The 72,089-nt window shown below is 27.3% G+C and overlaps 3 protein-coding genes across 6 annotated transcripts; all 3 read right to left on the reverse strand.

The window, feature by feature from the left end:
* Positions 1-19,054: 19,054 nt before the first annotated feature.
* On the reverse strand, positions 19,055-20,074 carry LOC145844857 (complement factor D-like). Its single transcript, XM_082952278.1, has one exon. The coding sequence runs from the start codon at positions 20,072-20,074 to the stop codon at positions 19,055-19,057; it is 1,020 nt and encodes a 339-aa protein (XP_082808404.1).
* Positions 20,075-25,499: 5,425 nt separating this feature from the next.
* On the reverse strand, positions 25,500-26,468 carry LOC145844859 (complement factor D-like). The gene has a single exon (XM_082952279.1). The coding sequence runs from the start codon at positions 26,466-26,468 to the stop codon at positions 25,500-25,502; it is 969 nt and encodes a 322-aa protein (XP_082808405.1).
* Positions 26,469-30,218: 3,750 nt separating this feature from the next.
* On the reverse strand, positions 30,219-58,470 carry LOC145843905 (uncharacterized). 4 transcript variants are annotated; one of them, XM_082951177.1, is made up of 20 exons: positions 58,376-58,470; positions 57,920-58,014; positions 57,664-57,757; positions 49,544-49,616; positions 49,411-49,487; positions 47,483-47,701; positions 44,378-44,519; positions 42,705-42,793; positions 40,897-40,977; positions 40,195-40,296; positions 39,674-39,776; positions 39,505-39,608; positions 39,031-39,130; positions 37,713-37,824; positions 36,612-36,734; positions 35,984-36,109; positions 32,777-32,899; positions 32,138-32,302; positions 31,961-32,073; positions 30,219-31,253 (listed from the first exon to the last, which is right to left on the reverse strand). In XM_082951177.1, exons 2-20 carry the CDS (start codon positions 57,942-57,944, stop codon positions 31,014-31,016), a joined length of 2,211 nt encoding a protein of 736 aa, XP_082807303.1. In that variant the 5' UTR covers positions 57,945-58,014; positions 58,376-58,470; the 3' UTR covers positions 30,219-31,013. The 4 variants fall into 4 exon arrangements, with proteins under 4 accessions (XP_082807303.1, XP_082807304.1, XP_082807302.1 ...); XM_082951178.1 differs by having other exon boundaries at positions 30,220-31,253; positions 32,135-32,281; XM_082951176.1 differs by having other exon boundaries at positions 30,224-31,253; positions 32,135-32,302.
* Positions 58,471-72,089: the final 13,619 nt, after the last annotated feature.

The raw sequence follows: 72,089 nt of genomic DNA on the forward strand, positions 1-72,089 counted from the left end.
GTAATTTTTTATAATTTTCGCAGTAGTTTTCTTCTTGAAAAGTTCTTTATTCTGAGGTTTGGCATTTCCTTTCTATCCGTCTTGATCATTTGTAGTCTTGTCCTAAAACATGTTTTAATTTTTGGAATTAGAAGAATATTTTAAGTTTTGTTTTGTATTTCTCTTTAAACTTTTAGAATTCTTTAAGTTACCTAGAAGATGTTGAAAAATTGCTGCTCTGTTTAACACATCGTTCGGCTACATCGTTGACAACACCCATGTCATTTACCATTGCTTTCGTCTCAAAGTAATTTCAATCGCAATTCTATTTTTCTGGAGTAAGTTAAAGGATTAAAACAGTAATAAAATAGATTGTTAAATCAGTAAAATATTTTAATTACTAAAGTATAAACATAAAAAAATATTATACTTTTCTTTTAAAGTTATACTGTTTAAACCAGCTACAATTAGTAGTTTTTTAAAGAAAAAAAACGAATATTTATTTAATCAATGGTTGATGTGAAACCAATTTAAATAAAGTTTTGAAAATAAAACTAAAACAATCAAATTCAACTTTTACTACTAAAAACATAAGTAGATGCATCCTTCTAAAATTACGCACCAAAGTATCTAAATATAATTACTAAAGCACAAAAAAACGTTACACTTTTCTTTGAAAGTTATATTGCTTATACCTGCTACAATTAGTATATTTTTCAAAGAATTAAAACTATAACTAAGATGAAACCAATATAAACAAAGTATGGTCAACAAAACTAAAACATTCAAAATCAACTTTTACTACTAAAACTATAAGTAGATGCATCCTTCTAAAATTACGCACCGAAGTATCAACATTTTCACTAAATACAAGTTATTATAGGTAAAAATTTATATAAGTATTATAAAATAACCTTTAATGTTGTAAAATGATGATATAGCAAACTTCGTTTTCAGTATTGTTATGAGTTCATCTAAAAAAACAGCTACACTTCCTCAAAGGATTTCTGTGAAAAAAGATACAGAGCGCAGGTCACGCTGTATTTTCTTCAGAATTGTTAGGAGACTATTTGGAAAACAACTACCTCTTTATTAGAGGAAAAACTTTTGTAAAGAAGTTCTGAGCTCTGCATGATGTTAATCCTTGGTAGTAATAGGAAAAAGCCTTTATCTTCCTCCTGTTTTTCTCCAGAATTGTCCTGATTTTATTTAGAAAAACAGCTACCTTTAATCACTCGACTTTTTAAAGAAGATTTGAGCTCTTTTTGGTGGTAATGTAAGGTTGTAGTTGCAAAGCACCGTTATGTTCTTTAAAAAGAAGTTTTTTGTGAAAAGTCCTGCTGTTTTTATCCAGAATTGTGTTGATTTTATTTAGAAAAACAGCTACTTTTAATCACTCGACTTTTTAAAGAAGATTTGAGCTCTGTTTGACGGTAATGTTTGGTTGTAGTGGCAAAAAACCGTTATGTTCTTAAAAAAGAAGTTTTTTTTGTGACAAGTCCCGCTGTTATTCTCCAGAATTGTGTTGGATATTTAGATTAACAGCTACTTTTAATCACACGACTTTTTAAAGAAGTTCTAAGCTCTGCTTTATGGTAAAATTAGGTTGTAATGGGAAAGAGCTCTTATGTTCTTAAAACGGAGTTTTTTGTCGCATAACCCGCTGTTTTTCTCCAGAAATGTGTTGAATTTCTTTATAAAAAACAGCTACCTTTAATCACTCGATTTATTAAAGAAGATTTGAGCTCTGTTTGACGGTGATGTTTGGTTGTAGTGGCAAAGAACAGTTATGTTCCCTAAAAAGAAGTTTTTTGTGCAAAATCCCGCTGTTTTTCTCCAGAATTGTATGGGATATTTAGAAAAACAGCTACCTTTAATCACACGAATTTTTAAAGAAGTTCTGAGCTCTGTTAAGGTGGTAATTTAAGGTTGTAGTAGGAAAGAGCTCTTACGTTGTTTAAAGTAAGTTTTTTGTGAAAAGATCCGCTGTTATTCTCCAGAATTGTTTTGATTTTATTTAGAAAAACAGCTCACTTTAATCACTCGACTTTTTAAAGAAGATTTGAGCTCTGCTTGATGGTAATGTTTGTTTGTAGTGGCAAAGAACAGTTATATTCTTTAAAAAGAAGTTTTTTGTGAAAAGTCCTGCTATTTTTCTCCAGAATTGTGTTGGATATTTAGAAAAACAGCTACCTTTAATCACACGACTTTTTAAAGAAGTTCTAAGCTCTGTTTGGTGGTAATGTTAGGTTGTAGTGGCAAAGCACCGTTTAGTTCTTAAAACAGAAGTTTAAAAGTCCCGCTGTTTTTATCCAGAATTGTGTTGAATTTATTTATAAAAAAACAGCTACCTTTAATCACACGATTTTTTAAAGAGGATTTGAGCTCTGCTTGATGGTAATGTTAGGTTGTAGTGGTAAAGCACCGTTATGTTCTTAAAAAGAAGTTTTTTGTGACAAGTCCTGCCGTTTTTCTCCAGAATTGTGTTGGATATTTAGAAAAACAGCTACCTTTAATCACACGACTTTTTAAAGAAGTTCTAAGCTCTGCTTTATGGTAAAATTAGGTTGTAATGGGAAAGAGCTCTTATGTTCTTAAAATGGAGTTTGTTGTCGCATAACCCGCTGTTTTTTATCCAGAATTGTGTTAAATTTCTTTATAAAAAACAGCTACCTTTAATCACTCGACTTTTTAAAGAAGATTTGAGCTCTGTTTGACGGTAATGTTAGGTTGTAGTGGCAAAGAACCGTTATATTCTTTAAAAAGAAGTTCTTTGTGAAAAGTTCCGCTGTTTTTCTCCAGAATTGTATGGTACATTTAGAAAAACAGCTACCTTTAATCACACGAATTTTTAAAGAAGTTCTGAGCTCTGTTTGGTGGTAATGTAAGGTCGTTGTAGGAAAGAGCTCTTACGTTGTTTAAAGTAAGTTTTTTGTGAAAAGTTCCGCTGTTATTCTCCAGAATTGTGTTGATTTTATTTAAATAAACAGCTACCTTTAATCATTCAACTTTTTAAAGAAGTTTTGAGCTGTGCTTGATGGTAATTGTAACGATACGTTATTTAATTCCAATTTTCTATTTTTTACTTGGAAACACTTTGTTGTTGGGAAAGCTAAAAACAACAACAAATGAGATGTTGACAAGTGATAGTATAAGAAATTTGGAATTGTTGCTATAGCAATAGTCTTTAGTCAAGGAAAGGATTATTGTAAGCTGGGGCATTCTTAGAGAGAGTAGTCTGAGTTCTGAGGAAAGAATTGGAGTGAAGTTTATTGTCTTCCAGTAGAATCACCTTTTCCTGTATGCTAGTGACTAATTTTATTGACTTTTTTTATAAGCAAGATACTTAAATTGTTTTTAGACAAATTTAAGTATTTTCTTGAATTTTGTTAACATTGTATAAAATTTTATAACAGTTTATAAAATTTTATTGATTTTTTCATACCTGAGTTTTTTATTGTAATTTTTGCCTAATTTTAACTACTTTATTCATTTTAAGTTTTTTATATTTTGTTACAAATTGGTTTACTATTAAGTTTTTAGTATATAAATTTATCTCAACTGCTTTGTATTTTATATTATTAAATAATTTTTATAAAAGTAAATTTAAACTATGTCACGGGTCAGTCCAAATCCAGAGTGTCTTCCAGACACTAGGATTCAAACTCGGGCTAAGAGTGCTCGCATTCAAAGCCAAAGATCTCTTAGCCATGAGTCAACCATTGACCCTCCTACCCTCCTAAACAAACCCTTGGAAGTTGGCATGCCAACCTCCTCTGGTTTCATTGGCGTCCTCGAGAACAAGAATAACGACCTTTCGGTCAGTCATACACATCAACCTAACATAAGTTTAAGTGGGTCTTACCATACCAGTCAAATTGATCCATGTTTTTCACCAAATTCAGATTTGGCCATCACAACTCAGAACAATTTGTTATTTACTAAAAATGATATTAACAATGTACAAACAATAGTAGGGGAAAGTAAGTCACATCTGACACAAAAAGACAACTTACCAAACCCTAACATAAGTTGTAAAGACCCTCAACATTTTCACACAGATCATACCATGGCTAGTTTTATGCATGATACCCATAATAATTATATACCATATACCATTAATAGTAATACTAAAATAAATCACAATCAAAATTACAGTCAACAAGCCATAGTGGGCCAGTTTCAGCCTGACATCAAGGTTAATTCAAGCATACATAATATAGGTGGGTATCACAACACAACTAATTCTCCCCACTTAGGTACTAAGGTCTGTCTACCCTACCAAGTGTCCAGTGAGGTACGAGACACTAGTCAAGCCATAAACTCAGACAACTTAGCATCTGCAACAACTGAGCAAGAATTACAGATGGTTGAGTTAGAAATTGAGCGTCAAGCTAAACGTCTCAAAGAGTTAAAGTTACAAAAAAGAAAAAAAACTTTGTTGTCAATAAACAAAGAAGCACATGAACTTGAGCTTGACATGCAAGCCAGTTGCAGAGATCCTCTACAGCAGACCTGTCCTAGTAGAACTAAAATAATCAATGGGTTAGTGAATGCCAGGGGTGAATATAATCATATTGATAATAACTCAATGAGGACAACTTCCAAGCCTGACTCAAATTTCAATAACATTGTTGACTTTAACTTGCCAGGGGGTGGTTATAGGGGATTCAATTTAAGCAATAGGATCTCTGAACTTAAATCTATTATTAAGATAGATATTACCGCTAACCCTAGAGATGAAATAAGCTATTTTGAAGATATGTGCCGAAGTCTTGAAATTTTTGACTCTCAATTGCGCTACCAAATTTTGACTTCAGTCTGGCCACATAAAGATATAAAAAATTTTTACACTACTGTCGAGTATGGGAGACGTTGTTACAAGAGTCTTATTGATTACTTGTCAAATAGGGATGGTCAGCTTGGTAGAGTTCTTCTGCCTAGACCTGATTTCAACAATCTAAACGGCCAAGCTTTGGAACTAGAAGTCACGAAGTGGGAGGCAGAAATGAAAGACTCTAACACTTTAAGAAAGTTTTTATACATTCACCTAGCTCCTGAACACTTAAAAGGTAAAATGAGAGAAATCTTAAGCTTAGATATAGAAAATTTTAAGCGTCGTTGTAGGGACATTTGTGATGCAAACCACCAACGTAGTATAGAGGCATCAAGAAATATTAATTACAATGTTAATAGACCAAGTCAAAGAAAGAGTAAATCTAACTATCACATGAATAGCTATAGACATATAGACCGAAACTCTGGCTACCAAAATAATGCAAACAACTATTTTGGCCATCAAGATTGTAATTTTATTCCTGATACTAGAATCATTGGCCAACTTATAGATAATTTCCAGGGTCGGACACAGCAAAACAATACCCCTGTTGCCAATGGGTATCAAGGCAGACAAAATAGCAATCACAACAATACAGGCAACAATGGGACTTTAAGTACTCTCTGTCACAGACATAGAAAGTTTGGGAATAACGCCTATGAATGCGCTGCCCCGGGGACGTGTGAAATGGCAGGTATCAGAGCTCAACGTCCAACAAAAAACGACTTCCCGTCTTCGTCGCAGTGAGAGGATCAGATGGCGGGATTAAAAGTCCTCTTACAGAGACTGTTAAACAGTCTCCCGAGCGTCCATTGCGCTGGACTTTCAAATTGGTCAAAAACTCTTTTGTTGACCCTAATAATTTGCCACAAAATCTTCAGTTTGTTGCAGATTTGAATACAAACGTTTTATTTTTAATTGATTCTGGAAGTGAGATATCACTTTTACCGAAGTCTTTAACTAATGGTATTAACAAATATTTTCTCCCTAATAGCAAGAGTATCCAAGGAATAGGCGACTCAGTAATTCACCCAGTTGGGAGTGCAGATATAGAAGTTAATGTTAGTGAACTAGGTAATTTCACACATACCTTTTGGATAACTCCAGAGTCAAGGGGTTATGGTATAATTGGACTTGATTTTCTAAAAGCGAATGAATTAGAAATACTGCCAGCCAAGTCACAATTACGCTCAGCAATTTCAGGCCGGAAGACAAAACTCCTTGTGGCTTCAGACTTTCCCAGCCCTGTAGTTGCATCAATCAACAGTGTCGAACTGATAAACTCAGGCAAAAATTCTTTAGAAGAAAGATGTAAGGCCTTACTTGCTAAATTTCCAGAAATTACTAAGAAACCTGACTATACTGTACCACCAAAGCACAATCATTCCCTAGAGATAATAGTCGATAATTATTGTCCTAAAATGACCAAGGCCAGGAGATGCGGTGGTACAAGAGAAGTAATTAAAGATCATTTCTTTGATCTATTAGAGAGAGGTGCTGTAGTCCGGGGTAGTGGGGATACATGTGCTTCTCCAGTTACTTGTGTACCCAAGAAAGATAAGACTTATCGTGTTTGCATTGACTACACTATTCTAAATTCACATACACGTCCTTTATCTTATCCGCTACCTCGTATAGACGAACTGTCTGAAATCATTCCAGGAGGTACATGTGTTTTCTCTACCCTGGATCTAAAAGAAGCTTATTACAGCTTGCCAATAGAAATAAGTTCTCAAAAGTATGCTGCAATAATCACGCATAAAGGAGTTTTCATTCCAAAACGTTGCACGTTTGGCTTGAAAAATGCCCCTACCAGATTTCAGCAGATGATGGAAAGTATTTTTATTTCTTGTCAAACTTTTACATTTATTTATCTGGATGACATATTGATTTTTTCCAAAACTGAGGAAGATCATATCTCTCATTTGAAGACAGTTTTTAAGATATTGTCTGACAATGGATTATATCTAAATACAAACAAATGCAATCTTGCTAAAACAAAACTAGATTTTTTAGGTCATTCTGTTAGCATTGAAGGACTTAATGTCTTAGACTCAAAGGTTGAGGCTATTCGGGAATACCCTATTCCCACCACACGAAGAGACCTAAAACGTTTTTTAGGTCTTGCGAATTACTATCATCGTTTTGTTCCAAAGATTGCTGAAATAACTGCACCTCTCAATGAGTTATCTGGAGGTCCAAAATCTACTAATCGTGCTAAAATTAACCTTAAAGATAGGCATATTCAAGCTTTTAAAAACACAAAGGCTATTTTAGCACATACGACTACCTTGTCTTATGAAGATCATAACAAACCACTTATGCTATTTTCAGATGCATCTGATACCCATGTTGGCGCAGTCCTCGAGCAGGAAGGCAAGAATGGGGAGATGCGTCCTTTGGCATTTTTTTCAAAGAAATTGCCACCACTTAAGACTGTTAGGTCAACTTTTTATAAGGAACTTCGTGCCCTTTATTTAAGCTTGAAACACTTTCAATATAGAATTCTTGGCAGGAGGTTGTTGATAAGGACAGATAACAAGGCATTGGTTGGGGCCATTAACAATAATCTAAAAGATCAGTCACCTATGGAACAACGGTACATCATGCTGATAAAAGAGTTTGATCCAGAAGTAGCACACATAGCCGGATCCAACAACACAGTTGCAGATGCTCTAAGCAGGCCGCCTCAGATTACAGCCATGCATGTTAGAGCACACCAAGAGGATCCGGATTACTTGTGTAGTTCGGAATCTGATACTAGTGACAGTGAGCTGGACATAGATGATTTTGATAACAGTGAGCAATTAATAACTCCAGAAGTTTATGATTTGGATATTTCAAGCTCAGATGTAGAATCTGTTAGCCCTAAAACTTTGGATAGGGAGGCAATTGCAATTTTCCAAAGGAGGGAGCCAGGCCTTATTGACCAAGCACGCCTCTTAAAGAAAGAAGTCCAGTTCACAACAAACGAAAACATGGCTTTCTTTATAGAAGATGGAATTAAACGTGTCATATTGCCTGAGTCGTTGCGTCTGACTGCGTACAACGCAGCCCATAACAGGCTTCACTTGGGTATTGAGAAGTCCATAGAAGCCATAGCAAGAACTTTCTGGTGGCCTAAGTTAAGGAATGACATCAGTCACTGGGTTAATAACTGCGCCACGTGTCAGCAGACAAAAGTTTCTAGACATAACAGGCCAAACATAGGTTTTTTTCCCAATAACACGCAACGTTTCCAATTTTTACATTTAGACCTTATAGGCCCATTGGATAAGTCAGTTGACTATCAATATGTTCTAATGATAAAAGATAGAGCAACTGGGTTATTGGTAACGGCTCCCATACCAGATAAAACAGCAATAACTGTTAGGAATGCTTTTATACAAAACTGGGTAGGGCATTATGGAGTACCTCAGGTTGTTCTTTCAGATAACGGTAAAGAATTTAAAAATTTTTTATTGCAAGAGGCGTGTAAACAATTGGGAATTGAGCAAAGGTTTACCTCTTCAAGAACGCCTCAGACAAATGGTTATGTTGAAAGACAGAATAGAACAATCAATGTGGCTTTTCGTTCACTTGAAGACAAAACAAATTGGGCTCTTCACCTCCCATTAATTACTTGCACCATTAACAACTCATTTATTGAAGGTTCCCCTTACACCCCGGCCCAGTATGCATTTGGATGCTCTTTAAATTTAAGTGGCCGACTTCTTTTTGATGAAGTCGATGAAATTCATCAAATCACCAGACCATCTCCTTTTGAATGTGCGGTCTTTGTAAATTCCATGGCAGATGTCAGCCGCAAGTTCAGAAAAACTAAAAATGATGCACCATTTTATCAGCCAGGCCTTTTTAATTGTAGATATGTTTGGTTGAAAAAGAATAACAGAAAGAAATTAGATAATTTGTATGAAGGACCATACAAAGTGGTAAGAAATAAATCAACAGAACATTCTTTGTACATAATAAAAAATTCTCAGGTTGTGAAAGTATCAATTGGAAATACTAAAGCTTATGTTGGTCCGTTAAATCTTACTGATGAATTGGAAGGTATTAATAGTTATAATTTAAGACCACATGGGCCAGTTAATTATGCAGAGACCCATAGTTCAGAGGAGTAGGACATGGTCAATGGTATGGTGGATTATTTTGGGTTTGGACTGTAACAATTATTTTTTTTTTATTTAATATCCAAAATTATTAATATTTCTTTTTGAGCTATTTTATCCTTATAATTATTTAAAAAAATTTTAAACTAGTTATATGTAATTTGGGATAAAAAAATTTCTGTGTTTTAAATGTGCTTTGTTTTTGAGTTGATTTGTTTATCTAAATATAAGCTAACTTATAACAAGATAATAAGATTTTTTTACTTTTATTTTATATCTAAGTTGAACTATTAAATACAATTATTGCTTGTTAAATTTATGACAATTTTTGAAACAAAATCTTAAATTTTGGCTTTAAGATTATTTTATTAACACACAAAAAAAAAAACATATCAAAAATAAAGATTTTTTCCAACATTTTATTTTATAAAAAAACTAATTTTTTGTTTGCTTTTATTGTGTTGGGAAGTTTTAATAAATAATGAAATCTTGCTTGTGTAACTTACAGTAACCAAGCAAATTTAACAACAACTGTAAACATTGAAAAAATTCCCTAAAACACAAAAAAAAAATGAAAACTTTATTAATTGCTGTTCTATGGAATTTATTGATTTATGTTCAGAAGTTTGACATTTTACATGACCGTAATGTTATGTTCAACTGTATGTGATTTTATGGGTTTTGTCGCCATGATTGTTATTTTGGTTTATTTATTTTGTCGATAATCTTAGTATGACGTTATTTATACATATTTTGTTTTTTGTTACCTATGTATTCTTTTCTTTCCTTAAAGAGAGTGAGGAAGGAAAGCGGGATGTTACTGCACATCTTTACTAGCGTGTTTTTATATGTTTTACTGTTTTGAGAACAATACTTCATTAGATAGGTGCATGTTTAAAAAAAAAAAAAAAAAAAGAGAGGAAAGGTAATGTAACGATACGTTATTTAATTCCAATTTTCTATTTTTTACTTGGAAACACTTTGTTGTTGGGAAAGCTAAAAACAACAACAAATGAGATGTTGACAAGTGATAGTATAAGAAATTTGGAATTGTTGCTATAGCAATAGTCTTTAGTCAAGGAAAGGATTATTGTAAGCTGGGGCATTCTTAGAGAGAGTAGTCTGAGTTCTGAGGAAAGAATTGGAGTGAAGTTTATTGTCTTCCAGTAGAATCACCTTTTCCTGTATGCTAGTGACTAATTTTATTGACTTTTTTTATAAGCAAGATACTTAAATTGTTTTTAGACAAATTTAAGTATTTTCTTGAATTTTGTTAACATTGTATAAAATTTTATAACAGTTTATAAAATTTTATTGATTTTTTCATACCTGAGTTTTTTATTGTAATTTTTGCCTAATTTTAACTACTTTATTCATTTTAAGTTTTTTATATTTTGTTACAAATTGGTTTACTATTAAGTTTTTAGTATATAAATTTATCTCAACTGCTTTGTATTTTATATTATTAAATAATTTTTATAAAAGTAAATTTAAACTATGTCACGGGTCAGTCCAAATCCAGAGTGTCTTCCAGACACTAGGATTCAAACTCGGGCTAAGAGTGCTCGCATTCAAAGCCAAAGATCTCTTAGCCATGAGTCAACCATTGACCCTCCTACCCTCCTAAACAAACCCTTGGAAGTTGGCATGCCAACCTCCTCTGGTTTCATAATGTTTGTTTGTAGTGGCAAAAAACAGTTAAGTTCTTTAAAAAGAATTTTTTAGTGCAAAGTCCCGCTGTTTTTCTCCAGAATTGTATTGGATATTTAGAAAAACAGCCACCTTTAATCACACGAATTTTTGAAGAAGTTCTGAGCTCTGTTTGGTGGTAATGTAAGGTCGTTGTAGGAAAGAGCTCTTACGTTGTTTGAAGTAAGTTTTTTGTGAAAAGTTCCGCTGTTATTCTCCAGAATTGTGTTGATTTTATTTAAATAAACAGCTACCTTTAATCACTCGACTTTTTAAAAAAGATTTGAGCTCTGTTTGGTGGTAATGTTAGGTTGTAGTGGCAAAGAACAGTTATTTTCCTTAAAAAGAAGTTTTTTTGTGAAAAGTCCCGCTGTTTTTCTCCAGAATTTTGTTGATTTTATTTAGAAATACAGCTACCTTTAAACACTCGACTTTTTAAAGAAGTTTTGAGCTCTGCTTGATGGTAATGTTTCGTTGTAGTAGCATAAAACCGTTTTGTTCTTAAAAAAGAAGTTTAAAAGTCCCGCTGTTTTTTTCCAGAATTGTGTTGATTTTATTTAGATAAACAGCTACCTTTAATCACTCAACTTTTTAAAAAAGATTTGAGCTCTGCTTGATGGTAATGTTAGGTTATAGTGTCAAAGAACAATTATGTTCTTAAAAAAGATTTTTTTTGTAACAAGTCCCGCCGTTTTTCTCCAGAATTGTGCTGATTTTATTTAGAAAAACAGCTGACTTTAAACACTCGACTTTTTAAAGAAGTTCTAAGCTCTGCTTTATTGTAAAACTAGGTTGTATTGGGAAAGAGCTCTTATGTTCTTAAAACGGAGTTTTTTGTGGCAAGTCCCGCTTTTTTTTGTTCAGAATTAATTAGGTTTTATCTAAAAAAACAGCTACTTTTAATCACTCGACTTTTTAAAGAAGAATTGAGCTCTGTTTGACGGTAATGTTTGGTTGTAGTAGGAAAGAGCTCTTACGTTGATTAAAGTAAGTTTTTTGTGAAAAGTTCCGCTGTTATTCTCCAGAATTGTGTTGATTTTATTTAAATAAACAGCTACCTTTAATCACTCGACTTTTTAAAGAAGGTTTGAGCTCTGCTTGACGGTACTGTTAGGTTATAGTGTCAAAGCACCGTTAAGTTCTTTAAAAAGAAGTTTTTTGTGAAAAGTCCCGCTGTTTTTCTCCAGAATTTTGCTGATTTTATTTAGAAAAACAGCTACCTTTAATCACTCAAATTTTTAAAGAGGATTTGAGCTCTGCTTGATGGTAATGTTAGGTTGTAGTGGTAAAGCACCGTTATGTTCTTAAAAAACAAGTTTTTTGTGATAAGTCCCGCCGTTTTTATCCAGAATTGTGCTAATTTTATTGAGAAAAACAGCTCACTTTAAACACTCGACTTTTTAAAGAAGATTTGAGCTCTGTTTGACGGTACTGTTAGGTTATAGTGTCAAAGCACCGTTATGTTCTTTAAAAAGAAGTTTTTTGTGAAAAGTCCCGCTGTTTTTATCGGGAATTGTGTTGATTTTATTTAGAAAAAGAGCTACCTTTAATCACTCGACTTTTTAAAAAAGATTTGAGCTCTGTTTGATGGTAATGTTAGGTTGTAGTGGCAAAGAACAGTTATGTTCTTAAAAAAGATTTTTTTTGTGAAAAGTTCCGCCGTTTTTTTCCAGAATTGTGCTGATTTTATTTAGAAAAACAGCTGACTTTAATCACTCGACTTTTTAAAGAAGTTCTAAGCTCTGCTTTATTGTAAAACTAGGTTGTATTGGGAAAGAGCTCTTATGTTCTTAAAACGGAGTTCTTTGTCGCAAGTCCCGCTTTTTTTGTTTAGAATTAATTAGGTTTTATCTAAAAAACAGCTACCTTTACTCACTCGACTTTTTTAAGAAGAATTGAGCTCTGTTTGGTGGTAATGTTTGGTTGTAGTAGGAAAGAGCTCCTACGTCGTTTTAGGTAAGTTTTTTGTGAAAAGTTCCGCTGTTATTCTCCAGAATTGTGTTGATTTTATTTAAATAAACAGCTACCTTTAATCACTCGACTTTTTAAAGAAGGTTTGAGCTCTGCTTGACGGTACTGTTAGGTTATAGTGTCAAAGCACCGTTAAGTTCTTTAAAAAGAAGTTTTTTGTGAAAAGTCCCGCTGTTTTTCTCCAGAATTTTGTTGATTTTATTTAGAAAAACAGCTACCTTTAATCACTCAAATTTTTAAAGAGGATTTGAGCTCTCCTTGATGGTAATGTTAGGTTGTAGTGGTAAAGCACCGTTATGTTCTTAAAAAAGAAGTTTTTTGTGACAAGTCCCGCCGTTTTTCTCCAGAATTTTGTTGATTTTATTGAAAAAAAAGCTGACTTTAAACACTCGACTTTTTAAAGAAGATTTGAGCTCTGTTTGACGGTACTGTTAGGTTATAGTGTCAAACCACCGTTATGTTCTTTAAAAAGAAGTTTTTTTTGAAAAATCACGCTGTTTTTATCGGGAATTGTGTTGATTTTATTAAGAAAAAGAGCTACCTTTAATCACTCGACTTTTTTAAGAAGATTTGAGCTCTGTTTGATGGTAATGTTAAGTTGTAGTGGCAAAGAACAGTTATGTTCTTAAAAAAGATTTTTTTTGTAACAAGTCCCGCCGTTTTTCTCCAGAATTGTGCTGATTTTATTTATAAAAACAGCTGACTTTAAACACTCGACTTTTTAAAGAAGTTCTAAGCTCTGATTTATTGTAAAACTAGGTTATATTGGGAAAGAGCTCTTATGTTCTTAAAACGGACTTTATTGTCGCATAACCCGCTGTTTTCTCCAGAATTGTATTAAATTTCTTTATAAAAACAGCTACCTTTAATCACTCGACTTTTTAAAGAAGATTTGAGCTCTGTTTGACGGTAATGTTAGGTTGTAGTGGCAAAGAACAGTTATGTTCCCTAAAAAGAAGTTTTTTACGTTAAGTCCCGCTGTTTTTTCTCCAGAATTGTATTGGATATTTAAAAAAAAAGCTACCTTTAATCACACGACTTTTTAAAGAAGTTCTGAGCTCTGTTTGGTGGTAATGTTTGGTTGTAGTAGGAAAGAGCTCTTACGTTGATTAAAGTAAGTTTTTTGTGAAAAGTTCCGCTGTTATTCTCCGGATTGTGTTGATTTTATTTAAATAAACAGCTACCTTTAATCACTCGACTTTTTAAAGAAGATTTGAGCTCTGTTTGACGGTAATGTTAAGTTGTAGTGGCAAAGCACCGTTATATTCTTTAAAAAGAAGTTTTTTGTGAAAAGTCCTGCTGTTTTTTTCCAGAATTGTGTTTAATTTATTTATAAAAAACAGCTACCTTTTAACACTCGACTTTTTAAAGAAGTTCTAAACTCTGCTTTATTGTAAAACTAGGTTGTATTGGGAAAGAGCTCTTATGTTCTTAAAACGGAGGTTTTTGTCTCAATTGCCGCTTATTTTGTTCAGAATTAGTTAGGTTTTATCTAAAAAAGCAGCTACCTTTAATCACTCAACTTTTTAAAGAAGATTTGAGCTCTGTTTGACGGTAATGTTAGGTTGTAATGGGAAATAACAGTTATGTTCCCTAAAAAGAATTTTTTTGTGACAAGTCCCGCTGTTTTTCTCCAGAATTCTATGGGATATTTAGAAAAACAGCTACCTTTAATCACATGAATTTTTAAAGAAATTCAGAGCTCTGTTTGATGGTAATGTTAGGTTGTAGTGGCAAAGAACAGTTATGTTCCCTAAAAAGAGTTTTTTGTGACAAGTCCCGCTGTTTTACTCCAGAATTGTATGGGATATTTAGAAAAACAGCTACCTTTAATCACACGACTTTTTAAAGAAGATTTAAGCTCTGTTTGGTTGTAATGTTAGGTTGTAGTGGCAAAGCACCGTTATGTTCTTTAAAAAAAAGTTTTTTGTGAAAAGTCCCGCTGTTTTTCTCCAGATTTGTGTTGATTTTATTTAGAAAAACAGCCTCCTTTAATCATTCGACTTTTTAAAGAAGTTTTGAGCTCTGCTTGATAGTAATGTTTGGTTATAGTGACAAAGTACCGTTATATTCTTTAAAAAGAAGTTTTTTGTGCAAAGTCCCGCTTTTTTTCTCCAGAATTGTGTTAGATATTCAGAAAAACAGCTACCTTTAATCACACGATTTTTTAAAGAAGTTCTGAGCTCTGTTTAGTGGTAATGTTAGGATGTAGTGGTAAAGCACAGTTATGTTTTTTGAAAAGAAGTTTTATGTGACAAGTTCCGCCGTTTTTCGCTCCAAAATTGTATAGGTTATATTCAGATAAAGAGCTACTATTAATCGAACGATTTTTTAAAGAACTTTTGGGCATTGATTGATAGTTATTTTAGGTTGCAATAATAAAAAATTCCTTCAGAATAAAGTTTTGTGACATGTTCCGATGTCTTTTTTTTCAGAATCATATAAGTTATAGTTGTATAAACAGCTACCTTTAATCTAAAGACTTCTCAAAGAAGCTTTCAGCTCTGCTTTATGTTCAACTAAGGTTGGAGTTGGCAAGAGCCCAAATGTTCCTTAAAAAAAAGTTTTATTGTAACAAGTTTCGCTTTTTTTCTCCAAAATTAAACAAGATTACTTAGAAAAACAGCTGACTTTAATCACAAGACTTTATAAAGAAGTAGTGTTTACTGTTTGATGGTAATCTTAAGTTTTAATGGGAAAGAACATTTATCCTTCATAAGAAGTTTTTTTTCACAATTTACTACAACCAGTGCATGTTATTAAATTATTGTTTAAAAATATTATTTCGTTTGGTTGAAAATATGTCCAGATTGTATATTAGACCTTTTGCCAGTAAACTTTTTGCAGTTCTGCTTACTTTCTTGAGTGTTTATTGTTAGAGTATATAGCAGGCAAATTACTAACCTTATGACTTAAAATATTGATACTTTACTTTACAACAAACAGATTTTTGTAAACTTGTCATAGAAGTTGTGGATATTTCTTTATTAATTCTCTATCAAAAAAGACAACAAAATGAGTTTTTAACTTTAGTATAGTAAAAACACATTTCAGTTTAAATAAACAGAAAATTTAACGAATAAATTAAACTTAAGCAAAGGGTATTTAAAAATCTATAGGCAAAAATGAGAAGCTATTTATAATAATTTTAAGTAAAACATACTTAACGATTTAAGTATTTAAACTTAGATGTACTAAAAACTAATAACAACAACTTAAGCTTTGATGAAAAGTACTTCAGAAATGAGTAGACTAAAATGAGCAATTAGAATTTATTTTAAATGTTTTGATTTAAAGTCATAAAAGTATTTAAAAAAATGGTATTACTATAAAAAGCTTATTTATATTGAACAACCAAACTAACCAACCGTTGAATGCTGAAGTGTTTCTTTTGATATCTGAACTGATAAATGCTTATGGTATATGGAACTGATGAAGTACTGCTTATAGTATACTTCAAATCAATTCGATTGTGATGTTGGTTTTCTCACACTGAAAATATTATCTAAAAAAGTTGGCATTTAATAGCGCATGAAAAGATCTTCTTTTTTGTGGAATTCTTTTTGTCATCTCCTGGTTGTCATGGGTTTTTCTCAAAGAAGAGCAGTTTGACAACTTTTGTCATATTGTTAATAATAATGTTAATGTAATTTTTTTGGTAATTTGAAGTGCAGTAACGAACTCGCACCGCCTGATATTTAAAACTCTCGCTATTAAAATAAATTCTATTTTTAATAAATATTCCGCAATTTTTATCAAAATTGCAGAATTTTGAATAATGTGAATTTTTTTGCGCTTAGGCCAGTCTGATAGAAAACCAATGTTATTTAAGTTGGATTTGCTAGCTAGTATTTCCTCAGTTTTTATTTTAAGACATTACTAATATGTAAACTTGTTTAACAAAATACTACTGATACTGTACTTAATTTTTCACACGTAATTATTTTTAAGTGTGCTACTTGACATTACGTAATAATTACTACTAAAAACTAGTGTAAAAGTTTTCGCTCAAAACTTTTAAAAAACAATTTAAATAAAGTAGTTGACAATAAAATTCGATACGTACCCCGAATACTCAAAAGAACTTAACTTTCCCCAAAATATTTACTACTAATGATTAAACATTTTTAATAATAATGTTTTCACAAGACCTCTCTCCTAAAGTATCTAAGCGTTCTGTCATTTATTAAAGTTAATATGTTTCAATGATACTTTAGATTACTTAACTTGAAAAATTGGGTTGTGTTTTCTTGTAGAACTTTTTATAAGTAGTATCTTATAATGTTTTTAATTAAAACGTTATGTTTTTATAATGTACTAACTTTTTCTTTTTATTTTTTAGTTATTGTATTTGTTCATCTAATTTCATCTTTTATATATTTAAAAGTTAAAAAAAATTATATCTTTTTAGTGTTTGCTCTTCGTTTTTACTCTTCGTGTGTCATCTGTTTAAGCGGCCCAGGTATTGATGTCTGAGTCAAAACACAATGAACAACAACAATAAATTTATTAATAAAATAAAACTAACTAAGAAAACTTGTAAGGAAGTAATGTACGTTTCAAAGAGTTGTGTTTAGTTGAAGTAGCTATAAAAACGTATAGTTTAAAGTGTTAGAAAACAAAGTTTAACCAGGATAAAAAATTATAATGAGCTCTAATTTATTAGGTTTATAGAGTCTAAATACCTCTAAAAAAAATTTTTTATAAATTTTACGGAACTAAAAGTTAAAAAGCTTTAATATAATAACAAACTTCTATTGGTAGTGAATTTGATTAAGTATTTTTAAATTGTAATTTAAACAAATGAAAAAATAGCATGACATGAACTAATCTATGTAAAAATCTGTTTACATAAGTTTAAAAAAAAAGTTAAAACTTTGTCTAATAAAAGTTAACCTATGATAAAGTCAGATTTGCTTTTTGAGGAAAAAATCCGATTTAGAGTCATTAAAAACTAGATTGATATTAATTTCAATAATAACAGATCAGTTTATTTCTAAATATTAGACTCAAGTTAATACATAGTTTGATCATACCAATTCGATCATCAGACTAAAAGCCTTCGGTAGACTGAGACCCCTTTTTCGTTCTTAGTGAAACTCGTCAGTTAGCCGCAACCGAAAAACTTGCAGTCGTTAATCTACAAACGGCTTATCATGTTCGTTTGTAGATTGACGACTTCAAGTTTTTAGTTCCGGCTGACTGACGAGTTTCACTGAGAACGAAACAGAGGTCTCAGTCTAGCGAAGGCTTGTTGTCTGATGATCGAATTGGTATGATCAAACTTTGTGTCAACTTGAGATTGTCTCACGGTATACAAAATTCCAAGCTAAGGCTCTGTAGGCTTTTGCCAAGGTTTTCTTTAAGTATAAGACTGGAACTTGCTCGGGTTTGAAGAAGAACGAAAATATAGATACTTGTAGAACTTTTAAGTAGTTTTTAAATGCATTTATCAAAACCCCTTTTTAACTTCAATACTAAACTATACTAAAATAACCTGTAAACTGAGATTAAACAAATTTATATAAAGAAAAAGCGTCTATTTATTAAACTGTTGAAAAACGTTTTGTGCATAGTAAATAACATCTGATGCACATTACTTTTAAATATTAGTGTGCAGTTTAGCAAAGAGTTCTTAGTTGACAACATTGATAAGAAAAAGTCCATTTTTATGCTTAGATTATTTAAAAAACGTTAACTACTAAAAATACGTTAAAATTAGTAGAAACAGCTTAGTAGATATTTGAGTTTAATTAATACTCTTATAGATTAAGATAATAAACTACCAGGATTAGAATTGGCTGACATAGTTTTTAAAAATGTTTTACTTTAAAAGTAAATAAAGATTTGCTTTAGAAACTTTTTTAGAAATGCTTAAGCAGTTTTTAATAAGCTAAGGACCTATTTTTCTAATCTCGGGTCGCACTGTATAGAAAAATGATTTCGCGGGCCGCAGTTACTAAGAATAATTGTACTAATCAATAGAAAAATACTACTTTTTATCAATAGTATGTAAAATTAGCACTACTAAATTGTAAGTTTTAATTATTGGAATTAGAGCCTAAATATAGTTTTTTACCACAAAAAATATTTTCTTCTTTGTTTTAAGCTGAAAAAACGCGATATTTAGCCATCTAAATTCTCAAAATTTTAGCCTTGTTTTTAAAATATTTTGTTTTTTATCTTTAAATAAAGTTTCGAAAGGTTTTATTTTCTAGTTTATTTTATCTCACAGTTAAGTTGCATTCTTAACAATAAGAAAAGTTTATTTTTCACTTATAAAACTTATTAATCACGCTTTATACGTTAGTTCAGAGTTTGAAATTTTAACAAACATGTTTTAAATAACGATTATTGTTTTGTCCTGTACTGATGCACTTGTAGCTTCTTGTTAACTTCAACATTAAACAACAACCAACTGATTTTTGACGTAACTGACAAAAAATTATCTTTAACTTCTTCTCTATTAAAAAAAGCGTCCCAGCACCACCGCAACAGCAAACGTCAAGGCTCCGGCAACGACTGCAAGTTTGTTCTCTCCAAAAATTCCTTCGCTAGTTTCCCGGTCGATCCACTGTTTTATTTCGCGGACGTCGATACCAACGCTGGGTCCGTTCGAACTGCACTTGTACCTGGCGTTAGTGCAGCCGTAGCTGTGCACCGCGAACACCACCCCATCCCTCAAAGGGCTTTCTCCTTTTGCCAGAGCGCATACGAGCGCGGTGCCGGAGTCTCCGGGGGCCGTCTGTTCGCACGTTCCTTCGTCGCAGCCGTAGCAGAACTGATTTTTTCCGTCAAAATACGGCCGCTGGCGTCCGTCGACGTACTGCTTGCATCTCCCGCCGTCCAAAAGGTGGACGGTACCCTGCATCGCCTCGCCCTCGAAGCTCCACGTGTACGTGACGTTGCCGTCGATCGAAGTCGTCCTGGTGTCGAACCCCCACCCTTGCACGACGCATTTCGCGCTCGGATCGAACTTCACGTCTTTTTCCAGCAACTTTGCGGGTCGAACGGTGTCTGTTGCGTGAAACTTCTCTTTTGTGTAAATGAGAGCCACGTCGTATAAGCTACTTTCAGGATCGTACTGCTTGTGTATGACGATTGATTTTCCGTCGTCACCATACATCTTTTTAAATGTTCGTCGTTGAGCTCTCGCACTCTCGTCGTTGACGGCCTTCGTGCCGGCTAAAATTTTCACGGCGTGAAAACGATGCAGCGTCGTGGTCCCGTCGACCGTTTTGTTCACGTCCGCCACGTTGTGCGCGGCAGTCAAAACCCAGTTCAACTTCACGATGGTGCCTGCGCCTTCCGACCTGCGCATTCCGGCGCCGCTCTCGCTGAAGTAAGTGTGGTACAGGCTCAAGTGCACCAAGTGGTTCAGCGTTCCGTGCTCAGCTTTTGACTTGCTGATCACCTGTGATTTCGCTCGCAAAAAGAGCAAACCGATTGCCAAGAAGCAAAGTATCTTTGGTGCGCTCGAGGACATTTGACTACCCAACAAAGTATTAACGAAATTGTTATAAAAATTTAAGCTTATTTTAGAACTTCACCGTTTCATGACGTAGTTTTATCAAAAATAGTAACCAAAAACTTATTATTTGAAAACCTAAAAACATAGGAAATTACAAAGTAGCTGTTTTACTGTTACTGTAAGTGTCAATGTTTGATAATGATTATGAAATGAGCACAGTTTCCTAAAACAAACTTAAGTTTTTGTCTTAGAAAATGGAAAATTAAGGATTTTAATAACTTTCGTGCAAAACAATAGCAAACAGTAGTTTATTTGTCGTTTGGTAGAGTCCTATTGAAATTCTAGGTGTTTCCCCAGTATTTGCTGAGTCAGCATAAAAGATTTATTAAAATTTTGTTTTTTAAATAGTTTATTATATGTTTGGGTAAGGTGGGTTAGAGTTAAGGGTATAAATAAAAAAAAAATAAATAATTTGGGTATAAATTAAAAAAAATGATATAAAAAATTCCAACTCTGCAAATATTAGGGGAATACGTTTCACTTAAAATCGGACCCATCAGGCAGGCATAGTCGCGAGAAACCGTTGTTGTTATCTTACCAAGCGGTCTTAAGTAAAAAGTACTTAGTCTCAACTTTGTTGATGATGGCCGAAATAGATATTGGTTAAAACTAAGAATTAAAGAAAGTTAAAACTATAAAATTTTCACACCAATGCAGAACAATGTATTACAGTGCTTAACCACTTATCCGGAAAAGTTAGGCAACATGTCCGGATCGGCAAGATATTATTCAAAAAAAAATCAAAAAATAATATAACTGCTGTATATTGTGCAAAGCATAATAAATGATAAAAGCTCAGCTTCTCTTTTTCTGCTTTAAACTTTTTTAATTTTTTTTGGTTTTCAAAAAGTCGTAAAAAGTTGACCTGCCTATGCTAAACTGCTACATTATAAATAACTTTAACGTTTTACAAAACCATTTTACAAACTTCTACATTATTTTAAATGGTTAGTGCAAAACTTTTCCTTTTTTTATTTCTTATTAATTTATAATACCTGGTATGTTGATCGGCCTAATTTATATAACTTATAAATAACAACTGAAAATAATTGTCATGCATCTAATCTTAAAAAAAGTTTATGAATTAACAATTTTTATAGTATAGTTTTGAATTAAAACTCAAACATAAAAGAACTGTTATAAATTCTTTTTCTAAAACTATCAAAAAAAACTTTAAAAGATTAAATAAAAAACTATATTTTAAACAATATTGTTTGAAAAAAAATTAAAAACTGACTTTCTTTCTTTACATACAAGATTTTTAATAACTAAACTAGTTTTGAACAAGGTTTAAATGTAAGCTTTAGTAGTTTTATAACGTCATCATAGTGGACTTAATTGCATAATTTATAACACACTTAATTTTTTTACAGCATGAAAGTCAAAATACTTGTATCACACAAAAACTTTAGTGTTTAATATTGAAATTTTTTCTCGAACGAAACAGTCCGGATAAGTGAGCGTCCGGATAAGTGAACAAGCACTGTAGTTGTGAGTTACCGTTCGAAAACAAAAAAAAATCCAGTATAAAATTCTTTTGAGTTTATAGTGATAATTTTTATTCCAAAAACTGTAAAACACTTTACAAGAACTTGTTCTATCACTTCCAATCAGTAAAGTTTCTTTTTCACCGGAAATAATCTATGGTGTATATATTTTTAATAACTATATAGCAAAAATATCTCAATAAGTTACATAATCAAATTTTCAGGTATTTACTCTCTTCTAATGTAATTCTTTTTACTTCGAGCCTGTCCTGGACAAGACGTTAAAAGGTATCCAACTAGCTGTACGACTCGATAATAGAAAGGTTTTTTCGTGCACTAGGTCCTAAGACCAAATATTTTGAGCGCTCTTTTTTTGTCGTTCAATAAACAATTTTAAGCAAAAAACATAGTTGATACCGCTTAAATAAAAGCTAATCAACCAAGTTGCTTAGACTCTACAAAATTCAGGAAAATTTTTATCAGAAGCAATAAGTAAAAAATAGCTTTTAAGATGAGCTTTTAGAACTAAAACAAGGAGCTAAAAGCACAAAAAAACTTTAATTTTCAAATAGACAGTCAAGAAAGGAAAACTTCTTTCAACAACAGCAATTTCTATGTGAGGTTTTTCCAGATTATTTAAAAAAAATCAGACTGAATCTAGCTTGTTTTAAATATAGTTTTTTGTTAAGTTCAGGCTAAATTTGATTTTTCTATCAATTTCAGGCTAGCTATTAAAACATTTTCTGTTTGGACTTAGGGTATTTTCTACTAGATGTTAATCACTTCTACTACTATTATATAGTTTTTGATATTCGAGTTTGACTAACAGTAACTTTTAAAGTTATAATTTTTCTTTACGTGCCTTAGTTTACTGAAAAGTTTATTAAAGTTTTTTTATTTGATAAGCAAAATAAGTTAAAAATAGATACACTTAAAACTTATAAGAACTTGTACAATACATGTATACATACTTTTAATTAGCTAATTTTTGTTAAAGTACGTTCTAGTCTTGAAAGAATCCGTAGAGCTGTATATATTTTAAAGGCATCGTCGTTAGTGGGTTAAATAATTTTGTACAAAAGCAGTTGTTGTTTTGGTTTTTCGACATACTTCACTTCTATGGATCTTTAGATTTAACACCTTATTATATTATCTTTAATATAACTTTCTACCAAGCCTGTATAAAATAACTTTTTTTTTTCTTGTCAATTTTACCATGTTGTATTTAGGAATCGAAACCTGAGCCACTTAAACAGGACACACAAAAGAACATAAGAAAGTAAAAAAAAACACATTCTAATCAACTATTAGGGAGATGTTGTGCTAAGTTATATTAATATTATAGTATACTGTAATATTGGTTGGTTTTTGATGTATCTTGTTCTTCTTAATTTTTTGAATATTTTTTTTGAATAATTATTTAGCAGTTTAAAAGCAATTTGTTTACATTGAAGTTGAATGTTTTAGTTTTATACTTAAACTATACTTGTCTAAAACTTTAGATAATAATTTTTGTTAAGTTTCTTTTATATACAAACTACTTAAAGAAATTAGAGGTAGATTTACTAAGACAAAATTCCTTAAGCTATACTGTTAAAAAGATGGTGCAAATCTAACTAAAAGTGTTGATTATAAATGATAGATAAAAAAATTCATTTAACTAAAAATACATTTTTTAATCTTAAAGTTTTAGTACTTTAAAAAAATTAAACAACTGTTGCGGTTTCTATAACATGCGTACTTAAAAATAGGTAAAGAGTATATTAAATAATTTTATCATCTTCAGCAAAAAATTTAAGACTGAAAATTAAGTTTTACATTTACAGTTACTGATTGAATTTTTTTTCAGTTATGTACAAAACTGTTTTTACGAAAAAAAAAACAATTTTTACATAATGTTTTACTTATATCCCATAACAAATTTTAGAACTTATCTAAACTACTGTAAACACTTTAAAATTTTTTAAAGTATTAGATCTAATAAAACACTATTTTTTAACGATAAAAAAACTCTCCATCTTAATCGAAAATAAAAATTTAAACTAAGATTAGTTTAAAAATAGATACATTGTTTAAAAAAAGTTATAAAAAAAGTTAACTTTATGAGTATAGATTTTAATAGTTTTTAAAGCAAACAAAGAAATTTGAAGGGAAAGGGGATACAAAACTATACAATAGTTTGAAAAAAGAAAACTCAAACACTAAAATAGAAAGAAAATTTTATTATTAAATTTAATAGTTTTGCCTACGAAAATTTTTAGTTGTAAATTTTTAAAAGGTTTAAAACAGTTGGTGCTTTTTCTTAATAAATCGAAAATATAATAATGAGCACCATTTTATAGAACTAATGAAAACGTTAGCTTTTTTCACAAACTTCTTTAAAATTATTAAGAAAAAAACGAATTGCAAACAATTATTGCGTTTAAAAAAAAATCATATTTAAGTATCTTTTTTATTCAGCTTGAATATTTTTGTATGAAAAAAATTATTTATTTGTTTCTAATTAATTACATTAAAGACAGAACACAATATCAAAGTTTCCAGAGTGTTATAAAATAAAATCGAACAATTTCAAAATTTATATAAAAAAGCTAAGAAAGTATTAGGACGGTTGTTTGTCAAACTCATACTTTAATTTCTTCACTAAAATTTATTATACTGCTTTTAACTACAAGTATTAAGAAGTAATTTATAGTTTATCAAAATATTTTACTAATAGAAAAGCACAAAGTATAAAAGTGAAGCAGTCAATACATAAACAACAGCATTAAGCTTACAACTAGATCTATATACAAACGCTATGTTAAAAATATCAAATATTTTGTACAAAAGTTAACTTATAACTCTTTTATAAGTTGTTAGTAAAACTTAGTCCTATAAAATTCAAGTTTAATGTATTACACTCAAAGTACTCATGTTTCACACCAAAGGCTGTCTGTACAAAAAAAAAAGTTATTCAAAAAACTTGGAGTGATGTTCAAATGCCCTTTTTTAAAAAGAGAGTGGCACGAACTTAGTTGTTGTTTGCCGACGACCCTTGCGGGGTCCCTTCCCTCGACATCTGCTTGCCCTGCTTCCCCAGTGTCGGAGCCTTGCCCTGGACGGCCGCCTGAGCCACCGACGAGAAGAGCGCGTGGGCGTGCTGCACCGACTGCGGGTACACGTCAGCCGCCTGCATGTTGTACAGCATCGCGGCCGGGTTCAGTCCCGCGAAAGTGGCCGGATCAGACAAGTTCATTCGATTCATTTGTTGCTGCAATTTGATTGTAATGAAATTGTGTTGAAGCGTCAAAGTTAGAAAAAAAGTTGCTAAAATCAGCGTTCTTGTATTGTGTATTTACGATTAAAAGTAGTTAAAGATGTGAAGACAGTTTAAATAAAGCTTATAAAAAGTCAATAAAGTTTTGAAGCACTAATATAAAAAAATACAAAAAAAATATAACGTTTGGCTTATCACAACTAAGTATTAAATATAGAATAATAACACAGATTTATTTAATGAATGTTTAGAAACTAAGCTTTGTGAAATTATCTTTGAAGTAAATTTAATTACTTTATAAGTATACTTTACTAACAATATTAAATTTTATAGCACTTATTAGATTATGACAAAATATTGATTTAAAGTTTCACTTTGTATTTGAAAAAAATGTTTTGGAATTAACTTAGTATAATTTTAAAATGTTAAAATTTTGCATTCTAACTAATAAAATAGTTTAAGTTATTTTAAAGGCATTGAAAAACCCAGTAAAAGTAATCAGATTTTTTTAGATTTTGAAATAAAATTTTTTTTAAAGAAAACTCAAAACTTTTATAAATAAGAATGAGTGTTACTAAACAAGTAAGGTTAACTTTTGCAATCAATTTAACAATTTATAATGCTTTAAGAAAAATTAAGTCTTCAAAAAGTTCTCTCCAAAAATTCCTTCGCTAGTTTCCCGGTCGATCCACTGTTTTATTTCGCGGACGTCGATACCAACGCTGGGTCCGTTCGAACTGCACTTGTACCTGGCGTTAGTGCAGCCGTAGCTGTGCACCGCGAACACCACCCCATCCCTCAAAGGGCTTTCTCCTTTTGCCAGAGCGCATACGAGCGCGGTGCCGGAGTCTCCGGGGGCCGTCTGTTCGCACGTTCCTTCGTCGCAGCCGTAGCAGAACTGATTTTTTCCGTCAAAATACGGCCGCTGGCGTCCGTCGACGTACTGCTTGCATCTCCCGCCGTCCAAAAGGTGGACGGTACCCTGCATCGCCTCGCCCTCGAAGCTCCACGTGTACGTGACGTTGCCGTCGATCGAAGTCGTCCTGGTGTCGAACCCCCACCCTTGCACGACGCATTTCGCGCTCGGATCGAACTTCACGTCTTTTTCCAGCAACTTTGCGGGTCGAACGGTGTCTGTTGCGTGAAACTTCTCTTTTGTGTAAATGAGAGCCACGTCGTATAAGCTACTTTCAGGATCGTACTGCTTGTGTATGACGATTGATTTTCCGTCGTCACCATACATCTTTTTAAATGTTCGTCGTTGAGCTCTCGCACTCTCGTCGTTGACGGCCTTCGTGCCGGCTAAAATTTTCACGGCGTGAAAACGATGCAGCGTCGTGGTCCCGTCGACCGTTTTGTTCACGTCCGCCACGTTGTGCGCGGCAGTCAAAACCCAGTTCAACTTCACGATGGTGCCTGCGCCTTCCGACCTGCGCATTCCGGCGCCGCTCTCGCTGAAGTAAGTGTGGTACAGGCTCAAGTGCACCAAGTGGTTCAGCGTTCCGTGCTCAGCTTTTGACTTGCTGATCACCTGTGATTTCGCTCGCAAAAAGAGCAAACCGATTGCCAAGAAGCAAAGTATCTTTGGTGCGCTCGAGGACATTTGACTACCCAACAAAGTATTAACGAAATTGTTATAAAAATTTAAGCTTATTTTAGAACTTCACCGTTTCATGACGTAGTTTTATCAAAAATAGTAACCAAAAACTTATTATTTGAAAACCTAAAAACATAGGAAATTACAAAGTAGCTGTTTTACTGTTACTGTAAGTGTCAATGTTCGATAATGATTATGAAATGAGCACAGTTTCCTAAAACAAACTTAAGTTTTTGTCTTAGAAAATGGAAAATTAAGGATTTTAATAACTTTCGTGCAAAACAATAGCAAACAGTAGTTTATTTGTCGTTTGGTAGAGTCCTATTGAAATTCTAGGTGTTTCCCCAGTATTTGCTGAGTCAGCATAAAAGATTTATTAAAATTTTGTTTTTTAAATAGTTTATTATATGTTTGGGTAAGGTGGGTTAGAGTTAAGGGTATAAATAAAAAAAAAATAAATAATTTGGGTATAAATTAAAAAAAATGATATAAAAAATTCCAACTCTGCAAATATTAGGGGAATACGTTTCACTTAAAATCGGACCCATCAGGCAGGCATAGTCGCGAGAAACCGTTGTTGTTATCTTACCAAGCGGTCTTAAGTAAAAAGTACTTAGTCTCAACTTTGTTGATGATGGCCGAAATAGATATTGGTTAAAACTAAGAATTAAAGAAAGTTAAAACTATAAAATTTTCACACCAATGCAGAACAATGTATTACAGTGCTTAACCACTTATCCGGAAAAGTTAGGCAACATGTCCGGATCGGCAAGATATTATTCAAAAAAAAATCAAAAAATAATATAACTGCTGTATATTGTGCAAAGCATAATAAATGATAAAAGCTCAGCTTCTCTTTTTCTGCTTTAAACTTTTTTAATTTTTTTTGGTTTTCAAAAAGTCGTAAAAAGTTGACCTGCCTATGCTAAACTGCTACATTATAAATAACTTTAACGTTTTACAAAACCATTTTACAAACTTCTACATTATTTTAAATGGTTAGTGCAAAACTTTTCCTTTTTTTATTTCTTATTAGTTTATAATACCTGGTATGTTGATCGGCCTAATTTATATAACTTATAAATAACAACTGAAAATAATTGTCATGCATCTAATCTTAAAAAAAGTTTATGAATTAACAATTTTTATAGTATAGTTTTGAATTAAAACTCAAACATAAAAGAACTGTTATAAATTCTTTTTCTAAAACTATCAAAAAAAACTTTAAAAGATTAAATAAAAAACTATATTTTAAACAATATTGTTTGAAAAAAAATTAAAAACTGACTTTCTTTCTTTACATACAAGATTTTTAATAACTAAACTAGTTTTGAACAAGGTTTAAATGTAAGCTTTAGTAGTTTTATAACGTCATCATAGTGGACTTAATTGCATAATTTATAACACACTTAATTTTTTTACAGCATGAAAGTCAAAATACTTGTATCACACAAAAACTTTAGTGTTTAATATTGAAATTTTTTCTCGAACGAAACAGTCCGGATAAGTGAGCGTCCGGATAAGTGAACAAGCACTGTAGTTGTGAGTTACCGTTCGAAAACAAAAAAAAATCCAGTATAAAATTCTTTTGAGTTTATAGTGATAATTTTTATTCCAAAAACTGTAAAACACTTTACAAGAACTTGTTCTATCACTTCCAATCAGTAAAGTTTCTTTTTCACCGGAAATAATCTATGGTGTATATGTTTTTAATAACTATATAGCAAAAATATCTCAATAAGTTACATAATCAAATTTTCAGGTATTTACTCTCTTCTAATGTAATTCTTTTTACTTCGAGCCTGTCCTGGACAAGACGTTAAAAGGTATCCAACTAGCTGTACGACTCGATAATAGAAAGGTTTTTTCGTGCACTAGGTCCTAAGACCAAATATTTTGAGCGCTCTTTTTTTGTCGTTCAATAAACAATTTTAAGCAAAAAACATAGTTGATACCGCTTAAATAAAAGCTAATCAACCAAGTTGCTTAGACTCTACAAAATTCAGGAAAATTTTTATCAGAAGCAATAAGTAAAAAATAGCTTTTAAGATGAGCTTTTAGAACTAAAACAAGGAGCTAAAAGCACAAAAAAACTTTAATTTTCAAATAGACAGTCAAGAAAGGAAAACTTCTTTCAACAACAGCAATTTCTATGTGAGGTTTTTCCAGATTATTTAAAAAAAATCAGACTGAATCTAGCTTGTTTTAAATATAGTTTTTTGTTAAGTTCAGGCTAAATTTGATTTTTCTATCAATTTCAGGCTAGCTATTAAAACATTTTCTGTTTGGACTTAGGGTATTTTCTACTAGATGTTAATCACTTCTACTACTATTATATAGTTTTTGATATTCGAGTTTGACTAACAGTAACTTTTAAAGTTATAATTTTTCTTTACGTGCCTTAGTTTACTGAAAAGTTTATTAAAGTTTTTTTATTTGATAAGCAAAATAAGTTAAAAATAGATACACTTAAAACTTATAAGAACTTGTACAATACATGTATACATACTTTTAATTAGCTAATTTTTGTTAAAGTACGTTCTAGTCTTGAAAGAATCCGTAGAGCTGTATATATTTTAAAGGCATCGTCGTTAGTGGGTTAAATAATTTTGTACAAAAGCAGTTGTTGTTTTGGTTTTTCGACATACTTCACTTCTATGGATCTTTAGATTTAACACCTTATTATATTATCTTTAATATAACTTTCTACCAAGCCTGTATAAAATAACTTTTTTTTTTCTTGTCAATTTTACCATGTTGTATTTAGGAATCGAAACCTGAGCCACTTAAACAGGACACACAAAAGAACATAAGAAAGTAAAAAAAAACACATTCTAATCAACTATTAGGGAGATGTTGTGCTAAGTTATATTAATATTATAGTATACTGTAATATTGGTTGGTTTTTGATGTATCTTGTTCTTCTTAATTTTTTGAATATTTTTTTTGAATAATTATTTAGCAGTTTAAAAGCAATTTGTTTACATTGAAGTTGAATGTTTTAGTTTTATACTTAAACTATACTTGTCTAAAACTTTAGATAATAATTTTTGTTAAGTTTCTTTTATATACAAACTACTTAAAGAAATTAGAGGTAGATTTACTAAGACAAAATTCCTTAAGCTATACTGTTAAAAAGATGGTGCAAATCTAACTAAAAGTGTTGATTATAAATGATAGATAAAAAAATTCATTTAACTAAAAATACATTTTTTAATCTTAAAGTTTTAGTACTTTAAAAAAATTAAACAACTGTTGCGGTTTCTATAACATGCGTACTTAAAAATAGGTAAAGAGTATATTAAATAATTTTATCATCTTCAGCAAAAAATTTAAGACTGAAAATTAAGTTTTACATTTACAGTTACTGATTGAATTTTTTTTCAGTTATGTACAAAACTGTTTTTACGAAAAAAAAAACAATTTTTACATAATGTTTTACTTATATCCCATAACAAATTTTAGAACTTATCTAAACTACTGTAAACACTTTAAAATTTTTTAAAGTATTAGATCTAATAAAACACTATTTTTTAACGATAAAAAAACTCTCCATCTTAATCGAAAATAAAAATTTAAACTAAGATTAGTTTAAAAATAGATACATTGTTTAAAAAAAGTTATAAAAAAAGTTAACTTTATGAGTATAGATTTTAATAGTTTTTAAAGCAAACAAAGAAATTTGAAGGGAAAGGGGATACAAAACTATACAATAGTTTGAAAAAAGAAAACTCAAACACTAAAATAGAAAGAAAATTTTATTATTAAATTTAATAGTTTTGCCTACGAAAATTTTTAGTTGTAAATTTTTAAAAGGTTTAAAACAGTTGGTGCTTTTTCTTAATAAATCGAAAATATAATAATGAGCACCATTTTATAGAACTAATGAAAACGTTAGCTTTTTTCACAAACTTCTTTAAAATTATTAAGAAAAAAACGAATTGCAAACAATTATTGCGTTTAAAAAAAAATCATATTTAAGTATCTTTTTTATTCAGCTTGAATATTTTTGTATGAAAAAAATTATTTATTTGTTTCTAATTAATTACATTAAAGACAGAACACAATATCAAAGTTTCCAGAGTGTTATAAAATAAAATCGAACAATTTCAAAATTTATATAAAAAAGCTAAGAAAGTATTAGGACGGTTTTTTGTCAAACTCATACTTTAATTTCTTCACAAAAATTTATTATACTGCTTTTAACTACAAGTATTAAGAAGTAATTTATAGTTTATCAAAATATTTTACTAATAGAAAAGCACAAAGTATAAAAGTGAAGCAGTCAATACATAAACAACAGCATTAAGCTTACAATTAGATCTATATACAAACGCTATGTTAAAAATATCAAATATTTTGTACAAAAGTTAACTTATAACTCTTTTATAAGTTGTTAGTAAAACTTAGTCCTATAAAATTCAAGTTTAATGTATTACACTCAAAGTACTCATGTTTCACACCAAAGGCTGTCTGTACAAAAAAAAAAGTTATTCAAAAAACTTGGAGTGATGTTCAAATGCCCTTTTTTAAAAAGAGAGTGGCACGAACTTAGTTGTTGTTTGCCGACGACCCTTGCGGGGTCCCTTCCCTCGACATCTGCTTGCCCTGCTGCCCCAGTGTCGGAGCCTTGCCCTGGACGGCCGCCTGAGCCACCGACGAGAAGAGCGCGTGGGCGTGCTGCACCGACTGCGGGTACACGTCAGCCGCCTGCATGTTGTACAGCATCGCGGCCGGGTTCAGTCCCGCGAAAGTGGCCGGATCAGACAAGTTCATTCGATTCATTTGTTGCTGCAATTTGATTGTAATGAAATTGTGTTGAAGCGTCAAAGTTACGAAAAAAAGTTGCTAAAATCAGCGTTCTTGTATTGTGTATTTACGATTAAAAGTAGTTAAAGATGTGAAGACAGTTTAAATAAAGCTTATAAAAAGTCAATAAAGTTTTGAAGCACTAATATAAAAAAATACAAAAAATATATAACGTTTGGCTTATCACAACTAAGTATTAAATATAGAATAATAACACAGATTTATTTAATGAATGTTTAGAAACTAAGCTTTGTGAAATTATCTTTGAAGTAAATTTAATTACTTTATAAGTATACTTTACTAACAATATTAAATTTTATAGCACTTATTAGATTATGACAAAATATTGATTTAAAGTTTCACTTTGTATTTGAAAAAAATGTTTTGGAATTAACTTAGTATAATTTTAAAATGTTAAAATTTTGCATTCTAACTAATAAAATAGTTTAAGTTATTTTAAAGGCATTGAAAAACCCAGTAAAAGTAATCAGATTTTTTTAGATTTTGAAATAAAATTTTTTTTAAAGAAAACTCAAAACTTTTATAAATAAGAATGAGTGTTACTAAACAAGTAAGGTTAACTTTTGCAATCAATTTAACAATTTATAATGCTTTAAGAAAAATTAAGTCTTCAAAAAGTTAATGATTGAAAATATTTTATATGAAAACTGTAATAGAAAAGAAAGTACTTGTATGTCGGGCCATCTTTGATGCTGAAGACCTCTAGTTGCTGCTACCAAATTACTTGCAATGGGGGGTGTTGTTGATGACCCAGTAAAGTCTGACCAAGCTTTACCGACATCTGTTTTAAAACCGAATTGAGTAAATAAATATAAAACTTTTTTTTTAATTGAAAAAATTACCACCAATAGTTGGATTAGGAAGCCTGTCAATTGCTTTTTGTCTTACGATTTTGTACATTTTTGGTCTTTTTTCAGTTGGTATAAGTTGAGTTGCATCAGTCAATACTCTCGATTTTCTTTTTAAATCTTGGTCCAATTTTTTTTGTTCTGCTAGACGTTTTTCTAAATCTATAGTTTTTAAAAATTAAATAAACTGTCTTAATTAGATTTTCCTAAAAATTCAAATTTAATTTTAAACATTTAACCTAAAGTAAAACTATTGTTATTAGTCATAGCAGGACTAATCTACTACCCTAATACTTAATCTGATGCTAACTTACATTTTTTTAGAAATGAAGTTTATTGAAGTTTATGTTTACTAGAGCATGGAAATTTTACTTAAACTAAAACTTTAAAATGCAGAAAAAAAATTAATTGCAAATTTGCTTTCTTAAGTGAGTTACAAAAACCATACAGTCAAAACATGATTGACTTTATTGTAGTATTAATCTGCATTAATTTCTTTAAAAGTTTGTTTCTAAAAATAATCTTAAAATATTTATGATTCAAACTAAAATACCTTTGTAGACTCTTATGTTTTTTGTCTACTCAGTTTTGATAAAAATAGGATAACAAAAATCGCAAAAAAATATTCTTAGTTACCATGTATTATGTTAGCGTTATCTTCGGATTGTTTGTCAACAGAATGTTTATGAAAATTAAGTCTGTGCCTTATATTAGGAATGATTTCCAACGCTGCTACTGTGTTTGTCAACGTAACAGCATCTAAAAAAGTAACAGTAATAAATATCTAAATAGTGATTTATATAAGTTTTAAAGTATAAGAAAAGTTGTTTTAACACACATAAAAAACCAAACAATTAATACGTTTATGAAAATTTTATAAAGTCAAGCCAGAATACTTATTAGAGGATTTATTATACTGTGGTAGCTGTCAGGACTTTTCAAGTAGTAGTCATTTTTATGGCCCTAAGAAATTATGTTGTAAATGTGCTACGCTTGCAAAAGTTTTACTAAAGCAATTAAGATCTTTGATATAAAACTCAATAAACTACTCAACTAAGAAAAAGGTCTCTGTTTTTTTTTCTAATATAATTATAAATTTCTACTTAATAGAAAATATATTTAAGAAGAAAGTAAACCTTTATGTTTGACAAGTTTTATTAATATAACTTATATTGTGCAAAACTATTAACTTAATTAAATAATAAATTTTAAATTTTATTAAACAAAACAACGTTTCACTCGTTTGAAGACGAGATCTTCAGTTGTTTTAAATCTTTTTCAAATAGATTCTATTCTATTTGAATAAGATTTTAAACAAATGAAGATCTCGTCTTCAAACGAGTGAAACATTGTTTTGTTTAATAAAATTTAAAATTTATTATTGATCAATCTCCTTTTATTTTATTTAAGTTGAGAACTTTAATTGCCACCTTTAAAGTATAAAGTACGCAACTTAATTAAAGGGAATTATTTTTTTGAGCTAAAAAAAGTAAATTAACTACGTGTTTTAGTTTGAACTAGACTTACTACTAAGTAAAAAAATTAAATAAGTTGCTTGTTTACAGAAGATCCTAGTCTTTAAACAAATTTTTCTAGTTTAGCTTTAGTACAACTCTTTTTTTTTACTTTGTATTATGTGCTAAAACTTGATACTATATCCTAAATTAGCTTTCTCATCCTGGTAATATTAAATTTTTACATGATCTTAGCCAAAAATCCTAAGTTAACAAGAATATAACTTCTATCGATCGGTTATTTGTAAGCATCTAATTATTTTATTGGTCTAAATTTAATAGTTTAAATAAAATTTGGTTAATTTAGACGCTAATTTTTTTGAACTTTTTATATATAATTGATTATTTTCGTGAGAAGCATCACAATTAACAAAATGCAAAATTGTTTAAGTTTAAGAATTTTTTTAAAGAGTTAATAATTTGAGATAACTATAACAGCTCTCATTTATATATCAGAGATAAGAATATGAGTAAATAATAAAGCAAAAAGAATATCCTAAATATATTTTTAAACGATTTTATAAATATTCTATACCTATTCTTCTTAAACTTTTTGTTAAAGGTCCAATATTGTATTTTACATGTCAAGCAAGTTCATGATAGATGTAATTACACTTGAAATCTAGAACATCTTAAAAAATATCAAGTTTAAAAAAAAGTTAAAAAAATCTCAGTTTAGAATAGCCTTTTTCACAAAGTAAAAGTCTATTTTTAACTAAGTATAGAATAAAAGTGTTTGTTCCCGCTAAGTGTCTAGAATTTTTAAAAACCAAAAAAATGACTTAAAAAGTAGTGAAGGACTAATTGTTATATTTTTGAAGATTGAATGTCCTCAAAGTCTTTTCATAAATACACAAAAGCAGTTTTTGATTATTATGGTGACGTTTCTGATTAAAAATTGGATCAAGGTTGCGTACTTACTCAAACTCTTTTCGGAGTTTTGCTTTAAATTACTTTAAATTGCGCTTTTGGATCGTCAACTAACTGAAAGTTAAACTCCATCAAAGAACTGATAATCATCCTTTAAACCTTGCATGTCTGAAAGCAAAGCAGAAGGTGAAAAACTTAGTACAAGATCTCCTTTTTGCTGATGATAGATCCCTTCGCCCTAAAAGTTTAGACACTTCTTAATCAGCAGAGTCAGACTTTTGCCATATCTTTTGCCTTAAAAAGCTAATGTCCTAAGCGAAGGAACAGATATTCTACCAGCAATCAAGAACGATGGTAAGGGCATAAAAAATGTAAAAAAAGTGTATTTGGCTCGAGTATTGCGTAAAACGTATCATTGGACAAGTAAATTAATTGTAGCGTTTTAAAGTTTTATGATTTTTCGTTTGACTGACTATAAAACTCTTGGATAACCAAAAGTTAGGTTTTCGCTCTAAGTATAATACTTTTTGTGCCTGTGTATGAAGTAAAACTTGGGGAATGATGTTGTACTTAACGAAACGTGGACCTTGTTGAAAAAAAACACTTATGATGCCTTCGATATATAAAAAAAAAAAGACAAAAAAAGAATAACCAAAATAGAAACATGGAGACTTACTAATTTTTCTACTATCTACTTTAACCTCAGCCTGTGCAGGCTTCGCTTACTTAGTCATGTACTAAGGATGTGCGACGAGCGAATGACATCCAAAAGTCAATGTTGTACAGCGAGTTGTTAATTGGCAGACGCAAACGCGGTCGGTTAACAGTACGTTCACTAAAAGCGACCCAAAAATCTTGAATGTTAGCACTTATAAGTGGAAAGAGTCTGCTTATGACCGTGAAAAGTTTGAATACAAAGGACTAGAAGAAAGAAAAAGGCGACACTTTAGAAAACCCCAGCAGACGAAGAAATCAGAATTAAATTAAATTCTATTTTGTTTGCTTTTTCTTTGTTTACTTTTTATTTATTTATTTTATTTCAATACTTAGTTATATCACTGTGTTTGACTCTGTTTTAAGTGTAGCGTTTTTTTTTTTTGTACAACATTAAATTTTTGAGAACAAATGCTCTGTCGATCTTGACTGGTAGCGGGCCTATTGTTACTATTTTTAAACATTTTACTTCTATTTCTCATCAAAATAAATTACTTAAGAAAGTTAAGTTTAAACTATTATGTTTACAGACATTTAAACTTAAAAAGAAGCGAAACTAAATAGGATTGTTTAACTTTAATCACAATAGTTTATTCAAAGTGTTATGAAGTATTAACCTAAGTTTGTTTTTATACATTGAATGCTCCTTAAAAATAAAATTTTACTTAGCGTTATAGATGTCAGTACAATAAAAGACTACTTACTTAAAAAAATTAAAAAATCAAATCAAATCTTTCTTACAAACCTTCAGCCGAAATGTTAGGTCCTTTACTACAGCGACCCATCAAGTTTTTAAATTGGTTTAGAGCATCACCCATTATTTGTTCAAATAGATCACTGTTTATCATACTACTCCAAAACTTTTGAAGATCTAAAAAGGTTTTTCATATGTTATTTTTACTTTAGCAGTAGTAAAAAAAAGATGTTAACAAGAAGTTAAGATAATTATTTTATACAGTTTTCTGTTAAACAAGAATATTTAGAGAGCTTTATATTGTACAGTACTTTAGAGGAGATTTTATTTATACCACAATTTCTTAAGTTAACAATATTTTAGTGTCGATGATAAGCTAAACTTTCATTTTGAAATTTTCTAACAATAGACTTTTCTTACTTTATTTTTTTATTTTTTTTTAACTTAGACTTTTGTCTTTAAATTTGGTTTGTTGACTTCAATAATAAATTATTTAAACTAGTTTAGAAAACAATCGTATTTAACAAATGCCTATACACAAAAAGTTTACTAATTCAAGTAAAATGCATACTTTGTTGGCTAAATAGTTCTAAGAATTATTTAAAGGTAAAATAAAAAGAAGGCATGTTTGTTTTATTTTAAGTTAGGATGTTCAAATTCTTCTTGACCATCATCTAACCGTATGCTTTTTCTCCTGTTATACTGGTGTCTCTCATAATACTCCCGTCAAGACCACCAATTCCAGAATCTTCAGAAGAGCTAGATCTTTCAAGAGAATCAGCTGGATGCATGTTCAAGATACCTGTTGAAGGATTTCCTACTAAAACGTTTGCAGTACTAAGTTCGTACTTAAATAAACTAAGGACTTTTTATTTGATACTTACCTAAATCTGAAACTAAACCAAGTCAGTTTAAACTCTTTCACTATTTTGCTTTTATTACGATTGTTTTACAACACCAAATTATTACTTTTTAATGTTTGTTTGTAAGCAAAATCATGCATTTTTAAAACTTACATTTGAAGCTAATTTTGTGTTAAAACTGTTCATTCTAAAAAGTTTCTTAAATGTTAGTCTAAACATAATACATGCAATACTTATATATTTAAAACAATAACTTACTTTTTATTTCTATAGACCATTACTTTTGGTAAAAGAAGAACTTGATAAAAGTTAATACCAAGTTTAAGTTATACTTTTATTTTTCTTATGTTAGGAAAACTTATAATTTAGTCTACTATTTATTTTAATTAGCTTATGCTATAAATATATTTAAAAAGTTTAAAGTTTATAGCGAAAGAGTTTAAACTGGCTTGGTTTTATCGTTTCAGGTTTTATAATAATACTTTATTCAATAAACTATATCTAAGTTAGTCAAAGGTGTTTTTATACGTCTAGACTACGTGTTTTGTATCAAAATTAATTAGATAGAATAACTGTTTTCGCTATTACGTTTGATTACTCAAAGGTCTAGGTATGTTCACCTTTGAATTAGTCTGTTTTATGAATTTTTGAATAAAAGTTTCTTCTTGTCAGCAAATTAATTTCTTATACTATGGGTCAAGTACTAAAAATAGTCAAAAGTACAGTGAAAAGTTTCACTTTAAAAGTTTCAAGATTAAATTAAAAACTCTTACTTATAAAATACTACCATAAATGCTTCAAAAAAGTTATAGGTTAGTAAAACCAAATTTCAAACAGATTAAAGAGCAACAGAAAAATTTTAAAACAACTAAAGTTTTGTGAAACTTAAGAAATACTTTAAGGACAGTGAAACTTACCTCTTTTGTTGAGGTGGTGTGGGCCAGTTCTTCTTGAAGCTATTACACTTGTGTACATGGATCCAGAGTCGTCATGGGTGTGCTGAGTAATGACTGATGTTTCAGTGTGAGGCTTTAATATTAAATTTTCATCAGTTCAAATGATTTTTTTAATGCAAAATACTGAGTTAGTTTAAGAATTTATTTAAAAAAAGTATAAGTTTTTGCTTTCGATAAAAATCTTACGTGTATCATTAGAAATCTTAAAATGTCATGCCTATTTAAAATAAAAAATTTTAAAGGTATTTTAAGAATTAATACGACAGCACTTTTTTAATCTTTATAAAAATTACTAATTAGTTTTTGGTGACATTTAGATAGTTTTCGAAGCAAAGTAAAATTTACTTTAAAAAAACAACATATTTCAAAAACTAAATCAAAATATTTGTTTAAGTTTTACTTTGAAAAATGTTTGTTCCTTCATTACGAATTTTGTTATAACTTAAACTAAAACATAAGGATAACCAAATTTAGATGTTATTGTTATCCAGATAATATTTGTCCAAAAAAATATATTTTTTTTAGTTAAATATGTGTTTGTAGTTTTGTTTCCTTTTGTAGCTAGTAAAATTTTATTTACTTTTCTTTTACCTAAAAATTTTTTTTTAGAAAAGTAAACTAGTTTATTTTAAGTTGGTAAAATGTTCTCATTAAAATACATAGAATTTGTTAATGAAATTTTTCTTCAAAATTTATCACTGTTTATACTGTAGTACGAATAAAATCTTATAATAAAAACTAGTCTTAAAACGGTATTTATTTTTTCTAGATAGTTACTATTTGATTATTCCAAATAGAATAATAGTTACTCCATAACGTTTCTGTCCACACTAGTGTGCACAAGTGCAATTAAAAAAATCACTGTTTTAACATACAGTCATTTTTTACTATGCAAATAATTTTCTCCTAACTTTAGAAATAGCACAAACATCACATTTTAAGTAATGAAATAATAAACCTATCCTTTTCTAAACAAAATAAAAATAAACGCTGATAGTTTTCAAGGTCAAGGTAACACGAAATATTTAAACTTAAAGTATTTAGTTTACATTTTTTAATATGTTATAGAACAAAAAAACTTTTAAATAAGTTCAAAACACTCTTATACATATGTGCTAGATAGTTATTTTTTAAGTTTTTTTAATAAATAAAATGCTGAGCTAATTAGTACAATTTCAAAAAAAGGTTGTTTATGTAACGATCTTACTATAAATCAAAAGTTAAACATTTTAATATTCTTCAGTTTAGCAAAACAAAAGCAATTAGTTAGTATACGAACCTGCACTGCAGGCTCATCAAAAGATTTGTTTGATCTGCATTGATTTGAACAGTTGTTATCATGATCATAATAGTTCAAATCTCCTTGTTCAATTAGTTTTCTAAATTTATAAAGGGTGTTACTTTAGAACATTAAAAAGTAAAAAGTATTTTAAGCAAGGAAACTAATTATGTTTAACATAGTTATACCATGTCTACTTTTTGTAGTACTCATTTATAATTATGTAATTATATTTTTTTTATTAACAACAAAATTTTATATTGCACTTTGAAATCTAAAAAAAAAAGCTACTTCCTTTAACTTAGTCACTTTGGTTTTTGTTTAATTTCTAAAAAAGAGTTTAAAAAATTATTAAGAAGTTTATAGTTATGTAAAATATTTCTAGTCTTTTAATCATTACTTTTGGTTGTTTAGTTAAAAGAAAAGTTGTTCAACAAATTTAGGAAATCTAAAATAAAAGAGTAGGTTAAAAACCTTAGCATTTGGCCTTTTATTCTAATTGCTCGTTTCCAATCTTTTAAAGTTGACTTTCCTGCCAAATTTACGAATTCTTTTGGAGTTAACCAAGTGTCTTGCGTCTGAAACAAAGTTTATAGTTATTAAATTTTTAAATTTATTCGAAAAATTAATCTAGCAAGCTTACTTTCACACATTTAGCGTTAATTCCTGGACAGACAAATTTCTTCCAAATTAGTTCTCCTTGATTGTTACCGCAAGTGATTGGATATGTAGTGTCATCATTAGGTCTGTTGAGAAAGTTTAACTTTTTAAAGACAGTATTCACATTTTTTTCTTTTGATGAAACAAAGTTTGAAACAAAGTTAAGTATGATTTCCATGCTAAATGATTAATGCATATCAACAAAAAAAGACAGTATATTTTAATATAGTTTTATAAGGTATCTATTAAGAAAAAGTTCATGCAGAGTTTATGAAGCTTTTGATTTGTTTTTAAAAAGTCAAATGTAAAGCTTTAGAAAAAAAGCTACATTTTAATGCAGTCTAAACAAGTTTAGTGTCAGTAACTTTTGCTTAAAGTAACACTATTGTTTATGCTTAAAGATATTAAATGTAATAAAACGTTTACAAGGACTTATCAATTATAATTTTGTAGTAAAAAGAGTAATTAGATCTTTTTTTTATCATTATCTAGCTCTTTTCTTACTTATCATGATCGTTTGAATCAGCTCTATAATCTTTAGATAAGTAATGGTGGTTGATTGTAGGAGATGAAACTCTTTGTTGATTTGGCTGATGTCTTTCAATTCTACATAAAGAACATCTTTTTTTAATGATTTATACTTTTAGATTTAGGAATATAAAAAGAAGAAGAGAGTCAAAAAAGTTATGGATTTTAAATGGTGCTACAAATTACTCCAATTTTTTATTCACTATAATCCAAATCAAAATTTACAATGCAACCTTACTAAACCCTTCTACTGAAAAACACACAATAATGAAGGACCTAATGGTATCGACGGATAGTTAAGCTGAGTTTTAATAATTTTTTGTTTAATATTTTTCTTAACTTTTTGTCCTCTTTTAATTTAAGTTATGTATTTTTATTCTTTTTATAAGAATTTTTACTAAACTTTTTTTATAATGAAAATGTTATGTCTTAAATCATTACATGATAAATCTTAAAATTCTAAACGCTTTACAGTATTATAGACCCACACTTTTATCTTTGATTATAATTTATTATAAGTCTTCTATTGTTTTTTGCATTTTTTTTTGTCTTCATTAACTAAACATATATTTCAAAAAGCAAAATGTATAACAGAAAAGCTATTAAAGTTGTTTTAGATAAAACCACCGGTAAGCAACAAAAAGCTAGCATTCAAAAAATTACATAAACTCGTAATACCTGTTCATTATGTGTCTGTTATCAGTCATATAGTTTGACTTTGGAGGAGTGAGCGTCACAACGTGGTTATCTTTTGAGTTTCTAAATAAATTTGTTAATACTTTTAAGTTTGTTAACAGTTAATCGTTTTCTAAATTACTAACTGTAAAGCTAAGATAAATATTACTTTAATTTAAAAATAAACATAATTTATAAAAGAATGTTCATACGAAAGCAATTTTTTATAAACTAACTTAAGTAAGTTGAAAATAAGAAAAAATAAGGCATTATTTATAAAGCAGCAAAAAATGCTAAAAAAATGATGTTTAAAATAACCTAAAATATTTATTTCTTTTCATTTTTAATAAATACACAGAAACTAAAAAATAAGGTTTCTTAATGATGGCTAAAAAGAATGATATGAGTAAAATAGAATTTTAATTCACAAAAAAATCAAAAACAGATTATCTAAATTTTACTTTTAGACGTTCTTCATACTATTTTTGTTTCTATGAGCAGATAAAATTTTAAATAGGTTTACAGATAACACTTAGGTTTATATTCCTTAAAATATATAAACCTAAGCCTAACGAAGCAACAGAGTCATTATCAAAAAACATAAGTTATTAAGTTTGAAAACACTACCTGTATCTTCCGACTACAAAATGTTGTATAATAAGGCTATGGCTTTATATGTATAGATATTGTTTACTAAGTAAAAACAAGATGAATTTAAGTATTTGATTTTTCCGTAAAATATTTATTTCATAATGATACTACTGATTCCGTGTGAAATTAGAACATTCTGTACAATCAAGTCAATGTTAAAACTGTACTACGTTTTGGCAAAACATTTCAAACCGATATAAAGATCTCATAATTGTATGTATAAACTTATACATATTTATATATATTTATCCATACTCAAAATATAAAAACCGAAAATTACTCGAGAATTTTTACTTCTAAAGTTTAGTTTATGTTACCTAAACAGTTGTTGAAAACTTACAAAAAACACTTGTCTCATTAAATAAATTAAAAAATACAACACATCTGTTGTAATATATTTAATTGCAAATATATATACTAAGTTTTAATTCTATAACTTTGTATCATAAATTTTTACTTTCACCTTTTTTTTTTTTCCTTTTCGAATACTAAACAAAAAAAAATTATTAAAATCCTTTTAAAAAAGAACCTTTATATGAATAAAAATTACACTTATTATATGCAAAGCATAAACAGAAAGTAAATAGTAAAAGTTAAACTAAAAGATTTTAGCAATTATCTCAAGAAGATACAAAAAATAGTATAATAGTTATGTAGAACTTACAACTGCATCATTGCAAAACCAAAACAGGTACTATTTTAAATATTTAATTATAAGTTAGTAAAATAGTTATAAAAAATAGCAGATTAAATAAAACTGTTCCTGTTATTTTGTGTATTGATTATTTTTTGAAGCAATAAAACTCTTATTTTCATAGTAAATCCATTAAGCTTATTTAAACAGCTTACCTTATATATTTTTTCAAAAAATTATAAAAACAATATAAATTATTAAATTGGTAAAAAGTTTCTTTAAATAAAATTTTCAGTAGAATGTAAAAAAATTTATTTTAAGTAAAAGTTTAGTGCAAGTAAAACACTTGTATAATCAATGTTAATTTCATTATTTCACTTAACTGATCTAGTACCTTTTATTCTTATAAAACACTGTAAGTATTTCTAAGAGACAAACGTTTTTAACACAATCAAAAAAAAAAACAGATCCGAGACTTTTAATCGAAAAATATTTATTTTGAATCGAAATCTAATTAACAACCAACATTTTGTCAGAATCAAAGGAAGACTGTGAATGGCTTGCCTTCAAGCGAGCCATGCGTTCAACTACCATTGATGTGCTACGGTCTTGGTCCTTGAAAAAAAAATCATGTTTGTTTAATTTTATATCAAAATTTACTATAAACAAATGAATATTTACAATTATGAATGTGTTGAATTTGAACAATTGATAGCGATAATTTAGGATGTTTTTTAAGGTAATAAATATTGACCAAATTTGTAACAAAAGCTGGATAAAATTCTTAATCGTAACTAGTTTCTTATAAACTTTTAACCATTCTAATTTCTAAAATTTATCAAGAAGGTTTTTTAGATAAATAAATATTAATAAAAAAAACTTAAGTATGTTTCTTATAAACAGAAATATAAAACTGAGTTTCAAAGTTATCAACCACTTAGTTAGCGAAGCTTAAGAAAATAATTATGCTTTAACATTATTATCAAGCAAAAATTTTTACAAAATATAACATTGGTTTTAAAAATAAAGTTGTTTAATGATCATTGGATAAAAAGTAGCTTTAGCGAATTCTCATAGATTTTATTTTACTTTCGAAAGTTAAGTATTTAAACCATACAAAAACAAAAAAAGTAATTCAGTAAACTAATGTTTTAGTTTTTTAAAAACAAAAAAAAAGTTAAATTTTAAAAACAAAGGACTCATTGCTAATTAAAGTATAGTAATTTTTGCTTAAAAAAAAATTAATTTAACTTTTTAGAGCTAGACAGACCAATACTACAAACTAAAGTTTTCGTAATTAAATACAAAAAGATCAAACAGAAAATTTTAGGAGTAAAAAAATATATAAAAGTTTTACTAAAAAACTACATGTTAACCAAAATATAAGGCTTGTTTTTTAATAGAGTAAAATGCTTTTATAAATTTTAATTTTAAAGTTTTAAATTTTTACTTACATTATACACTTGTTTTTTACAAAAAAAATGATCAAGTGAGTCTTGAAACTAATTTTCTTATATTAAAATTAGTATTTGAACTTTTATTCTAAAATTTAAATAGTCAGTAGTATAACATATGCAAAATATACACTTAAACTTTCTTGAAAAATTTGTTTTCTAAAGTCTAAGATGTAAATAAATCGAAACAATCATATGTTAAAATTATGTTTCTTACATTCATCTAATAAAATCTTTAGAGGTTTTTTAATAATAAAAATTTATAGACTTGGTTTCTACAGTACTTGCAGGAAATATAGCTTATAAAACACTTTTTCAAATTTTTAGTAACAAATCCAATGGTTTTAGTTTAAGATATATTTTTAGCCAGTTTGTAATTAAAAAAAAAAAACTAATACACTGTTAAATGCAACTTTTGTATATATACCATTCTTGTTATTAAACTATAGTTGAAAAAGTTAAATTTGAAAAGATAAAAAAAAATTAAAGTACTAATGTATTTGAATAATTAGTATTATAAAAAAATATATTTAATTAAACAAAGCCAAATATATATATAAAAAAGACCTTACACCTTTTGATTTAACTATTTAGTCGTAGATATTTTATAATGATTTTTTTTTTTTGTAATTATTGTACTATAGTCGTAAATATGTTATTACACTTCTTTTAAAATACAGCTCAAACTTTAATAAATACTATCGTCAAAATTTTATATAAGTTTAATTACTTTTGCAAACTCTACCTGTGATGGCTGTCTTAAAAGAGATTTTGTTTTTCTGACAGTATTCCCTATTTCCATATTTTTTTGCTGTTGCTGTTGTTGATGTTGCTGTTGTTGACTCGCTATTTTTGCTTGTAAAGTTGATTGTATATAGCTCTGTATTCTGCTTGTAAAATACCGTTTTGTTACCTCTTTTTATAGTCAAAGTACTACAATGAACAGTTTAATAAGTGAAAAAAAAGTATACAACACAAAGCCAATTTGTTTTAGTCATTTCTAAAATTAATCAACAAGTTGCTGTAAACGTTAGTGCCGTTTTTAAAAATTGAAATTTTGCCATTATAAATCGATATTTCAGAGGTTTTTTGCTTCACGTTCATGCGCGTATGACGCAAAGCAAATTTTAAACGTATGAAGCGTGTGTATTGACCGATAAATTGAGTTTTTACCTCGTTTGAACGTGATAAATCAATTTAGTGCATTGCAAGAAGCATTTTTTATTTTAACGCAGTTAAAGTAGCTGCGATGAACTTTATTGACGTAGAGAGTTATTTATTTACATGTTCAGCTAAAAAGAGGATATTAAAATAAGCTAGTATTTATAATGTTAAGAAATCTAATAATTTAAAACTTAAAATCCTTTATCCGGCTTAAAGTTAGTCTATTTTTTCTAACATCCAGGTAGTTTATTTAGTTTCTAATAAATTTAGCATATGTATATATATTTCTCTTACATTTAAACAAAGATATATAAGATGATTTAACGTGTTATCATAAAGAAATTTTTTTTAACGTTTTTGCATAAAAGATTTCAAAATGACAGTCTAAACAATATGTTTAGTTTTAAAAATCTAATAAAGAATAAAAAAAGAAAGATAAAAATTGGGAGATGTTTGAAGAAAACAACTTTAAAATTTAAGATATTTAATACTTTAAAGCTTTTTACTTTGTTTTTACTGTTGTTTAAAAATACTGTAGTATAATTTTAATAATGCGTTTTTTACAAAGTTGCTAAAAAGAAAGAAAACCGACTGTTTTTTAATAAAAAAGCAATCAAAGTAGTATTTCAGCACATAATAATATTAAACGTCAAAGAGCAAACCATTACAAAAGCTTGTTTTTTAGTATCCGTTCAAAATCAAAATTGTTTTTCTTATCATCAAACTGAGCAGTAACGTGTAAAGTAATCACCCACACGTCCTTGAAATTTCACGATACAGTCATATAAGACTTTGAAAAATAGTAACAGATTGTTTTTCTATAAAAAGTACTAAGACTTTCTATAACAGGTAAAACTAGAACTTTTTTCGTGACTTAGATACGCTATAAATACATTTTAAATCGATTTAAGTGATCAACAGCCATTTCTAGCTAATATATCGAAAAGTTGCGGCGAAAACATGGGTTCCCGTTTCTCGCGTTTTGTTGTATCAACTTTTATAATGACCTAAATTTAACACAGCATAATTTCAACAGAATAAAGTAAGAAAAGTAGTTTAGTTTCTAATTATTTACAAATTGTTAAACGCTTAACTTTCACAGAAAGCACTAAAATGAATTGTGTATAAGGAAGCAATTAACCTTATAACAACAAGTTAACAAAAAAGTTGTTTTTTGCAAAAAGGAAAATGTTTTCTATTTTGTAACATAGTTTTTCAATATTTATTAAACTTATTAGTTAAAGAAATATCCGAAAGATCTGTTTGTGTCGTATTTAAAGATGATACTGTAGAAGTCTTAAACTATTTTTTTTAAATAAAGAAAAAACTTAAACTTTGAACTTGCTTATTTTATAAAACTTGTTTTGTGAATACTTTTTTTAAAGTAACAAATTTTGTAAATGAACTTGTTTATTTGAGTTAAGTAAAAACAAAACGCAGATATTTAAATTTTTTGATAGTAAAACAGATTAGATTTTAAAATCAAACAATGCTTACTAAATAGCTTAAGTATCATGCCAAAACATAAGACTTAAAAATTTAAAATATTTGATTTTTTATAATGCTTTATAAAAACATTTGTAAGTTACTCAAAAATTTTCAAAGTCTTTTTATAGCTTTATCAAAATCAGTAAAATTAGTTAAACATTTTGGTATAAACAACTTCTCTCAGATTAAATGAACTTAAAAATTCAAGGCTTACTACGAAATATAAGTTATCACATAGTACCTCTAATTCACAAACCACAAACATACATGGCTTGGAAAATTAAAAACATATATGTAAAAGGCTACACAATGTTCGTTTTCAAATTTGCTGTTGTTTAAATTCCTTGAAAGAGCTGTACAGCAGCGCTTTGTCACGACATTTCAAAAGATCGTGACTGCGGGCCACTTGCGTTATGGCTTCGAAGACAAAAACGATCACGAGAGTTTACCAGGAGACAGGTAAATGAAAAGTTTTGTATTTTTTCAACAGATACCGTACAAACCATAGTTACAAACTTCGAATGCTTGAGACTAATTTTCTTTAACCACTTGATCGTGATAGGTCAAGTTCTAACAGTACAACGCGGTGTCCGAATTAATTGGCTGCATTTCGAATGACCTTCAACTAGAAAAAATAAAATACCATCGCAGACACGCTACAATTTATCGCGAGAGCCTAATGACTTTCGAAAAACCGCGACAGGAAAATTAATTTACACGGCCGCAAATTTTGCGTCAAAAGTTATTCGTATGGGCGTGCGCGTGTTTGTTGCAAAACACCGACTTACGTCAATCGAACGTCGCCGACGTCCGTATCGACGCAACGCACAGCGACGGTGGTGCCGATCGCGCCCTCAGGCATAAACTTTGATGTGAGCTTCGTCGAACGGTTTGATCGTGCGTTGCTTTGCGTCATTTCTAAAATTTCGTGTTCGACGTTTTTAATTCGTGCTTTTCTTTTTTTGGTTGAAATTAAAGTTGCGTAACGGAAAATTACTTTGGTTTTTAGTCTAAAGAAATATTTTTTATTTTGAGTAGCTTTATTTGAATATATTTAAAATGAAAAAACAGACCATCATTATTCAAAATTTAAAGTTTTTTTCATAAAAAAAAGTAATTATATTGAATTACCAAGCGGTCGCGTCAAAGCTTTAGCAGAGAAAACTTGCGAGTGAAACTAGCAAAAAATCGTTCTCACCTCTGATCCTGAGACGTTACAAAATTGGAAGTGCTGGTCGCTGATGAGGAGGAGCTGGCTGGTTGATTTGCAGCGGAGTGAGAAGATTGCTGCTGAGCGATCAACTGGGAAGCAGCTGGCTGCTGGTAAGCTGGCAACTGCGGTGCTTGGTCTTTGGTGGGCGAAGATGCGGCTTCGGTCGTCGCAGAAAGTGCTAGCCGAGGTTTCTTTTCGTCGCCTCTGTTTTTGCAATAATAATACTTAAACTAGTTCCTCTTTTGATTGTAGCTTGTAATAGTTTTCAAGGATTTAGTTTAACACAGCATTTAAACGACTCTAAGATTAATTAAAAAATAAAAAGAAACTAGTTTTTTTAGGTTAATTGCAAATAAAATAAAAAGAGAAACATATACAGTTTAACTGATAAAGTTTTGTTTTGACAAAAAATTAACTAATCAAAAGTAATCTTATTTTTGTACAAAACTAATTTTATGAATTATATAGATGCTTAAAATAAAGTTTATAACTTTAAAGTTTATTTTTACTGATTTATTTTTGATTCAACACTTAAAAATACTCTATGAGCAGTAGTTAATTTTAATTGAACAAAAACAAACTTTGTACGTTTCTTTGAGGAAACTCACAAAATAAACAAAGCACAATATTATATAATCACGGAACCATACAGTCTACTTCACTTTTGTTTATTTCTTATCAGTTGTAAAATCTTTAAACCAAATAAAATTTAAAGCCATAATTTTTTTGGGCAGCTTGTTATGTTAAAATTCTATTTATTGTTTTAATATATTTTTATAAACTTAATGTTTACAGAGTTTTAAAGTGGTATAACGAAGCTTATAAAACTATAAGTTTCAATTTGTAAGTTAATTAAGTATATAACAGAAAAGCACTATTGTAATTTAAAACTTTTGTATTTTTAAATATTGAAGAAATAAAGTAATCGAATGATGTTTGATAAAAGAAATGCCTGAAATAGTATTAAAAAGGTCTGATTTTTAGATTTTTTAAAACAAGACTAAAAACCAAAACAAAACCTAATTTTTTTACATAGATAAAAATTTACATCGTTTTAGCTCTTAATAAAGAGTAAAACAATTTTTTAATTAAATAATTTTTACATTTCTAAATATTTTTTTAATATAGAACAAGAATTTATTTTATCACGTTTGCGAAAGAGCTTTTAGAAGTATGTATTAAACTTTCTACGTTTTCTTAATTATTTTTTCTTTAATTATTTAACATATATAATGTCTTGATGTGTAATTTTAAGCTAATTTTTTATCAATATTGGAAACTATAAAACAGTTTTGACCTAAACTTAAAAGACCAGTTAAAATTTTTACTTCTTAAATATTCAGTGTGCACAAAGTTGAGATGAGTGTGACAAAACATAACATTTATACGCTTCTTTTAATTTTTAATGTGTGTTTGTGCTGTACTTGATTTCTACATGAGTGTGAATAAAAAAGAAAAAACAAATTTAATAGCCATAACTTTGTCTAATCGATTGGCATTTATTTTGTTAGCTGACCTTCTACAAATAAATAAAGCAACCGTAAAATGCGATATCGGAGACGGAGACAAGACGAAAATGAAAATTGCTTTTTTATTCTGCTTTCGTCATGACAACACGCAAAAAAACAGACATCTACGAAATGAGGCCACGATTTCAGGTTGTTTTTATCATAAGGATACATAATTTTTTTGTTCTATTAATAAATAATTTAAATTATCGTTTAAAAATCACAAATCATGTTCTGTTTAACTTCGTATTTTAACTTTTATGTAAAGCTAGTTAACAGGTCCTCCTTATTTAATAAAACAATATTGGAATTTCATTACTATAAAATGCTTCAACTACTATACTTAATTTAGTACTTAGTTTTTAAAATTCAACTTGAATAGTAATTGTCAGCAATTTTTTTTACCTTATTTCACCGACGTACTGAAATCTAGGGTCTTCGGGAGCTGGTGACTTTCTTGAACACGCTGAAGAGTCAGAGTCCTAAAAGTAGTTATTAGTAATACATGCGAGTGAGTGAGTTGAAAATTAAAAGTTACTTGTGAAGGTATCTTCCGAGGACGGTAGAATGTCTTTTGGACGCTTTTCTGTCCTTGCTTCTCTGGCGTTGAGCTAACGAATTCGGTTGTTAATAGTTTTTGTATAGATACTTTATTTAAGTACTTAACCTTGGAAAAGTTTTAGTTTTAAACGAGATAAATTACCAAAAGAATATTTCACTTAACAAACTAGCACTTTGTTTACTAAATTAATCGTTAAAAAATAATAATGTTAACAAAATATTAAAATATAAACATTAATAACAATTATTTGTAGCCTTGCTAAGTTTAAAACTCTCACAAACTTAATTGAGTTTTTTTAAAAGAAATTTTAAGAAACCAGGTTATAAATAATTAAAACAACAGTATACAATAAAAACTTATTACTTCAAAAACATATACGATAGACTTGTTAAAATAAATATATTTTCTTTAAACAGCAGTTTAACATTTATAATCAAAATAGTTTTAAGTCTTTATAAACTAGAATATCTTTTTTTACAAATATATTATTATATACAAAAACTTATAATGTTCTGAGATAAATATTTAAACTAACTTAAATAATGACCAAATGCTTAATAAAAATATAAAACATACAAAACTTGTGTTTTTGTTCTATTTTAATGTTGTTTAACACCTGTAACATCTACTTTATTTAAAGTCGTATAACTTTAAAAATCTTAAATTAAACTAATAAAAAAGCACATTACATGCTTTCTATTTACTGACGCACGTAATCATTATTGTTTATTCCTACGAGCTTAATTTGTCAGGATCTTTATTAGCAAACTTTTACCAAGTATTTTTTCGATACTTTTAACAAATTTTATACTCTTAGTGATTGTTTTAAACTCAGAAGTTAGAACAATATTTTTTTGAACTTAGATATGATTTAACCAATAATGTTTTGATAATTAGTTAATTTTAAGCACTTTCAAAACAAAAACTTTGTTTTGTTTATCCAATACGTATGTCAGAAATGTAAAGCTTTACCTAACACATACCTTATTCTTAAATCATGAATCTAATTTTCGATTTATATGTTTTAAACTTTTCGAGTTTTTGAACTGAAATCAACTATAGGTTAGTATCAAAAAACATACTACAATTACTGATAAGTTATACGGTTCATCGTCTGAAACAGCCATGTGAACCGATTATATCAGTGCTAAACAAAAACTTCTTATACCGTTTAATTTTTTATATTTCGACTAGACTCAATAAAATAAGCGATGTATCAACTAAGACTAAAAAAGTAAAAACAAACTCAGACACTTTTGCAAACTTGATAAAACTCATTATATAGATCAACTTTGAATCTTTATTTTAAGCTGTTTTATATTTCAAAGCGTAAAATTAAAGAATATATCAAAGTTACGTAACTCAAAAAATCATTAAGTTAAAGCTACATGTTTGAAACAAAATTTCTTATATCATCTAGGATATACCAGAAAGTCTGAAAATAAAAATTGTTTTTGATTTGCTATGACCCCTGAAATAAAAATAAGTAATAATTTACTAAGAAGAGTTTATAAAATTATTTAAGATTTTTAAAAGTTTTTTGTCTATTTTTTGCTCATTAAAACTACTGAAAATTGTTAAAAAAAATCATCAAAGTATCTTTTTTATAATATACTTGTTATATACAACCATGATTAGGTGTTATCTACAAAGAAGAAAAATAAACTTAGACATTGAGACCTAAGTTTCTAAAAATATTAACCTATAAAATAGCTGATTGACTACTGTTTCGTTAAATATTTTTGAACTTAAAAAATATTTTAACACGAATCAGGTATGTTACTCCAAGTTAATACAGTGTTAAAATAAATCGAAGGTTTAAACGATAAAAGAGCTTTAAATTATTAGTATTAAATATTCAAAGTTTCACACGTCTTTACTTTTTTTTATTTTACTAATTTAATCAGCTTATAAAATACTTTTACTAAAATATAGGTATTTTTCATTAACACCATGTTATTTTAAAGTTTCTACTAAAGTAGCCTTTGTAGTTCAAAGTTTTTTTTCAATTAAAGTGATTAATTTAAACTTATTTTACTGATACTTTGAATTTTGCAAAAATATAAAAAATTACAAGTAATGTACTTTTAAAAAAAGTAAATATAACAATAAAATTATAACGCTGACAAGATTTTTGGTTTTGTTACAGAACTACGAAAACTATGAATCTACTTCAACTTTATTCGCGTTTAGTTATAGAGGTCTAGATATAAACTTAGTTTTGTTAATTAACTTTAGTTTCTAATTAAGTTTCTAAATAAATAAATATTTTACTGAAATGGTCTAAATTAAACAAGATTTTTAAAAAATGTAAGTTATTCAGTAATTAATTGTTTGAACAAAGCCCAAGACTACCTTGTTTTGAGAACAAAAAATTACACTTTGAAGCACTTACTCCTGCAAACCTACTTTTATTCTTTTTATTTTAGAAAACTCCTTATGTCTTCCACCATTTTAACGTTTATGCTGAAACCATGTCACTTAATAGTTAAACTATTTATACTTAATAACTTTATTTTTGCACGATTATGGTTTGAACTGTAACTATTAAGCTTGTTAAAATCTCGTTAATTAAAAAAAAAAGTTATTTAAACAGTTTTTTTTTTATATTTAATCTACTTTCAGAACTTTAGCATTTGTTTTTACTAATTCTTTACATTTTAGACTTTAATACATTGTTCTTTTTTTAACTTTAATACCATTATTTCTCATACAACTTAAAACTTCAAGAAAATGTGGATAATTATATACTAAAATCGTTTTCAAATAGTAGTTGCCATAATAAATTTGTTTTAATTTAAAAAACAAAATATAAAAAATGATGCAACATTGTTTACTTTTATAAACCGATACGACAGTTAGAAATATTTATTTCGGTAATGACGCGAAAAATTAATTTGATTGAAGCCTTTATATTACACACTTTTTTTTATACTTAATGATTTTGTATCTTGCCACTCTACTAAAGAAGGTTTTAAAATATTTACAAATACATCATTACTATATTATATCTTCCGTTATTAGTTAATTTTGCAATATAAACAAGTTAAAACTGACCTTATTAAACTTATTTATCGATTTTATAAAAAAATTAAAAATGGTTAAAAAAACTAAAGTACAAACATTATCAAATGAAAAAAATAAGACCATATTTATTTTAAAAATGTTAAAAACAATACAGTTTCAGAAGCAGTTTTAGCTATTTTTTTAACCTCAAAGCAAAAACTTTACTTTTTGATCTCACAAGTATCGCAAAAAAACAAATAGTTTACAATTTCAATTCTAGTTAGTCCTCATCGTAAATAAACACTAATGTTGTAGGTTCAAGACGTTCCAGACTTATTTATATTCCATATTTTACAAAGTGGAAAGAAAAAGGCAATACTCTTTTAAAGTTATTTTATGACAGATATTAGAGAAAATTCTTCTGAAACTTTTTTGTGCTCACGGACCTGACATTTTACAGTAGAGAAGAAAAAAGTATCCTCGTTATCGGAGGTTTGGCAAAGATATTCTGCAAATGAACTATACACATGAATAATTATTTAGGTGAAACTTTGGCGTACAATTGTAACCACTAAGTACGAATTTAGTTAACACTTTTGCTTTAACTCTTGTAGTTTTTATTAAACGTGGTTTTGATTTTTTAGATGACATATAAAACTTTTAAAACTACTGTTTTATTGATAGTCTAAAACTATACTCACTACAAACGTCTTTTAAATTAAACAGCTTTGAAAAGAACATTTTAAACTGAAAAAACAGTAGACGTTGATTTAGTTAGATACTTCAAATGAAACTTTTTTTACGATTGGTTATTGTGTTAGTCCCAAATAAACTTCTTTGTCTATGTTGTATATCTAAAATTTATTTAAAAAGTATATTAATTAGCTTAGTTTATGACAAAAAAATTTTCTACGTTATACATTTTGTAAAACGTTTACTGAAAACTATTGAACTACATGAAAAAAAATTACCACGGTGATACTTAAAATACAATAGTACTCAAAAATCGATAAAAACGGATACCTAGTATATATAACTAATATAACTAATAGATTCTTTCTATATACAACAAAATAAAAAGCTAGCAGTTTTTTCTTGGTAAAAAAAAAGTGTAATTTAAACAAAAAAAAAGTATAATAAATATTTATATATATTCTATATATACAAAACATAAACAAAATTTTTCTGTTTATAAAACCCACAATTTTTCTATTAGCTCTAATCTATTATTTTTATTTTTGGTTATAGAACACACTAATCTGTATTATATAAGACTGCAAAAGCTAGTAATATATAAGTTTAGTGACACTTAACGTACATAACCTGTTGAAATCTTTTATAAATTTTTAGTTGCTAAATATTTCAAAAGCAAGTAAAGTACCTAATAATTTATACAGTTTTTATCAAAAAGTAAGGTCAATAATTTATCAATAAGTAAAAAACAAAATATTTTATTTATAATAAACTTATTGAAAGTTATAAATTATTTAAATCTTAAAAAAATGATTTGAAAAATTAACTTTTGATAGGTATAGTTTTTATTCATTTAGGAAACGTTAGTTTAAGAAACGATACTACAACTAAAGCTAGTACTCAAATTTAAAAGGAATAAATTTAATAATCAAAATATGACCTTTTTACAACTACATTAAAAAAAGCTTCTAGCTGACTTCATATATAAATGTTTAAATGAGATCAAATAAAATTTTGTCTTTTTAGTTGATAATCTTAAATTTTAGTTGTGTTTTAAAAACCTAATAACAATAATCAAAAACTAATTTTTTCAAACCGATACAACATCAAAAACAATCACATAAAAAAGCTACCAAAATGCTTCTATTTTTTTTAATACCTTAATTTCTTATATAACAGTCATGTTTTTGTAGTTTATTAATTAATTTAAAGCTGATATTTTGTAAAGTTTGTTTTAATTATTAACAAAAAATGCTAAGTACATAAATTACTAAAACTATGAGTCCGCACAATCTATAATTGCTGTTGTTCAACTATGTCGTTGTCTTGAAACTACAAACTTTTTAAATACTTTTATTTTATAATATATAGGATATTCTATATTAGTGCTAGATATTATGTTAGAGTTTTTTGTTTTAAAAACTGAAGTTTTTGTTAGATGTTTCGTTGACTAGTCTTTTCTCAATAACTTTTAAGCTTTAATTCGTAGCTTTATTTTAACTAATTTTAGAACATCTACATACCATTAACTTAAATTATTAACGCTTAGATTTTGTCACTAAAAAGGCTGTCAATGACAAAATTATTTAGAAAAAGAGTACTGATCTTCTGGAAAAATTGTCATTTTACTCAGTTTTTTGTTAAGATTACATATTATAAAACTAGTTATTACTAAGTTTTTTATGGTAAAAACGACAAGATATTTTTTATACCACAACCTAAACAAAACCATATCAAAAAAGTTTATAACTATTTTTTGTAAAACTTCAATCTAACCACAAACAAACTTTTTAAATGAAATATTAATATAATACTTAAAGGAAGTCAAAATTCTATTTATATATTTATCTGACTTTGTTCGTATCAAGTTTTGTTATAGTCTTCTAAACGTTTTTACTTAGAATATATTTTTGTTTAATATAATAATTATATTTCTTTTACAACTAAACTTTTTTATCATACTATTTAAGAGTATTTAACAGTTTACGTAAACGTATTTTGTCGAAGTACAAATAAAACTATTAGTTGGTTTAATTACTTTATAATATATCTACTTTGTTGTTAAATTTTGTAAAGTTGAACAAAAGTGAATTAAGTGTCTTTCTAGTGTAGTTAAACAAAAGTCAAAATAAAAGCTTTAATGTTTATGCATTTCTCTAGCTCAACACAAAACTTTGAACAAAGCGATTTTACTTTGTTTACCCATGTAAAAAAACTTAAAGTAATTATGTAAACACAAGCATGATTTATAAAAATGCAGTTAAAATTTTTCAATCAAAAACGATACTGTGAAAATTTTTAAAACATCTTTTTTTAACGGTTTATAAAAACTGATTCAATATTAAATAAAATCACCTCACGAGACCTTTCTTGCGGTTTTTGTAGATCAAAAAAAAGTCGAGTTTTATTCAGTGTGATTTTCGCAAAAAATAAAATTCAAGAACTAACAAAAATAAGGATGCACAGCAAATAAACTTTTGATAACTCTGATTGTAGTGAGTTATCCAATTTAGTAACTTTTATTATATTTATATTTTTATTTAATATCATAACATTTAAAAATTTAACTATCTGTAAATTTTTCCATATTTAATTTTTTCAAGTGAAAACTATCTTTCATATACGATGAAAAAAAAAAAATTATGTTTTTTTTTTTAATTACTAAAATATGGCTAGTTTTACCAATTACAAATTATCTCTTGTAATACTTTTAATTAAATACTTATTAAATTTATTTTTTTTATTAACTGAAACTTCTTGTACACTTTTATTTTGTCAACTTTAAGTTATTGTTTAAGATATAATTTGAATTTTCATGTAACCAAACAAAATGTAGTTTTAATTTAAAAAATATCTTTGCAAAAAACATTTAACTTTATCTCAGTTAATAATTTAGCAGCGCTAAGCCTTTTTTTTTTCTTTTTTAAGTTTCAATATAGTTTAAACAAGTTTGTAAATACACTAACAACCTAGTACTTCATTTTCTATTGACATTTTATAATAATTCAATTCGTACTTTTTTACAAATAAAAACTAGTTTCATTAAAATCAATTTGATTTTCTATCTAAAAAATTACAAAAAAATATTAGTACGTAACCAAAAGAGTATGAAAGCAAGTAACAAGGAAATGTATCTAAATTTACCTTTGTTTAATCTAGCTCAGCATATATTTGTTTTACAACGCTTATTTTCACATTTCTGATTTATTTTTATTTGTAACAGTATTTGCAGGCCACACAAAGCGGACGTTCATACAATTAACCCAAGTTAAGCCAAGTTCAAGTTATACATCTTAAGTTAGCATAACTCGGCTTTTACGACTTTAAACAAGTTAGCTTAGTTTAGCAGTTGTTTTGTTTTAGACTTTGATATGATAGTTCTAAATAAATAACTATTAGTCTGTTATAAATATTTATAAAACTTAAAATTTTCGTAAAAATAAACATCTACAACTTGTGTTAGCTTTTACTAAAAAATTCAAGCCAAAAATTAAAATTAAAAATGTTATATAATTTAGTTTAAAAAATAAAAGTTTCTTAGTAGGTGTAGTAACTTTTTTATCGTAGTATTTTAAAACTGCTGTTTCTATTTGTATATCATCATTTTTTTTAAATTAATCACGAGTGTTTTTATTCAAAATAAAAGTTAATGATAACTTTTTTTGCTAAAAATTAACAAGCAAAAACTGGTAATTTAGTAGTCTATAAACTTAAAACATGTCGAAAACATAGAACTTAATTTATTTTGACTAAATTTAACAACCAGAAACTTAATTCATATATACTAAGTTTAACAAAAAATACTTTTAGGCTTTTAAGCTAACTTAATTGTAAATTAATTCTTTTTTAGACATTATTTTAATATTATAAAGTTTATACTTACTGATAGTATTGATTATAAAAATTATGGTAAATTTAGTTATATTTTCAGTAATACTAAGTATAATTTAAAATAATACATTTTATTTAAACTACAACTTAACTTAAATTTAACTAAATTGAATAAGTTTTAAAACATTAAATATATCGGCATCAACAAATGTTCTTAAAATTTGATCACAAATTGCTTTTGTGACTAAATTATCAATTTAAAACAAAAAAAAGGTATACTGCACTAAAAAAACGGAGCAAAAAATATTTTTTTTATTTTAAACTAACCCGAATTGCTGTTACGTTCGAGTTATAAATATAGGACCATGTTTATTATACTTATACATCAAATTCACTAAACTAAAATAAACAAGTTATATCCTAAAACTAATAGTTTAAACTTAAACAAATCAACTTATTATTTACAGAAATTTATTTAATTTATGTAAATACGCTTCAAAGTTATTTCTAAGATACTTTTATGAGTATAGTCTTCTATATTATTTTATCAAAAATATTTTTTTTACCTGTTTTGTTTAACTTTAGACTGGGTAGACTCAACAGTTATCACTGGAGTAGAATTTTCCCCATTATAGTTTTTCTCCAATGCCTTAGCGGGCTCTAAAGATACATCATTAAACACTTATTAGTTTTTCATTTAGATAGTGAAAAATGTTATTCAAAGTATCATTTTTGTTAAAGATCATACCATATTTTAAGAATATTTAGTAATAACAATTTCAGAAAAATATATAAGCAAAAACTATAACAAAGCTTACTTACCTTTTGTAGCTTGAGGAAAACTCATCAGTTATGTTTTGTAGACTTTATTTTGTATTTACTCTTATAATATAGTGAGTATTTCAAAATATTGGTATCTATGAAAATTAAGACTATTTAGGTACTTTTTTTTATATGGTGTTTAACTAAAACAGTTCAATCAGCAGTGCCTCTAAAAAATTTTAATACTACTTAAGTCAGTTTATAATAACACCATTTTTCTAATTCATCACGAAACAATAAATTTCTAAGTATATGTTAGAAGTTTATAACTTAAAATGAGAATGTAAAAACTTTTAGAAAACTATGAATTTTTACACAATTTTAAATCAAAATTTCTACTTCTACTAAATAAAATTTCTACAATTTTAACATACAACTTGTATTACAAAACAAGTTAAAATTATATAAAATACTTTTGGGTCATACAAGTAAAAAAGGGTAATTGTTCATACTAACCACTCACTACTGTAAATTCTTCATACTACCAGCTCAGCATAAAAAATCAATAAACTTCTCAGAAGGTAAAATATTTTTTCCTACTAAGATAAGCTATGGAGAATTAAACTCATTAGCCTATGAGCATGATAAGTTTTACATCGTTCAAAGAAGACCGTATTTAGTTATTTTTGTATATAAATTAATTTAATTAGCTCAATCTCATAAAATTCAAAAAAATAATGACACTGGTTTTTAAAAAAGTATTTAGCAAGTTTTGTCGTGCTTAATAAGTTTATTAAGTTCTATATCTATTTATAGTGTTAGTGAAATTGCTTAAGATTTTAAAATAAACTGTTTTTTAGTTTATATTTATGTATTTATTTTAAATTATTTTTGCTGTTGTTAGATAAATGTTCAAAGCTTATATTTTTTATAAAAGTGTATTTTTTACCGTTCATTAAATTATTTTGTACCATCATGTTTAAAAAACTATTTCAGTTTGAACCCATTGATTAAAAAGTTGTAAGTAGTTTTAAGGGTTTAGTTTTCTAAGTCAACAAATGTTTTTCTGTGATTAAATCTTAAACACATGCTTTAAGCTTACAAAAATTTTTGTACTCTTCTAGGTTCAATCTTTCTAATTTTATTTTACATAATATTTATTTAAAACAGTCTTACCTATCATTTTAAACTTGTTTAAATTATGATTACGTTTTTGCAACAACTATTTACAAAAAGTTTAGTAATCTTCTAGATCAAAGGTCGGCAGCCTTTTGTAACTCACTGTTAACGATCAGGGGCCGCACTACTTTTAAAAGTCTTCAAGGGCTGCAGTTGTTTGAAAATAAGTGTACAAATCAGTACAAAATTCAGTTTTTAACTAAAACAATAATAAAATAAGCAATAATAAAGAACTTATAAGCATTATTTATTTACAATATGAGCCTTGTTATAATTTTTTATTAAAAATTTCGTTATTATAATGGTTTTAAAAAAGAATGTTTTTAGCTAAAAGTGCCTCGTGGGCCGCAGATTTTGGCTTAGAGGGCCGCAGTTTTCCGACCCCTGTTCTAGATTCAATCTATCTAACTTTATTTTACATTTTGTTTGTTTTAAAAAGACTTACTTATGATTTTAAACTTGTTTGATCTATATTCTATGATTAAGTTTTTGCAACAGCTACTTTTTTTTTATAAGTGTTATTAATAAAATATTTCTATGCTTTTAGCAGTAGCTATTTACAGTTGAAAGATCTTTGGGTATGCACTTAATCACAATCAAGTTAATTCGTGAAGAACTAGTTTAAAAAGCTTTTTTTGTTACTACTATTTTTCTGTTTTTATTGTTAAGTAATTTAGTTGTGGTACTTTTTCTTATAATCTATATCGACTTATAAAAGAAAATATTTAACATCTTTTTGTTATTTTTATACATACCACTAAATGTTCAATACTAATTTTAAATTTGAAAGTTATTTATTGTTGTTATCTATTTCTACTGGGTAGGTGTTAAAAATGCATGACAGTATCTTGTACAAAAAATCACTTTTGCACTAGTTTTAATTTAAATTTATTTTAATTGTGTTTCAAATTAATTGTTAATTTTTCCAGCCCTGCAAAAGATGTTAAATTGTATCTAAGTAGTGTACGACTCGATACTAAAAAAGTTTTTTTGGTATACAAGGTCGTTTGACTAAATTATTTTTGAGCACTTTTTTTCGTTCAATAAACTATTATTGATATATTTTTTAATGTAATTGTAAAACATAAATACTTGTATAAAACTTTTTAGGATATTTTTTTTTATTTTCGTTTTCCGTTAACTATAACTTAAACTGTAAAAAAATATTCATAAGCGACGATGTAAAAAAAAAGACCCATCCCCGTATCTATCTACTATACATTACACTATATCTACTATATATGGTTGTTTTCACTTAATTATTTATAATGAATGTGTACTGAATATTTTTTTGTAATAGTTATGGATAAATATGAAAATACATTTGTAAACGAAACAAACAATCAAAACACCAAAGTTGTTATGCTATTAAATAAAGTAGAAAACTTCTTATTTATCAAAGTTTCTAATTTAACTTACTCATTTATTAATAATTAACTACTTCATTTAGATTTGAAAATAAACAGAAAAAAAAATTCTTACTAAGTTTAACTAGTTTAAAAGTTTTAGATGATAAAAACAAACTAATAAAAAATATGTATAATGAATCTAAACGAACTTGTAATATTTGTAAAAATTTCTATAAATGACTTTTCATAGTATACAATCAGCTCTAAAAAATCTTATTGTTATAAACTAAAACTATTACTGTTTTAGGTAACTTAGCAATACTTTTTTTTTGTTAAGGTTTTTATTGACTTTCGTAACGTTAGAAAACTTATTTATAAGTTTTATACGTACAACAGAGATTTAATTACATAAGAAGTAAATCTTACAACGTTACGGTTATTATAAAATAATCATTAAAACATGATACAAATAAATTTGATTAAAAAAATAAAATTTACTCCTTTATTAAACTTGAAAAAAAATATCAGTTATAAAAGTTTTATTTTTGAGATTAAGGAATTTAAACTATACATTAAGCTTTGATTTACGATTATATAGAAATTAAAAGCTAAATTTATTACAACATTTAGTTGTTAAACTGTTTTACTAAATATCTTAAATAAAAGCTTTTCTACCAAAGATCTAAGAAATTTAAAAACAAAAATTACGTTTTTAAGTAACTGTTTAGCATTAGTTTTTATTTTATATGTAAAATGTAGTATAGATATGAAGGAGAAGTTAATATTTTAGCAAGCTTTTAAGGTAAAACAATTAATTTAACTTTATTATCAAAGAGTACATGATAAACAACTAAATATTTAGTTAGTTTTACAACTTTTTATTATATTTTAGTGCACAACATTTAAAGATAATTACAATATGCAATTAAATTTTTTACTTTATTAAAGTAATAAAAAATTTAGACACTCATAAGTTTAACAAATACAATCATTTAAGTGTAGTTTACAAAAATTATTATAAGCTAGCTACTTCAAGTTGTATGCCTATAAGGCTTTGTAAGGTTATATTTTATAAACATAAACTTATTCTTAGAGTTAGTTTAAATGTTTGTATAACTTTAAAATAAACAAAACTAGTTTAATGTTACTTTTACCTAGAAAACTTAAAAAAAAAAAAAAAAAAAAAACTTTTCAATTTCAGTTCATTTTAATGCTTATTTTTACTATAATTACTTGAAATTTAGCATTAGGTAAAAATATAGTTCGTAATTATGTAAAAAAATTATGTTTTTATTTTTCATTTACTATTATATATCTTTTAAAAGTTTTTATCAACTTTCTCTTGTGTTTTTTAATAAAGTATAAATTAAAAATAAGTAAAAATAAAATAACAATAAGTTTTTTACTATATAAAACGAGTTGTATAAATGATTTTAAAATGTATAAACAATTTTGTTTCATCTTAAATTAGTTGCATAAAATAATTATCATAAAAATATACCTGTAACTAAGTGATGTTTTAAAATATAAACAAAAGTTTCCTGTTTTTTCATGTTTAAATCTTTTTTATTAGTTACAAAAATACTTGTGTATTAACTCTTTAATACAGTTATAATCAGATTTGCTTGCCTAAACAACAAGAATCTTACAACAAAATTGAAAGTATTGACACAAACTTTTGTGCTTTTCAAATAAAACAACATTAAGAAGTTTTCTACAGTTATACTTATTCTCCAAACTTAAAACACAAAATTTACCTTATTTACATTAAGTGCTAACAGGGTAGATTAAAAAATTAAACAAACAACTGCTTAAAAACAAAGAATTTAGTTTATAAAAATTGCTGTCTTTTAATGCTCGTTACAGCGAACTGAACACGCTTGCTAACCTCGCAAAGTAAAGCTCAAGCGCGAAACTGCGTCAATCGTGCGTTTGTTCTATTGTGACGCAACATCAGCTTACTCACACAAGTACGCAAAAAGTCAAAAAAGTAGTCGTGAGCATGAGAGAAACTCTCTCACGAACGAAGCAGACAGAACATAAGCTCTCAACTCGTGTGTGAGAGGAAGCTGCTCCCTCGACTGCCTTGGTTTGTTTCAAGTCAGCGTCGGATGAAAAGTAGGAAAATGGGCGGCTGGAACCGCGCGAATACTCTATAAAATCAGCTTTGAAAAATTGAGTGAGTGCGAAGAAGGCAAATTGGCAGCTCGGTAATTCTCTGTGTTGCTCGCGCACAAACACACAGCGAAGTCATCAGCAGCGGCTAGTGGCTTTGCAAATATTTGCCAATAGGTTTGTCGTCGCTCACGCTCTCAAGCACCAACGTTTTGTGATAACTTGATTAGCAAAAGTATGCTGGCTTCACGGCAGTTTAGAGCTGTGTGAGTTGACGCTTGTTGTGAACTACAACACAGCAGCAGTTTCTCCTAAAGAGTGTTTTTAAAGAAGCTTTAGGCACATATAATGCTTTGAAAAAAAAAATAAAAATTTTAGGATTAAAACCTATAAACTTATTCATCTAGTTTAATATTCACTACTAATTTTTTTTAATTCATGCTTTTTTTTTAAGTATTCAAACTTTATTCGTTAACTAAATTTTAGATTCTGGTGGTTTTGTCTTGAGGCTGTTTAACTTTTAAAAAAGCGTAACGACTAGTTTTGTTTTTTCTAATTATAAATCTTGGTTTTAAGCCAGAGGGCAAAGGAACTAAATAAAGACATTTAAACTTAAGCTGAATTAGATACCTTTATTTTGATAAGTTTCAATTGTTTTACTACACTTTAGTATTATTTAGTTGTAAAAAAGATTATGATTTTAGCTGTAAAGTGAAGAAGTTAAAAGTTTTAAAAGTTTGAACTCAAACTTAATTTTAAAACTTTATTAGACAAGTACTACGCTGGAAATCCTATATATAAGTTTTCAGATTAGCTAAACTTACTTCTTTTGTTTTAATACTTAAGTGCTTTTTTAAATAGACATTCTTAAAATAACGATAAATATTAAAACAGCTATACCTAAAACTTTAGAACTTTTTCTTACTAAATACAAAACAAAATTAGGTTAAAATATTTTTGTAGAAATATTTTTTAATATTTGTGAAGATGTTACACTTTTCAATATTAAAAGTTAAGCATCTTTAAAACTTTGCTTACAATCAACTTTTCATTAATAATTTACGCAACTATCTTCTTTTAATTGCACTTCATAAAGCTTAGTACTTTTAATAATTATACTGTTAATCTTTAAAAAAAGACAGTTAGTCTTTTTCAAAAGATATTTTAAAAGTTTTTTCAAAGTTTTATATATAAGCAGTTGTGCAAATGACTTTTTTAATATACAAAAAAATTTTTAGTTTAAAAAAAAGTGGAAAATGACTTAAGTATTTTATTAAGTTTCAGTGTCCTACCTTTATCATTATTTATTATGAGCTGTATGTTAGCTTATAAATTGTTTTTTTTTAATTATGACTCTAACGTTAAGAATTAGTAGCAACAAAGATATAACACTACTTTTAAATAGTTGTTTTATTCAAACTTACATATGCTTTATAATTTAAACTTGAATTACATATGCACAGATTTTTCATTACTAATTTGCAGTTTATACAGTTTTTTTAAATTATAAGTTAAAAAAGTTTGACTATAAGTCTAACTAAAAAGCTTTGTATAACTATTTGATTGAGTCTAAACTTATTTACATTCATGTACAAAATGTTTAGAAAAAAAATAAAACAGAAACAAATTTTAGTTTAGATAGTTTACATAGGTAAAGTTAATCTAATTATATATTTATTATAAGTACAAAGATGAATTATTTTACTAAACTGATTTAAAGCTTTTTTAACAAATTGATACTTCATAAAACTTTGAAAAAAAAATTACAAGGTTTGAAATGTTTTTGTATAATTCTCTATCACAAATAAAGCTAATTATCTAAAACTCGAGGTGTTTTTACAAATAATTTTTATCTTTATTTAATATTTGACATGACGTATAATTTTTAGCAACTTGTACCTAACCTTTTAATAAACAACCTATAAAGTTTACATCATTAAGTTATAATCGTAAAACCTTATAAAAACTTAACTATAACTATTTATAATACAAAACTTGCTTTAAAATATGTTAATACAATAGATTTAAAGCTTTTAGAAAGTTTTAAAAGTTTTATTATAGTAGAAAATTAAAGTAAAAATTTGCAAACTTAAGTACGACTTAAAGTTACGACAAAAGCTTTATTTTAAAAAAATCTGTTGAAGAAAATCATATAACGTTTACTTTATCAACATTTTCTGATAACTTTAAACGGTCTTTTTGTTACGAGTGTGAAGTTAGCTTGGTAACGTTTTTCAAGAATTTTTTAAAAGTGTTCAAACTTTAGGTCCAACTATTTTCCTTATCTCAATAGCTAAAAAAAAACTTGTTTTTTTTATTTTAGAAAACGGTCCTTTGTCTTTAGTTTGAAAAAAAATCCATTGGATTGGGGTTTGACTTTTGGTGTTGGATCCCTTAGAAATAAATGAGTTTTGTTGTCAACTTTTACTAAGCTCGAATTTAATAAAAAAAAAGTAAAGATTTCTTTTTAAATATTTATATTTATTTGTGAATAAATGCTGTAAACATTTTTTTTTCCAACTGTTAATATTTTGTACTATTTGGCCTTATTCTAGATTTCCTAATTCCGGAATAAGGCTAAATAAAACAAAATATTAATAGTTAGAAAAAAAAAATTGTGTGATATTTATTCGCAAATAAATATAAAAATTTTAAAAAGAAATAATTTAACTTTTTTTTTCGAGCTAAGTAAAAATTTATAACAAAACTCATATTTTGTATTATTTGGTCTTATTCCGGAATTAGGAATTCTAGAATAAGGCCAAATAGTACAAAAAATTGACAGTTGGAAAAAAAAATGTTGTACAGTATTTATTCACTAATAAATATGAATTTTAAAAAAAGAATATCTTTTTTTTTTATTAAATACGAGTTTAGTAAAAGTTGATAACAAAACTCATTTTTTCTAAGGGGCCCCACACTAAAAATTAAACCCCAATCCAATGGATTTTTTTTTTGATTAAAGACAAAGAACTTTTCTCTAGAATAAAAAAAAGTTTTTTTTTAGCTATTAAGATAAGGAAAATAAATGAGTCTAAAGTTTGGACATTTTTGAAAAATTCTTGAAAACGTTACCAAGCTAACTTAACATTCGTCTTTTGTTTAAGATAAAACTTAATGTCATTCATTAAGAACTATAAGTTGTAAGACATAAACTTCAAATAATAAGTTAAAAAAATAAAGTTTAAACATTAAAAACTAATATTTTACAAAACAAGCTTTAATTGTAATTATTAATCATAATTTTGTTATTAAAATGAAAATAAAATGTATATAGTTCTACGTTAGATATCGGTCGGATTAAAACTTAAATTTCGTTTGCAGGCCGACTTGGTTATTAAGTTTCTACTTAAAACACAGTTGTTTAGAAAAGGTTTACATAATAATTAAAAGATTAGCATCGAGATTAAATTAAAAGTATAACTATAGATTTTAATTATATAAGTAGTAAATTTTTTTTTTCAAAATTTATTTAAACTAAAAGATAGTTCGCAAATTCACCGGCCCTACGCTCTAAGTGATCAAAATTTTGTAAAAAAGTTTAATCATTTCTTAATAGTTTTAGATAGTTCAAAAGGGTAAAGTTTATATTTTGTTATGAAAAATTTAGAAAAAAAAGTTCTTCTTGTATCTTAGATTACACTAATATAGACACACCATTGTTTAAATGCTCAGCACTTTACAAGTAACCTTTATAAATTTACCTGAGAACTTAAAACGGTGTTTAACTTATGTAACAACCAACTAAAGTAAATAACTAATACATTCTGAAAATTAAATTATAAATTAAGAAGAAATACTTTTGAAAATAATGTTAATAAAAATATTATAGTTTTATTACTTTACTATTTTTACTTTTTATAAGAGTAACAAGTAGATTTTAAATGTCTTTTACTTTATTTCGATTTGTTTAAACAATTTATGCCATTTTGTTACAGAATGCTTTTTTTCTAGTTAAAGGGTTTTATTATAAATTTATTTTAAATACATTTTTTAACTTCAATTACAAACTTTCAAAATGTAAATTAGATAAACAACGTTAAGACAAGGAAACAGTGACAACTCAAGTTTATCACAAAACGCTATTCTAGAAAAAACCTCAAGTTACTAAATAGTTTCATTATACATTAAAAAAGTGTTACAGTTGATATAAATTGGATGTTGACCAACTATATTGTTAGCAATAAAGATCTTACTTGGTAATATCAGCAAAATATTAGTACCAAAGAGAGAATAGGTTAATCTTGAACTATCAAAAATATGATGATTGAAAGTGATTTTCTCGTATTAATTTTAAAAGAAAATAAACAACTTTAAAAAATTTTTTAAAGTTATTTTATGAATTCACATGTTGTAACTTCAAATGCTTTAAATTAATAATTGCAATTTTTTTTTACTAAATCGACATCTTTATTTATTCGCATATCAATTCTAGCTAATTTGTCGATAAGCAAAAATTTTAAATAACTATTTTTTTAAATACTTACACGAATGATAAGACTGTTAAAATATAAATGATACCTTAGAGTCAAAACTTTAAAACAATAAATTTAATCAATTGTTTTTCTTTAAAAAATTATAAAACTATATTCTTTATAAATACTCAAGTAGTATTTTATAATGTAACTATTTTTCTTGAGGTTAATGCTATGAACATTAAATTAAATTTTGCCAAAATTTAATTTCTTAAACTGTTTTAAATATTTTTTTAAAATTATAGAGGCCTGCGAAGACTTCTATGAAACAAATTTTGTTTAACTTCAATAACAACAGTATTCATTCTTTATTATAAGTATGAATTTTAGGTAATTAAAAATTTTTCTCAAATACAAAAAAACTAAGTTTAATATTTTAAAATGAAATAGTTGTGCAAGTGAATATTCTAATTTACATAAGATTACACTTTTTAACATGCTTTCTCAGAAGATTTAAAAAAAAATTTGAATTGATTTAAACTAAACTAATATTTTTTTAAATACCAAGTATGTAATGAATTTAGTTTTGAATATATAAATAAAATGTTTACTTCAAAAGTACTAAAATATACTTTTTAAAATAACTAATATTGTAGTTTGTAAAAATCTTTAAAAAAATTATTAAATACAAATCAAACACAGTTAGCACAATTAAAATTATATAAAATATATTTATTTGTTTTGAAATAAGTGAAACTAGTACGCAAAATTTGTACCTCTCAGATTATTCGAAAGTTTTTAGCTTTATTACTCAAGTTTGAGTTATTTTAGTTTTAAGATAAAAATTATAACTACTTTGATTAGTCAATATTTTCTTTAATGTATAAATTTTGTCTTTTAACATGTTTCAAATCTAAATACAATATTATAATAACAAGACACAGTTGTACCAATTCTTAAGGTACTTAATGTCTTATATAGTTTTCAATTTTTTTTTTGATAAAAATGCGCAAAACAACCTGTTTTGAACAATTTTGGTGTTTTGTAAGACCTTGAATTACAAGTAGTTTTTTTTTTATGATATTCATAGATCTCTATAGTATAAAGCACAATATTTTTAGTATAAAATTCATAATACTTAATCAAACGCTCTTAATATTACCTATTTTAATTTTCGAAATTAATTATTTAAAACATTGTTCTTCAAACAACATAATGCTTAACTTTAACTATCAAAACTCTTTGTAAGTAGATAAGTGATAGTAACTTTTTATCATTTAAGTTATGTATGTCCTAACTAAAGTTTCTATATGATCAATCAAACTAAAAATTGAAAAATTATAACAGTTTTTATCTTAAAAAACCTGTTTTTGATACATACTTAATAAATTTTTAGATTAAATTAAACGTTAAATAGTTTTGGTTTTATAAAGTGTTTGTCTTTAAAATACGTTATAATATATGTATACAAACAATTTTGTTTTAATTAATGTCTTTTATAATTACTGCCTGATTTTTTTACGGCTTAGTTACACGTATAACAACTTACCTAAATAAAATTTAACACTTTACGTTAATTAAGTTTAATGTTTAAGAAAAATTAGTTGCTAACATTGTCCTGGATAAGACGTTAAACTGTATTCAAGTGGTGTACGACTCGATAACTGAAAGATTTTTTCCTACACCAAGTCCTTGGATCTTTTATTTTAAGCGTTTTTTTTTTTTTTTTGTTCACTAATTATTTAATCATTTTTTTTTTGTTCACTAATTATTTAATTATTTTTTTTTGTTCACTAATTAATTAATTAATTTTGTTTAATTAAACACATTAAAGCTACATTTATCAAAATGTATTTTTTATTAACATCCTACTCTTATAAAACTTTAATGTATCACAACCAATTACTTCATCAGAAACAACATGCTTAAGCAAAAAAATGTGAGTTCAAAGTAAATTTATACGAAACTTCAAAAAGGCAAAAACGTATTTTTTAATAGAAATTGTTATAAGAAACTATATAACAAAAAGATTTTTTAAATATAATAATTTTATGTATACTTAACTGTTAAAGCCAGTTTGATTTGATATTACTTACTCCTAACCATTTTCTATATTTAAATTTAGTTGTTATATATGATAATAAAAATAAAATTATAAATTAACTTTTTTAGGGATACAAAAATAATTATTTTACAATCTGCAAATCTTTAGTACACCAGTTTATAACAGATTTATATTTATGTCTATTTTTAATTGGGATAAAAATTTACTTAAAACACATGTACAAAATGTGCTTAAATAGAACTAAAATTAATTTACATATACTTATTCTTATCAAACATGTTTTAAAAGACTATAATCATACAGATAAATAAGATAATACTTTACGTGTACTATTGAAGTAATTAAAGCAAAAAACTTGTTTTGTCTTAAAAGTTATTCGAAAATCTTAAATTTAAATGGTCGATTAAATGAATTTGTGTATAAATTATAAAACAAAAGTAATAAATCTAGTTTGAATTTTTTTTATTATAGATTGGTGTAAAATTATTTGCAATAAATTATAATCGAAGAAAAATAATAAATTAGTAAAATGTAAAAGTTTGGTTTTTGGTTGTGTTATAAGAACTTTAAGTAGTGCTCTGTAGATTTTATTATTTTTGACTATATTTTAAATGTCAGTTGTTATTTAATTTAATTTAAAATAGTGGTAGAGCAACTTGGTAAAAGCATATAAAAAAAACTTAAGTATAATTTAACAAATAAGAAATATAAGGTTTTGTTTATTAGAAAAATCATATTGTACTAGTTTTTTGGAATTTTTACGGTAATTTATAAGTACACTCCGTTGTTTAATATAAAACGCGCACAAAATGTCAATGTGATCGTATTAGATCGCCGATAAAAGTTAAAGGGTAATAATAACATACATAAAATGTCCGAAAAAGTTTTTAAAGTTCTAATTGAAAACGTCGTGACATACCAACACGAAGTGTATAACTAAATTTCCTGGAAAAAGCTCACAAATCAATGTATTCTAAATTTGAGTTTGTTTTCTAAACATTTATAATGATATACTCTTTACTTAACCGAAAATTAAAACAAAGAAAGTATTTTTCATCTACCTCGCTCTTTTTTTACGTATATAAATTTTTAAAATTAATTTATTAATAGCTATACGCTTTTTAATAAACTTTAATAAATATTGTTTATTTTATAGTAAATTTCTAATTAAATAAAACATGTAAAGATACTAAAAAAATATTAAAAATTTTAAATCGTCTTATAATTGTTAAGATAATTGTTCACACTGTTAATTTTTATTATTGATTTATATACTTAAACATTAATTACACATTAAAAAAGATGAATTTGTAGTTTTTTTTGTTTGTTATACTACTATATTATTTTTACACCTTATTAAGTCATCCTAAATATAGCACAGTGCTTATCAATTATCCGGACTTCACTTATTCGGACACTCACTTATCCAAACAGTTTCGGTCGGAAAAAATTCAAAAGCTTTTCAATAGTAAACACAAAATTTCATTCAAAAAATTTCACAACTTTTTAAATTTCATGAGTTTTCTGCTGAAAAAGGTAGAAAAGTTATAAAACAAACGTCTATTATTTCTTATTATAGTAATCTTCCACTTAAAACTGATTTGTTAGGTTTGAAATTTTTCCGTTAAATTGACTTTAAACTTAGTCAAAATTTCTCTTTTTCTTTTTTTTTTTTTGTTTAAAAAGTATTTTTGTTTCATTTAAAGAGATAGGTTTACTTTGTTTTTTGTTTTTAAAAATATATTTAGTTTATAGGTTCTCTTAAACACTAAATAATATTTTTTTAATTAATAGTTAGAGCAGGTGGAATTGCAAATAATTAATTTTACTTGCTTGACCCTCAAAAAACGTATATAGTTGCAGAGGGTTAGTAAGTCTGATGTTTTTCTACCTTAGAGAAAAATAATAATTAACCTTAAGTTTATAATTTATTATATATCATTTTATAATATATAACTCACAATTTATATGTATTTGATTTTACCATAACACTTTTGTTATGCATTGCATATGGAATTATATTATTATATGAAAAAAAATATTTTTTTTATTTATCCAGAATTTTGGTTATCTGGACATGTTTACAGAAAAATCTTGCCCAACGTGTTCGGATAAGGGAAAAAGCACTGTACTGTAAATATATGAGTATTTCAGTACAGAAAAATAGTGTTGTTTTTGAAAATTCAAAACCTACATAAATTTATTGTGAACAGATTTTCAAACTTTCTTTGTTTCATATTTAAATTTACAGATAATTCGAAGTTTTTATAAACTGAATTTGCTTTTTGTTTATATATGTTTTTTAACTACTGTCCCATTTAGTAGTTTTCATAGTTTAACGAACAATATCATACTTTTAGGTTAACATTTTTTTCTGTATCTAAAGATAAAAACTGATACCAAATTGCTTTTACACGCTTAGAGAAGAAGCCATATAAAGTCATCAAATCAAAATTTTGCTTGTTTAACATCGTGTACGTTTATTAACTAGTCTGTTTCATAATTGATGCTGTTATTTTTAAGTTTTGAGATTTATTTTGAAAATTTTGTTCCATTCTCCTTATAAGTTTTGAAGTCACTGTTGTAGTTACACCAACTTTTTTGTAAATGCCATCTGTTGATCCCAAATATTTTGTTGGTTTGCTGAGCTTATTTTTGCCTACATATGACGTTTATGAAAAATATTTGAAGAAAATAAGTAAATTGTTTATTTAAAACGTTGTTTGATTACTTTACATGTTTCGGAAAATTTGGAATGCTATTTACTAAATTTTGAAACAGTGAAGAATGAGTTTATAAGGTGTGAACATTAAAAAGTTTCATTATTTTCTGATGCTATTCTTTTGCAATCAGCAGAAACTAATTTAAAATTATAATATAATTTTAATCTCAAAATTAGTTCGTATTTAATGAAATCCGATTTGTTAAAGGAAACTTTTTACTAATTTGCATTATTTTTCTTAAAAATGATAGTATAAGTATAAATGATGATTATGCATAGGCAATAAATTCAAAAGTACAACTTTATTTGAATAATTTTCAATATTAATTACTAACTATGGCAGACTATGTTTTGCTAAAAGAGCTTTTAAGTGTTTAAAATAAAT

The sequence above is a fragment of the Thalia democratica genome, chromosome 9, assembly GCF_965202585.1.
Source record: "Thalia democratica chromosome 9, ktThaDemo2.hap1.1, whole genome shotgun sequence".
Classification (NCBI taxonomy): Eukaryota; Metazoa; Chordata; class Thaliacea; order Salpida; family Salpidae; genus Thalia; species Thalia democratica.

Coding starts and splice junctions, on each gene's coding strand:
- LOC145844857 (XM_082952278.1), bottom strand. CDS start 20,074: ATGTCCTCGAGCGCACCAAAGATACTTTGCTTCTTGGCAATCGGTTTG.
- LOC145844859 (XM_082952279.1), bottom strand. CDS start 26,468: ATGTCCTCGAGCGCACCAAAGATACTTTGCTTCTTGGCAATCGGTTTG.
- LOC145843905 (XM_082951176.1), bottom strand. CDS start 57,944: ATGAGTTTTCCTCAAGCTACAAAAG. Junction 40,978..42,704: donor TCCTTTGATTCTGACAAAAT/GTTGGTTGTTAA, acceptor AAATTTATTTAG/AAACTCAAAAGATAACCACG. Junction 32,074..32,134: donor TCCTAATCCAACTATTGGTG/GTAATTTTTTCA, acceptor GTTTTAAAACAG/ATGTCGGTAAAGCTTGGTCA.